The 72,089-nt window shown below is 51.8% G+C and overlaps 1 protein-coding gene across 1 annotated transcript; it reads left to right on the top strand.

Moving 5' to 3' along the window:
- Positions 1-16,685: 16,685 nt before the first annotated feature.
- On the top strand, positions 16,686-56,258 carry npc1l1 (NPC1-like 1). Its single transcript, XM_060856464.1, has 19 exons — positions 16,686-16,739; positions 23,847-25,414; positions 27,995-28,095; positions 29,379-29,551; positions 31,402-31,530; positions 34,296-34,478; positions 34,802-34,916; positions 36,248-36,375; positions 39,078-39,215; positions 41,205-41,294; positions 42,033-42,223; positions 44,694-44,821; positions 45,674-45,803; positions 46,283-46,338; positions 47,616-47,766; positions 49,712-49,943; positions 51,699-51,812; positions 54,210-54,372; positions 55,993-56,258. Exons 1-19 carry the CDS (start codon positions 16,686-16,688, stop codon positions 56,256-56,258), a joined length of 4,110 nt encoding a protein of 1,369 aa, XP_060712447.1.
- The last annotated feature ends 15,831 nt before the right edge of the window (positions 56,259-72,089 follow it).

The following is a 72,089-nucleotide window of genomic DNA, read 5'->3' on the forward strand; positions in this document are numbered from 1 at the left end:
CTTAATATGAATGACAAATTATTACAAGTCAACGGCAGGCAAATGATTGTGAACCGTCAATGTTCAGCTCTACTGGTTTAAAAAGTCGAATTCCCTGCACGCACATACAAAACAAAAGGGTATTCGAGAGCTGTCACAGTGCAGATTCAGGCCATTCAGCCAACTGGGTCCGTACTGACCCTCTGAAGAGTATCCCATCCAGACACACACCCCCGAAACCGTATATTTCCAGCGGCCAATCCACATTACCCTGCACACTGTAGGGTAATTTAGCACGGCCAACCCAACCTAACCTGCACATCCCTGGACACTATGGGCAATTTCCCACGACCAATCCACCCTAACCTGCACATCCCAGAGCATTGTGGGGAAATTTAACACAGCCAATCCACCTTAACCTGCATATCCCTGAGCACTATGGGTAATTTAGCATAGCCAATCCACCCTAACCTGCATATCCCTGAACACTATGGGTAATTTAGCATGGCCAATCCACCCTAACCTGCACATCCCTGAGCTGTATGGGTAATTTAGCACGGCCAATCCACCCTAACCTGCACATCCCTGAGACTATGGGTAATTTAGCACGGCCAATCCACCCTAACCTGCACATCCCTGAACACTATGGGAAATTTAGCATGGCCAATCCACCCTAACCTGTACATCCCAGAGCATTGTGAGAAATTTAACATGGCCAATCCATCTTAACCTGCACACCCCTGTTGGAATATTGCATGCAATTCTGGTCTCCTTCCTATCGGAAAGATGTTGTGAAACTTGAAAGGGTTCAGAAAAGATTTACAAGGATGTTGCCAGGGTTAGAGGATCTGAGCTACAGGGAGAGGCTAAACAGGCTGTTTTCCCTGGAGCATCGGAGGCTGAGGGGTGACCTTATAGAGGTTTACCAAATTATGAGGGGCATAGATAGGATAAATAGGCAGAGATTTTTCCCTGGGGATGGGGAGTCCAGAACTAGAGGGACATAGGTTTAGGGTGAGAGGGGAAAGATATAAAAGGGACCTATGGGGCAACTTTTTCACGCAGAGGGTGGTACGTGTATGGAATGAGCTGCCAGAGGAAGTGGTGGAGGCTGGTACAATTGCAACATTAAAGAGGCATTTGGATGGGTATATGAATAGGAAGGGTTTGGAGGGATATGGGCCAGGTGCTGGCAGGTGGGACTAGATTGGGTTGGGATATCTGGGTCAGCATGGACGGGTTGGACCAAAGGGTCTGTTTCCATGCTGTACATCTCTATGACTCTGACCCCTGAATACTATAAGTAATTTAGCATGGCCAATCCACCTTAACCTGCACATCCCTGAGCACTATGGGTAACTTAGCATGGCCAATCCACCTTAACTGCACATCCCTGAGCACTATGGGTAATTTACCATGGCCAACCCACCTTAACCTGCACATCCCTGAATATTATGGGTAATTTAGCATGGCCAATCTACCCTAACCTGCACATCTCTGAGCACTACAAGGTAATTTCCCATGGCTAATCCACCCTAACCTGCATATCTCTAGGCACTGTGGGTAATTTAACACGGCCAATCCACCTTAATCTGCACATCTTTGGACTGTGGGAGGAAACCAGAGGAAAGTCATGTAGGGAATGTGCAACATCTACGCAGACAGTCACCTCGGGCTGGAGTTGAACCCGGGTCCCTCACGCTGTGAGGCAGCACTGAGCGACCATACGGATGGAGAGAAAGCCTGAGACAACAGTGGTTTCCTGTTCACAGGGTTTTCCGAGATGAATCTCGGGCTGATCAGGAAGCTGCTTCTCAACCATCCATCTCCAGGTGCTTTCACTTGTTTGCAGAAGGCGCAGGGTAACTGGTCCACGTTTGACCGTTTGATTTGAAAGCAGCGCAGCGCAGCAACAGACAAAGGGAAACAAAATGGCTGCCTTCAGGATGGAGATGGAGAAGTCCTTCATTTATGCTGGGCATCTGCCTCGCATTTTCATGGACCAATCAGCTGCCAGTCTCCAATTTCTCCATAACTGAGCTTCCCCTGCATTCTTGAACAAGCAGCTGTGTAAACAACGCTCCCACTGAGCTCTAAATACCCATCACAAATCCTGAAGACAGTTATGTATGAGACAAACAGGGAGCTGAGGTGTCGACAACGGACTACACCGTTGAATTGGTCTGACCAAGTTCCTGGGAGAGACGGTCACCAACAATCTGTCCTGGACCACCCACATGGACACCGAGAGTCAAGAAAGCACAGCAACGCCCTCTCCTTCAGGAGGCTAAAGAAATTCAGCACGTCCCTCAGGACCCTCACCAACCTTTACACGGGAAGTGTTCTGTCTGGGTACATCAGAGCAAGAAACAACAGAGAATTGGGAACCCAGCCCAGTCCCTCTCACGTTCACTCCATCAATGCTTCCCGCTGCACTGGGACATTATCAAAGACCCTTCCCACCCCAGATACACCCTCTTCCAATCTTTCCCGTCAGGCGGAAGATGCAAACGCTTAAACACAACAGTTTCCTCCCCCTCCAACCCCCCCTCGATGTACTTGGACTGCCGAACGACCCTCTCGCGTTTTCAAATCGAAATGGCGTCCTTGCTTTCCTGTCCATCTCCTGTTGAGCTGTGGCCTCGTTCTGCTTTCTCGCCCTGTTCTCTCACCCTCTGACCTGTGCGTTACGATCCGCGCGCCGAAACAAAACCATTCCCTGTCCTCAGGTGGGTGTGACAGCATGAACCCAAACCCGCAATCCGGCTCCCGATTGGTCAGCCCGGGTAGAGGGAGCTCACCAACTGATTGAGGCGGGAGTGTGTATCTGAGGGCCGGGGGGTAAAAGAGAGGGCAGGAACTGTCCTGACAAGTTCAGCAGAAATCACTGGGCCCTTGAGGTAAAGCGAGCTAAATGCCTTCTTAACCACTCAGTCTATATGTGACGCAAACTCCAAAGGACCGAGTACCTGAATCCCTAGGCCCCTCTGCTCTACAGCACTACCCAAGGCCCGGCCGTTAAGTCCTACCCTTGCTGGGTTTACCCTTGCAACACCTCACATTTATCCAAATTAAACTCTACCTCCACACGCACACACACAGGCTGCTGACTAAGGTAAATGTGATGGGGAGGTGCCGGTATTGGACTGGGGTGGACCAGGTGAAAGATCACACCACACCCCGGTTAAGGTCCAACAGGTTTATTTGGAAGCACTAGCTTTCGGAGCGCTGCTCCTTCGTCAGGGAGCTGCCGAAGGTAACGGTGCAAGATCTTACGGGGAATGTATTAACCTGGATTGATGATTGATGAACTACAGGAAGCAAAGAGAGAGGGTGAGTGAGTGTTGTTGTAGTTAGCAATCAGTGACTCGTGGTGTACCTCAGGGATCAGCAATGGGACTGCAATTATTCCCGATTTACACAGATGGTTTGGAGCTGGGGAACCACGTGTAGTGTGTCAAGGCTTGCAGATGACACTACAGCAAAGTGTGCAGAGAACTGCCAAACCTTGCAAAGGATAGTTGAGGTGAGAGGGGAAAGGTCGGGGAGATGGAGTACAATGGGAATAAATGTGCAGTCATCCATCTTGGGAGGATTTGGAAATGCCGGTGTTGGGCTGGGGTGTAAAAATCACACAACACCAGGTCATAGTGCAACAGGTTTAATTGGAAGCACACTAGCTTCCGGAGCTACGACCACGGATGAATGGGCACCGCACAACAATCCAACAGACAGGAGGGTTCCCTCCCAGTTGGGGAACACTTCAGTGGTCCAGGACACTCAGCCTCGGACCTTCGGGTGACCAGCCTCCAAGGTGGACTTCGGGACAGGCAGCAGGGAAAAGTGGGCGAGCAGAGGCTGATAGCTAAGTTCGGTCCCCATAGGGAGGGCCTCAACCGGGACCTTGGGTTCATGTCACATTACAGGTGACCATCATTGCACTACACACACACTCTCACATACACACGGACACAGGTACACACACACGCACACACAGACACACACTCACACATGCACCCCTCACAGACTTAAGACACTCTGCACTCACTACACACACTCTTTCTCACATTGACAACCCCCACCCCAGACAGATACACACACACACAGACAGACAAAGACCCACATGCACGCATATATTTGGTGGGGTGAATTTGTACTTGCAGAGTTACATTGTACTTTACTGAAAACCTGCATGCATTCATGTAGAACTCTGAGCTCAAAAACTGCATGAATTTATGTAAAGCTCCGTTATCTCACTTTTTAGATTAGAATCAATCGAAACATCATGGCATAGACAGAGAACACAGGGGGCCAACACCTTCAACATATTGTCTAGCTATCACCATTGTTAACAGCTAACCCGAGAATGCAACTTTTAAAAAGAAGGGTTTTGTGATTTACACATGAAAGAAGTGAAGCTATCACTGTATTCTAACAGATGAAAGGCTTAACAGACAATCAATTTTTCAATGTATAATTTCAGTTACATCACACTGCAAATTTTTGCGATAAATTCTGTGTTCGGATCGAGCCCTCCACTATCACCTGATGAAGGAGTGTCGCTCCGAAAGCTAGTGTGCTTCCAATTAAACCTGTTGGACTATAACCTGGGGTGGTGTGGTTTTTAATCTGGGGAGGAGTAACCGTAACAAAGATGATTATATGAACGGTAGGAACCTGCTGCTGTGCAGAGGGACCTGGGTGACCTTGTGCATGAATCTCGGAAGGTACAGCAGGTAATGAGGAAGGCAGATGGAGCTCTGTCCTCCATTGCTAGAGGGATGGAGTTTAAAAGCAGGGAGGTTATGGTACAGGGAGCTGGTGAGGCCACACCTGCAGTACCACATGTAGTTTTGGTCTCCTCACTTCAGAAAGGATGGACGGGTTCTGGAGGGGATGCAGAGGAGGTTTATTGGGTTTGATTCCGGAGTTGAGGGGGGTTGGCTTATGAGGAGAGACTGGGATTGTATTCATTGGAATTCAGAAGATTGGGGTGTGGGTGGGGGAGATCTCACAGAAACATATAAGATTGTGAAGGGAATAGATAGGATAGAGGTAGAGAGGATGTTTCCACTGGCCGGTGAAAATAGGACAAGAGGGTGTAGCCTCCAAATGAGGAGGGGGGGGGAACAGGTTGAGGAGGAACCTCTCCTCCCAGAGGGTTGGGAATTGGTGGCATTCAGTGGAAGTGGTTGAGGCTTCCTCAGGGAATGTTTTTAACGCTGAGATCGACCATTTTTGGAACAGCAAAGGAATAAAGGGGGGGGGAGGGCGGGAGCTGAGTCCATAAGAGAGGTCAGCCATGAAGGGTGGGGATAGGCTTGAAGGGGGCCAGACGGCCTACTCCAGCTCCTAGTCCTTATGTGTTAAGGTTCACCACGGGCGTGCCCCATTGCACCAAACATTGGCCTTGTGTAAGTTCATCTGACTGAACGATAAGCCCAGAATGACGGTGTTCAGACTCTTACACAACCCGAACTGAAAACCTGCTGCAGATTGGGTTAAAGGTGGAGAGGATGAACCAGTCCACCTCAAGACTGCTGGAATGCAAATCCTTTTTTTTAAAAAAAACTGCTACGATGCGATAATGAGTGCAGCGGTTCAAACCATCGCCTCTTGTCTCTGGGAGCTGTCAAGGCAAGCTTCTGTGGCATGAGCCACAGCACTGCTTTCGGCCTATTCCAGAGATCTGCCTTGACTCGAACAATGTTCAGTGGCTGCGAGATACATGGATGTCTTTATTCCCTCAATATAGTTCCAACCCTCCCTCCTCAGCAACGTTGTGCATTTGTTGAGTTTGGTTAATTGTTACCCTGGTGGTGCCACTACCTCATGAAGAGCTGCCGTCACATTGAGGTTGTACAGGACATACATTCGCCATGTTAAATTACCCATAGTGCTCAGGGATGTACAGGTTAGGGTGGATTGGCCTTACTAAATTACCCATAGTGCTCAGGGATGTGCAGGTTAGGGTGGATTGGTCATGCTAAATTACCCATAGTGCTCAGGGATGTGCAGGTTAGGGTGGATTGGCCATGCTAAATTACCCGTAGTGTTCAGGGATGTGCAGGTTAGGGTGGATTGGCCGTGCTAAACCGTCCCATATTGTCCAGAGATGTGTAGGTTAGGGTGGATTGGCCATGCTAAATTACCCATAGTGCTCAGGGATGTGCACGTTAGGGTGGAATGGCAATGCTAAATTGTCCCACAGTGTTCAGGGATGTGAAGTTAGGTGCATTAGTCAGGGGAAATTGAGAGGAATGGGTCTCGGTGATTTAATCTTCGGAAGGTCAGTGTGGACTCTTTGAGCTGAAGGGGCTGTTTCCACACTGTGGGAATCTGTAATTCTATGGATTATGTGAAACAGACCCTTCGGTCCAACCCATTGGGCCAACTAGATATCCGGACCTAATCTAGTCCCATTTGCCAGCACTTGGCCCATTATCCCTCCAAATCCTTCATATTTATGTCCCCATCCAGATGTCTTTTAAATGTTGCAATTGTACCAGACTCCACCACTTCCTCAGGCAGCTCATTCCATACACGTACCACCCTCTGTGTGAAAACGTTGCCCCTTAGGTCTCTTTTATATCTTTCCCCTCTCATCTTAAACCTATACCCTCTAGTTCTGGACTCCCCCACCCCAGGGAAAAGAATTTGCCTATTTATCCTATCCATGCCCCCTCATGATTTTATAAACCTCTATAAGGTCACCCCTCAGCCTCCGACGCTCCAGGGAAAACAGCCCCAGCATCTATCTGTAGCTCAAACCTTCCAACATCCTTGTAAATCTTGTCTGAACCCTTTCAAATTTCACAACATCTTTCCTACAGCAGGGAGACTAGAATTAAGTACAGTATTCCAAAAAGTGGCCTGACCCATGCCCTGTACAGCCAAAATCTATCCACCATCGACAAGGCCCAAGTCAGGAGGGTGTGTGAGGGAATACTCCCCACTTGCCCTGGATGGGGGGCAGCTCCAACAACACTTGAGAAGCTCGACACCATCCAGGGACAAAGCAGCCCCCACTCGATTGTCCCCACACCCACAAACCCCCACTCCCTCCACCCCCCGACGTTCAGTAGCAGCAGTGGGTACCATCTATGAGACGCACTGCAGCAACTCCCCCAGGCTCTTCAGACAAACCCCACGGCCACTTCCATCTGGGAAGAACAAGGGGCAGCAGGTACATGGGAACACCACCCCCCTGCAAGTTTCCCTCCGAGCCCCTCACCGTCCCGAGTTAGAAATACACCACTGTTCCTTCACAGCCATTGGGTCAGAATCCTGGGACTCCCTCCCTCAGGGCATTGTGGGTCAACCCACAGCAAGTGGATTGCAGCGATTCAAGAAGGCAGCTCACCACCTCCCCCCCCACCCCCCAAAACCTTGTCAAGGGGCAAATAGGGATGGACTATCAAGGCTGGTCCAGCCAGTGACATCCAAGTCCCACAGATGAATAAAATAAAGACCTCCCAACTCCTATACTCAATGCACTGACCAATAAAGGCAAGTGTACCAAACACCTTTTTCACTGTCCTGTCCACTTGGGACTCCTCTTTGAAGGAACGAACCTGCAACACTGCACCATTGGTGCCATTACCGTCAAATAGGCTGATTGTCCAGAATGGGCAGGGAGTGGTCAAAGTGCCAGGTTTGGCATCAGATACCCGGATAGACCAATGCCACATAAATAGGGCCCTTCTTCGCAAAGAGCTTGGTGTGAAAAAAAAATTCCGGCATTTGCTCTGGACATCTATTGAGAAGACCGACGTTGGGAATAAGGCTGACCGTCCCGTCGGCCATCTTGGACACACAAGGCTCATTTTAAGTACTTGAGAAAAATGCGTGAGGTGATAATTTTTCGAGGTCACGGTGTATAATTACTTGGTTACCATGCAAAGTGAGTACCTCTGAAGTCTAGTTGTAATCAAATATTGTAATAACAGCAACCCTTATCTCCTTTTATCTAATTTGTGACCTTTTCTCTGATAAATTGCAAATATCATTGATTACTGATAGGTACTTGCATTAACCATTAACCAAATCTCATTATATTGTATTGATATGAACATACTGTACATTCACTGGGCTGTGAATCATGTAAAAGTCCTTTTGCACCTATTCTTATGGCTGTGTTGTCCTTTTAAGGGGGTCTGGAGTCACGTGGGGGTTGTTCGACTCAAGAGTGCAGGGAGGGCTGCTGTCCATGCACAAGCAATCGTTCATATATCCCAGCTCCCACCTGTTTTGGAGGAGAGCCTCTGAAATAGGCCCAACTCTTCCCGGATCTTGGTTGGCTTCGTTTTCCCAGCAGGCCTTTGGTGAGGGACAGTTGATTCACTGAGCCAATATCCAGGCTTGGACTGACAAGCAGCAAGTAACATTTGTGCTACACAAATGCCAGCCAATGACCATCTCCATCTCGAGAGAATCAAACCATCGCCCCCTTGACGTTTAATGGTGTTACCATCACTGAATCCCCCCACTATCAACATCCTGGGGGTTACCGTCTCCAACAAGAGAGAATCTAACCATCACTCCCTTGACATTTGATGGTGTTACCGTCACTGAATCTCCCCATTATCAACATCCTGGGGGTTACCGTCTCCAACAAGAGAGAATCTAACCATCGCCCCCTTGACATTCAATGGTGTTACCATCACTGAATCCCACCCCCCCACTATCAACATCCTGGGGGTTACAGTCTCCAACAAGAGAGAATCTAACCATCACCCCCTTGATGTTCAATGGCGTTACCATCACTGAATCCCTCCCACTATCGACATCCTGAGGGTTACCATTGACCAGAAACTGAACTGGACCAGCCCCATATAAACACAGCGGCTACAAGAGCAGGTCAGAGGCTGGGAATCCTGCAGCAAGTAACTCCCCTCCTGACTCCCCCCAAAGTCTGTCCCCACCATCGACAAGGCCCAAGTCAGGAGGGTGTGTGAGGGAATACTCCCCACTTGCCCTGGATGGGGGGGGGCAGCTCTAACAACACTCGAGAAGTTTGACACCATCCAGGGACAAAGCAGCTTCCCGCTCGATTGTCCCCACACCCACAAACCCCCCACTCCCTCCACCCCCCGACGCTCAGTAACAGCAGTGGGTACCATCTACAAGACGCACTGCAGCAACTCCCCCAGGCTCCTCAGACAGCACCTTCCAAACCCCAGGGCCACTTCCATCGGGAAGGACAAGGGGCAGCAGGTAGATGGGAACACACCACCCCCCTGCAAGTTCCCCTCCGAGCCCCTCACCGTCCCGACATGGCCGTTCCTTCAGTGCCGCTGGTATCGAGGTTACAGGCAAAGGTCACGTTTTGAGGTTACATCTTTCAATTCTCCAGTCGACCCTGTGCCTGCTGGTCAGTGTCATGACAGGAGCTTGCCAGCATTCTCGCTCACTTGAAGGTCCAGTACATGCCTCCAACTTCATAACAGTATACAGGACGTAGGATGGCACCTCCGACAATACCGTACCACACTGGGGTGCGGGCATCAGACTGGGTTGGACTGGACTGATCCCCCACGCAAAGCACACTGACCCTTGACCTCAGGCTGGTTGGTCCTTCCCTCCACACTTGACAACGGTTTGATTCTCTCTGGTTGGAGATGGTAACCACCCCCTCCCCCCCCCAGGATGTCGATATTTGGGGAGGGGAGGCACGTTTTAGTGATGGTAATACTATTGAACGCAATGGTTAGATTCTCTCTTGTTAGAGATGGTCACAAATGTTGCTCGTCACTCGTCAATTAACTACCAATAGCGCTCATTCAGGAGTTGAGATGATCTCACGATATCTTCACTGTCCCTTTGCATTCACACAGCAATAACCCAGGCTCTGTGCTGAGGAGAGTAACGCGGTCATAAACTGCGAGGGCTTTGGTTTGTGTGTGACATCAGGCAGGCCGAGGCTGCACTGTCTCTCCCCCTCGCTGCTCCCAGCTCACAAACTAACATTTCGATCTCTCCAGCAGTGCATTTCACTCCTTCACCAACTCCCCTTTCCCCCAGAGGTAGCAGGTAACCAAACCGTTAACTATTTTCCAATTGCAGAGGGCAATAGGGTCTAGAGCAATCGGGGAGGGGGTGGGGGGGAGGACTGCAGGAAGGGAGAGTTGAGATTTTTTATAATTCACTCACGGGACTTCCGTGTTGCTGTCTAGGCCCGATGTTTACTGTCCCCGTTCTCCTCTAACTGCCCCCTTGAGAAGGTGGGGGTGAGCGGCCATCTTGAACCGTGTGTGGTATAGGGACCCCCACACAGCGCCCTCAGGGAGGGCATCCCAGGATTCTGACCCAGCGACACTGAAGGGACAGCCGTTATATTTCTGAGTCGGGACGGTGAGGGGCTCGGAGGGGAACTTGCCGGGGGGGTGGTGTCCCCATGTACCTGCTGCCCCCTTGTCCTTCCCGGTGGAAGTGGCCGTGGAGTTTGGAAGGTGCTGTGTGAGGAGCCTGGGGGAGTTGCTGCAGTGCGTCTTGTAGATGGGACCCACTGCTGCTACTGAGCGTCTGGGGGTGGAGGGAATGGGGGGTTTGTGGGGGTGGGGACAATCGAGCGGGGGGCTGCTTTGTCCCTGGATGGTGTCGAGCTTCTCGAGTGTTGTTGGAGCTGCCCCTCATCCAGGGCAAGTGGGGAGTATTCCCTCACACACCCTCCTGACTTGGGCCTTGTCGATGGTGGGGACAGGCTTTGGGGGGAGTCAGGAGGGGAGTTACTCACTGCAGGATTCCCAGCCTCTGAGCTGCTCTTGTAGCTGCTGTGTTTATATGGGGCTGGTCCAGTTCAGTTTCTGGTCAATGGTAACCCCCAGGATGTTGATAGAGGGGGGGGATTCAGTGATGGTAACACCATTGAACGTCAAGGAGGCGATGGTTAGATTCTCTCTTGTTGGAGACGGTAACCCCCAGGATGTTGACAGTGGGGGTGGGGGGGATTCAGTGATGGTAACACCATTGAATGTCAAGGGGGGGATGGTTAGATTCACTCTTGTTGGAGACGGTAACCCCCAGGATGTTGATAGTTGAGAGGGGGGGAAATTCAGTGATGGTCACACAATTGAACGTCAAGGGGCAGTGGTTAGACAGTCTCTTGTTGGAGATGGCCATTGCTTGGTGTTAGTGTGACAGGAGCCTTCCTTGCCACTCATCAGTCCTTGCCGCCTGGATATTGCCCAGATCTGGCTACATTTGAACACAGCCCACTTCAGCATCTGAGCTACAAATCTCCTCAAAACTCGCTCGGAGCTGGGTATGACGTGAATGGTGCGGTACACTGGGCAGTCAGTCCGTCAGACCTGCCAATCACCCCTTGTCCACCGATACTGGCGTACAGTAGCAGTTGGTCAGTGCGGCCCACCCCGGGGGTCTCTTTCTGCACGGTGCGGTTTCCCTGATTCCTGGCACTCTCCCGTTGATCCGGGCTTCCATCCGGTGGGATTTGAATCGACTGCTTGTGCCGGGGGATATTTGGAAAAACACCACTGAGACCTTTCTCTCTCTCTCTCTCGGCTTCAGTCGGTTTCACTTGTACAAGATAATTAATAAAATCTCGATTCATAACACAGGAAGAAAGCAAGACAGAGTGAAATCTGCTGGTACAGCTCTCCAAGAGGACAAAGTTCCTGCCCGGCTGTATCAATGTAAGTGATAACATTAGTACAAAAACCACCCGCTGTTACGTGACACTGCAGAAATCAGCTCTCAGCCATGAAAGTACAATGGTTGGGGAAGACCGTTTAGCTTGGTGCTGGGCACGGAGAGGGTCACAGCACAGTGTCAGCGCATTTCTCCGATATCGCTTCCCAAGATGAATCCCATTCCTCCCGCTGAGTTCTGGAGTCAAACAGAAACAGACCCTTCGGCCCAACTTGTCCACGCCGACCCAGATGGCCCAACCCAATCTAGTCCCAGGAAACAGACCCTTCGGTCCGACCCGTCCATGCCAACCCAGAAATCCCAACCCAATCTAGTCCCAATTAGAGTCATAGAGATGTATAGCACAGAAACAGACCCTTTGGTCCGACCCGTCCATGCTGACCCAGATATCCCAACCCAATCTAGTCCCATTTAGAGTCATAGAGATGTACAGCACAGAACCAGACCCTTCGGTGCAACCTGTTCATGCCGACCCAGATATCCCAACCCAATCTAGTCCCACCTGCCAGCACCCGGCCCATATCCCTCCAAACCCTTCCTACTCATATACCCATCCAAATGCCTCTTAAATGTTGCAATTGTACCAGCCTCCACCACTTCCTCTGGCAGCTCATTCCATACACGTACCACCCTCTGTGTGAAAAAGTTGCCCCTTAGGTCTCTTTTATATCTTTCTCCTCTCACCCTAAACCTATGCCCCTCTAGTTCTGGACTCCCCCACTCCAGGGAAAAGACTTTGTCTATTTATCCTATCCATGCCCCCTCATGATTTTATAAACCTCTATAAGGTCACCCCTCAGCCTCCAATGCTCCAGGGAAAACAGCCCCAGCCTGTTCAGCCTCTGCCTGCAGCTCAAATCCTCCAACCCTGGCAACGTCCTTGTAAATCTTTTCTGAACCCATTTGCCAGCATTTGGTCCATTTCCCTCCAAACCCTTCCTATTCACATTCCCATCCAGATGCCTTTTAAATGCTGTCATTCTACCAGCCTCCACCACTTCCTCTGGCAGCTCATTCCACACACGCACCACCCTTAGCTCCTTTTTATATCTTCCTCCTCCCACCCTAACACTAAACCCTCCCATTCTGGACTCCCCCACCCCAGGGAAAAGACCTTGTCTATTTATCCTATCCATGCCCCCTCATGATTTTATAAACCTCTCTAAGGTCACCCCCCCCCAGGTGAGGTATACACAGGGTGGATGGCAAGCTTTTTCCCCAGAGATGGGGGGGAACTCATTTATTAGGGGTCACGAGTTCAAGGTGAGAGGGGAAAAGTTTAAGGGAGATATTGTGTGGAAAGTTCTTCACGCAGAGGGTGGTGTGTGCCTGGTGGTAGAGGTGGGCATGATAGCGTCATTTAAGATGTATCTAGACAGATCCATGAATGGGCAGGGAGCAGAGGGATACGGACCCTTAGAAAATAGGCGACAGGTTTAGATAGAGGATCTGGATCGGCGCAGGAGGGCCGAAGGGCCTGTTCCTGTTCTGGAATGTTCTTTGGCTTTTGTCTCCAACACTCTAGGGAAAACAGCCCCAGCCTATTCAGCCCCTCCAACTCTCCCTACTTGTGGGGAGGTGCAGGTTAGGGTGGATTGGCCATGCTAAATTACCCATAGTGCTCAGGGAAGTGCAGGTTGGGGTGGATTGGCCATGCTAAATTACCCATAGTGCTCAGGGAAGTGCAGGTTGGGGTGGATTGGCCATGCTAAATTACCCATAGTGCTCAGTGATGTGCAGGTTGGGGTGGATTGGCCATGCTAAATTACCCATAGTGCTCAGGGAAGTGCAGGTTGGGGTGGATTGGCCATGCTAAATTACCCATAGTGCTCAGTGATGTGCAGGTTGGGGTGGATTGGCCATGCTAAATTACCCATAGTGCTCAGGGATGTGCAGCTTGGGGTGGATTAGCCATGGGGCAATGCAGGGTTACAGGGAGAGGGTAGAGTGACAAGTCTGGGTGGGATGTGCTTCAGAGGGTTGGCATGGACTTGATGGGCCAAATGGCCTCCTCCCACACTGGAGGGATTCTGCAATTTTCTCTCTATCTCTCACACACACACACACACACATCTTCAATTATATTATTAAACCTTGGTGCTTTCCAATGACGTTTTACCAGCGCTCCAATCAATCCCTTTGGAACGCCTCTCCACCCCCACACCAACACCGCTGGCATGATTACCGTATCAACAGCACTTGTCCTGGTAACTGGGCAAGGGAGAGATGTCAGTGTGTAAAGGTCCCTTTGCTCAAGGCCACTGTACTATACACACAACAGAAGCCCATCGCTCTCTGTAATCTGATGTTCAAGGTCAGAACCCCACACAGAGGACTCAAAGTCCGTTATCAGAGTTTTCCAGATCAGATAGTCTTCTCAAGGACAACTCGCAGTCCTTTGAAGGCACTAGACGAGTTCTGTTTATCTTATAGGTGTCAATGTTGCTTTGATTAGGATCATTACTGTCCTACTGAGGTGGAGTGAAAATGCTTGTGTTAGGTTCTATCCAAGCAGATTGTCCATACCAAGTGCACCCGGGGTAAGAGAACAGAGGGCATGGAACAGTGTTCTGGCCGCACAGACTGTGCGGAGAGAGCGAGAGGTCAGCTGTAAAGAGGTCCACTCCGAAGCTAGAAACACGAAAAGCGAAGGAATTGCGAGAAATCGGAATCAGAAACCGCTGGAAAAACTCAGCCGGTCTGAAGAGAAATCAGGGTGAACAGTTTCAGGTCCGGTGACCCCTTGCCCAGAACCCCAAGCTTGAACAGAACAAGTCCGTAAAGTGTCACATAAGCCCAATAACCCTGAGGGATGACATTGCTAGAGATGGACAGCACGGAAACAGACCCTTCGGTCCAACCCGTCCCAGATATCCCAACTCAGTCTAGTCCCATTTGCCAGCACCCGGACCATATCCCTCCAAACCCTTCCTATTCATATACCCATCCAAATGCCTCTTAAATGTTGTCATCGTACCAGCCTGCACCACTTCCTCTGGCATCTCATTCCAGACACGTACCACCCTCTGCATGAAAAAGTTGCCCCTCAGGTCTCTTTCCCCTCTCCCCTTAAACCTATGCCCCTCTAGTTCTGGACTCCCCCAGCCCAGGGGAAAGAGACCTTGACACCTCACCAGTCCATGCCCCCCTTTAACTTGTGGGTGCTGGTCCGGACTTGCATTGACACACCCTGGAATCTCACGATTGTCCGAAACTCCCCAAGCAAATTTCACGTGGGAATTTGGGATCACCGCGGATCCTCCCGGAATCCACTGGTGTAACGTAGAGTGAGGGCTGCAGCCGGGGGATGGATGGTACTGGGACTCCCCCGGCACCTCACGGGTTCCCAACTCTTACCCGCTCGCCCGAGAGGGTTGACACAGCCTGATCCGGGTGGGATGCTCTTCGGAAGGGTGGGCCAGACTTGATGGACACCAGCAAGGTACGCTCAGGAGTAAAACAGGCCATCAAGGATCACAGGTGGAAACAGACCCTTCGGCCCAACCCGTCCATGCTGACCCAGATATCCCAACCCAATCCAGTCCCATTTAAAGTCACAGACATGTACAGCACGGACACAGACCCTTCGGTCCAACCCGTCCATGCTGACCAGACATCCCAACCCAATCTAGTCCCAGGAAACTGACTCTTTGATCCAACCTGTCCATGCCGACCCAGAGATCCCAACCCAATCTAGTCCCATTTAGAGTCATAGAGATGTACAGCATGGAAATAGACCCTTCGGTCCAACCCGTCCATGCTGACCCAGATATCCCAACCCAATCTAGTCCCACCTGCCAACATAATTCACACACATACATAGGCATACACTGATATACACACAGGCACACGCAAATACATACTCACGCAGACATACATGCAGCCACATAGCCACACTCACACAGGCACTCTTTGGGGTGGCACGGTGGCTCAGTGGTTAGCACTGCTGCCTCACGGCGCCAGGGACCTGGGTTTGATTCCTGCCTCGGGCAACTGACTGTGTGGAGTTTGCACATTCTCCCCGTGTCTGTGTGGGTTTCCTCCGGGCGCTCCGGTTTCCTCCCACAATCCAAAAATACGCAGGTTAGGGTGAATTGGCCATGCTAAATTACCCATAGTGCTCAGAGTTGTGCAGGTTAGGGTGGATTGGCTGTGCTAAATTACCCATAGTGCTCAGGGATGTGCAGGTCAGGGTGAATTGGCCATGCTAAATTACCCATAATGCTCAGGGTTGTGCAGGTTAGGGTGGATTGGCCATGCTAAATTACCCATAATGCTCAGGGTTGTGCAGGTTAGGGTGGATTGGCCATGCTAAATTACCCATAGTGCTCAGGGATGTGCAGGTTAGGGTGGATTGGCCATGCTAAATTACCCATAATGCTCAGGGTTGTGCAGGTTAGGGTGGATTGGCCATGCTAAATTACCCATAGTGCTCAGGGATGTGCAGGTTAGGGTGGATTGGCCGTGCTAAATTACCCATCGTGTTCAGGGATGTGCAGGTTAGGGTGGATTGGCCGTGCTAAATTACCCATCGTGTTCAGGGATGTGCAGGTTAGGGTGAATTGGCCGTGCTAAATTGAGCACTAGAGGTAATTTAGCACGGTCAATCCACCCTAATCTACACATTCCTGAGCACTATGGGACAATTTAACATGGCCAACACCTTCAGTAACTGTCCACTGGGGCTCAGGAACTGGATCTCAAAGCCAGGAGCTCGGAGACAGCGAGTAAACAGACTCATGCCCCTTTTAATGATTTCCTGCCAACTCGGACAGCAATCCCTCTGTTTAACCCGAGTTAATAATAACCCAGCTTTACAAGGATCAGCGGCCTCAGATTGGTTGTCCCGTCTCGCACGACTGAAACGATAAGAGAGTGAGGTGACGTAGGATGTGGCAGTCTGTTAAAAAAAAATCCCACCTGCCTCAGGAGCCTGTCTTCGTTCGCTCTCGCCTGCTGCTCCAATCACCCTGGCAACTTGACCCAGTCATGACAATTCTGTAAGAAAACACAACGGAGTGCGAAACAATCCGAAGATGTTGCAGAAGGTGTCTGTAGTTCAGTTGCTGCTCGGCGTTTTCTCTGTCAGGGTAAGGGCTAATCTCTCGTGACTCTTACGGGCATAGTCTTCACACCTCGCGACGTTTGTGACTGTCCTGCGATTATTGGGTGCCCTCACCCAGTGCAGTCAGCATTCGCCCGCACACCGATGGAGGGATTGAGGACCAGAGATACAGAGCGGTGGAGGGACAGCCCCTGGTGGAGGGGCGGTATGATTAAACAAAGGTCAGGGTGGAGTGGGGGCACAGCTCCAGGGGAGAGCTGGTGATGGAGGGATGGGGAACAGAGAGATGGCGATGGAGGGATGGGGAACAGAGAGATGACAATATGGCATTGGAGAGATGGCGAACAGATGGATAGAGAGATGGTGATGGACAGAAGGAGAGCTGAGAGATGGGGAACAGAGAGGTAGAGAGATGGAAATTGAGAGATGGAGAGATGTAGAATAGAGAGATGGTGATATAGAGACGGAGAGCAGAATGATGGCAATGGTGAGAAGGGGAACAAAGAGATGGAGAATAGAGAGATGGAGTGATGGTGATGGAGAACAGAGAGATGGGGAACAAAGAGTTGGAGAGATGGTGATATAGAAACGGAGAGCAGAAAGATGGAGAGATATGGAGACAGTGCGTTAGAACAATAATAACCAAGAGCAGAGAGGTGGAAAGGTTCAAGCCGAACAGTCTCTTGATACTGGCAGGGACGGGTTAAGGCGATGAGAGGGTTTCCTGTGTGGTCTGTCAGCAGTGACAGGAACCTTGCCCTGCTTGAGTATTTAGTCATTCCAAGTACAATGTCCAAAAACTGCTCATTGTCACAATCCGAACTGTTCTGGGAGATTGACAGAGGCTTCTCCAATGGGAAACAGATTGTTAAGGCCCCTCAGACCCTACAGCCTACTGTCCTTGGCTTGCCTTAACCCCGTGATGGTCATTTGGTGTGTGCGCGCGCACAAAAGTGAGTGTGTGTATGTGCATGCGCATGTGTGTGTGTGTGTGCCTCAGTGACTGTGTGTGTGTGCGCGCGAGTGTGTGTGCGTGAGAGAGTGAATGTGTGAGAGAGAAGTGAGTGTGAGAGAGTGTGTGTGTGTGTGCACGAGTGAGTGAAAGATTGAGTGAATTAGTTAGTGTGAGAGTGAACAGTGTGTGTGAGTCAATGCGAGTGTGAGAGAGTGAGTGAGTGTGACTGAATGATTGAGTGTGAGAGTGAGTGAGTAAGTGAGTGTGTGTGCATGTGCACTGGAACATTTCACCACAGTTTACAGGGTCTCATCGGTATTTAATGTGGAGTTTACCATGCCAGCTCTATTCCTTCTCAACACAATCCACTGGTGCCATACTAGGTTCATAGCTCCTTGAAAGTGGAGTCGCAGGTAGATAGGATAGTGAAGGCAGCGTTTGGTATGCTTTCCTTTATTGGTCAGAGTATTGAGTACAGGAGTTGGGAGGTCATGTTGCGGCTGTACAGGACATTGGTTAGGCCACTGTTGGAATATTGCGTGCAATTCTGGTCTCCTTCCTATCGGAAAGATGTTGTGAAACTTGAAAGGGTTCAGAAAAGATTTACAAAGACGTTGCCAGGGTTGGAGGGTTTGAGCGACAGGGAGAGGCTGAACAGGCTGGGGCTGTTTTCCCTGGAGCGTCAGAGGCTGAGGGGTGACCTTATAGAGGTTTATAAAATCATGAGGGGGCATGGATAGGATAAACAGACAAGGTCTTTTCCCTGGGGTGGGGGAGTCCAGAACTAGAGGGGCATAGGTTTAGGGTGAGAGGGGAAAGATATAAAAGAGACCTAAGGGACAACGTTTTCTCACAGAGGGTGGTACGTGTATGGAATGAGCTGCCAGAGGAAGTGGTGGAGGCTGGTACAATTGCAACATTTAAAAGGCATCTGGATGGGTATATGAATAGGAAGGGTTTGGAGGGATATGGGCTGGGTGCTGGCAGGTGGGACTAGATTGGATTGGGATATCTGGTCGGCATGGACGGGTTGGACCGAAGGGTCTGTTTCCCTGCTGTACATCTCTATGACTCTATAATTGGCAAAGTTGACTTCCTGTCGGGAGATTTCATTCCAGATGGGAATATGTGGCTTTATTTTCAACATGCTGACTTGTTAAAGTGTCAAAAGGAACATGTTAGCTGAAATAGTTATGTCATTTCCCAGGTGTGGGTAGACTGTTCTGTTGTTGAGTTTTTGGCAGTTTGGAAAGATCTGTCATGTCCTTCACATGTTCGAGTCTGCAGGGCTTTTGTTCCTCAGAGATATTAAGTCCTCTTTTTCTAAATTGACCGAAGTTGGGTGCGAATTTTCGGTGTGGAACCATAGGCCAAGTGTTCAACTGAATGGCACCTATGAATGATGACGACAGTGCAGGGATTTTCAGCAGATTCTGACCTTGATAAACATCGGCCTGTTCAAGGTTTTGATGCTCAGTGCTCCCCTTGAGATTGCAATGAGATCGTGATCAATTGTTTTCGTGAGCTGTGATAATCAGGACGAGGAGCAGGGCTAGGCCCCACTTCGAGCCTCCCCTGCCAGCGTCATGGCTGTTCTTTCTCATGGACTCAGCACTCGCCCTCTCCCCCTTCCTTCCTTTATTGTTTTGAAAGTGATCGATCTCAGCGTTAAAAACATTCCGTGAGGAAGCCTCGACCACTTCCACTGCATTCCACCGATTCCCAACCCTCTGGGAGAAGAGGTTCCTCCTCAATCTGCTCCCTCCCTCCTCATTTGGAGGCTACACCCTCTTGTCCCAGTTTCACCGGCCAGTGGAAACATCCTCTCTACCTCAATCCCATCTATTCCCTTTGTAATTTTATATGTTTCTCGGATTCTTCTGAATTCCAATGAATACAATCCCAGTCTCTCCTCATAAGCCAACCCCCTCAACTCCGGAATCAAACCCAATAAACCACCTCTGCAGCCCCTCCAGTGCCCGTCCATCCTTTCTGAAGTGAGGAGACCAAAACTACATGCGGTACTGCAGGTGTGGCCTCACCAGCTCCCTGTACCATAACCTCCCTGCTTTTAAACTCCATCCCTCTAGCAATGGAGGACAGAGCTCCATTTGCCTTCCTCATTACCTGCCGTACCTTCCGAGATTCATGCACAAGGTCACCCAGGTCCCTCTGCACAGCAGCAGGTTCCTACCGTTCATATAATCATCTTTGTTACGGTTACTCCTCCCCAGATTAAAAACCACACCACCCCAGGTTATAGTCCAACAGGTTTAATTGGAAGCACACTAGCTTTCGGAGCGACACTCCTTCATCAGGTGATGGTGGAGGGCTCGATCCTAACACAGAATTTATCGCAAAAATTTACAGTGCGATGTAACTGAAATTATACATTGAAAAATTGATTGTCTGTTAAGCCTTTCATCTGTTAGAATACAGTGATAGCTTCACTTCTTTCATGTGTAAATCACAAAACCTTTTTTTTAAAAGTTGCATTCTCGGGTTAGCTGTTAACAATGGTGATAGCTAGACAATATGTTGAAGGTGTTGGCCCCCCTGTGTTCACTGTCTGTGCCATGATGTTTAGATTGATTCTAATCTAAAAAGTGAGATAATGGAGTTTTACATAAATTCATGCAGTTTTTGAGCTCAGAGTTCTACATGAATGCATGCAGTTTTTGAGCAAAGTACAATGTAACTCTGCAAGTACAAATTCACCCCACCAAATATATGCGTGCATGTGGGTCTTTGTCTGTGTGTGTGTGTGTGTGTGTGTGTGTGTGTGTCTGTGTGTGTGTATCTGTCTGGGGTGGGGGTTGTGAGTGTGAGAAAGTGCGTGTGTAGTGAGTGCAGAGTGTCTTAAGTCTGTGAGGGGGTGTATGTGTGAGTGTGTGTGTCTCTAAGGGTGTGTGCGTCTGTGTGTACCTGTGTCCGTGTGTATGTGAGAGTGTGTGTGTATAGTGCAATGATGGTCACTTGTAATGAGACATGAACCCAAGGTCCCGGTTGTGGCCCTCCCTATGGGGACCGAACTTAGCTATCAGCCTCTGCTCGCCCACTTTTCTTCTGCTGCCTGTCCCGAAGTCCACCTTGGAGGCTGGTCACCCGAAGGTCCGAGGCTGAGTGTCCTGGACCACTGAAGTGTTCCCCAACTGGGAGGCAACCCTCCTGTCTGTTGGATTGTTGTGCGGTGCCCATTCATCCGTGGTCGTAGCTCCGGAAGCTAGTGTGCTTCCAATTAAACCTGTTGGACTATGACCTGGTGTGGTGTGATTTTTACACCCCAGCCCAACACCGGCATTTCCAAATCCTCCCAAGATGGATGACTCCACATTGTACTCCATCTCCCCGACCTTTCCCCTCTCACCTCAACTATCCTTTGCAAAGTTTGGCAGTTCTCTGCACACTTTGCTCTAGTGTCATCCGCAAACCTTGACACACTACACGTGGTTCCCCAGCTCCAAACCATCTGTGTAAATCGGGAATAATTGCGGTCCCATTGCTGATCCCTGAGGTACACCACGAGTCACTGATTGCTAACCACAACAACACTCACTCACCCTCTCTCTTTGCTTCCTGTAGTTCATCAATCATCAATCCAGGTTAATACATTCCCCGTAAGATCTTGCACCGTTACCTTCGGCAGCTCCCTGACGAAGGAGCAGCGCTCCGAAAGCTAGTGCTTCCAAATAGACCTGTTGGACCTTAACCGGGGTGTGGTGTGATCTTTCACCTGGTCCACCCCAGTCCAATACCGGCACCTCCCCATCACGTTTATCTTAGTCAGCAGCCTGTGTATGTGCGTGTGGAGGTAGAGTTTAATTTGGATAAATGCGAGGTGCTGCATTTTGGTAAAACCAGCAAGGGTAGGACTTAACGGCCAGGCCTTGGGTAGTGCTGTAGAGAAGAGGGGCCTAGGGATTCAGGTACTCGGTCCTTTGGAGTTTGCGTCACATATAGACTAAGAAGGCATTTAGCTCGCTTTACCTCAAGGGCCCAGTGATTTCTGCTGAACTTGTCAGGACAGTTCCTGCCCTCTCTTTTACCCCCCGGCCCTCAGATACACACTCCCGCCTCAATCAGTTGGCGAGCTCCCTCTACCCGGGCTGACCAATCGGGAGCCGGATTGCGGGTTTGGGTTCTTGCTGTCACACCCACCTGAGGACAGGGAATGGTTTTGTTTCGGCGCGCGGATCGTAACGCACAGGTCAGAGGGTGAGAGAACAGGGCGAGAAAGCAGAACGAGGTCACAGCTCAACAGGAGATGGACAGGAAAGCAAGGACACCATTTCGATTTGAAAACGCGAGCGGGCCTCCATTTCTCAGTCCTTCGAGTTTCGGGGTTGAAACATCATGTCGTGGTTGTACAAGACGTTGGTGACTGTCTCTTCTGGAATACTGCATCCAGTTCTGGTCACCCTGTTGCAGGAAAGATATTGTCGAACAGGAGAAGGTTCAGAAACGGTTTTCCAGGAGGGCTTGAGCGAGAGGCAGAGGCTGAATAGGCCGGGGCTGTTTTCCCTGGAGCGTCGGAGGCTGAGGGACGGCCTTGTCGAGGTATTACAAAATCTTGAGGGACACGGATAGGGTGAATAGCGCGTTTTGAGAAGATTTGTGGCTCAGGTCGAGGTTCTGGATGTAGGTTTGCTCGCTGAGCTGGAAGGTTTGCTCCCAGACGTTTCGTCACCCGACTAGGTCACATCAACAAACACATCGAGTGAGACCCCATCCACCACCCCCTGAGAAAAAGAACAGGAAATGACATCACCATGGGAAACGAGGTCACTACAGGAAATGACATTCCAGACCCAAAGAAACCCAAACATATAAATAGAAAGCAGGAATTATCAACAGCCTGGAGTCCCACTGAAGATGTTACCCACTGAAGGGTGACAAAACATAGGGTGAATAGACGAGGTCATTTCCCCCAGGGTGGAGGAGTTCAAAACTAGAAGACTTGTTTTTAAGGTGAGAGGAGAAAGTCTTAAACAGGGCATGAGGGACAATTTCTTTTCACACACAGAGTGCTGCGTGTGTGGAATGAACATCCAGAGGAAGTGGTGGACGTGGATATAGTTACAATGTTATAAAGACGTTTTGATAAGTGCATGAACAGGAAAGGTTTGGAGGGACGTGGGCCAGGAGCAGGCAGGTGGGACTAGTTTAGTTTGGGATTAGGATCGGTATGGGCTGGTTGGGCCGAAGGGTCTGTTTCTGTGCTGTATGTCTCTTTGACTAACTTGGAAGAGTAAGTCAGCCAACTCTGTTGTCTAGTGAGCTACGCCCATCTTGCCTTCCGACAAAGATGGCTAAGGACTGTTTTTGGGCGGGAGGCCTACTCAATAAGGCTGAAAACATAAAGCCTCAGTGTAATATTTAAACGCCGTTTCCCCCATGTCTCACCTCCTGCCTCAGATGTGAAATGAGGAATTCCAAGGCAAGTCCGTTCCCTTTTTCCAGCTCTGTTTCCCTCTGCAAGAGTCCATGAACGCCCCTCGCTTGCGGGAGTCGGGACTCATCCAAAGGTTTCTAAGGCTTCACCGTCAATGAGTAAGAGGTGGTGGAGGGAGTGGGGGGGGGTTTGTGGGTGTGGGGACAATTGAGCGGGGGCTGCTTTGTCCCTGGATGGTGTCGAGCTTCTCGAGTGTTGTTGGAGCTGCCCCCTCCATCCAGGGCAAGTGGGGAGTATTCCCTCACACACCCTCCTGACTTGGGCCTTGTCGATGGTGGGGACAGGTTTTGGGGGGAGTCAGGAGGGGAGTTACTCGCTGCAGGATTCCCAGCCTCTGAGCTGCTCTTGTAGCTGCTGTGTTTATATGGGGCTGGTCCAGTTCAGTTTCTGGTCAATGGTAACCCCCAGGATGTTGATAGTGGGAGGGATTCAGTGATGGTAACACCATTGAACGTCAAGGGGGCGATGGTTGGATTCTCTTGCTGAGGGCATCCATTACCTGGCACTTGGCATCGTGAAAGTTCTTGGCAAGTCCAGACTGGGATGCTAACCAAGATCTAACTGCCACGGGCTGCTTTGGCGCCTGAGACGTCCAGGAGGGTACAGAAACTGGCAAGACAGTGAGGCCTCAGAGTAGCCAATCGAGTGGCCGCTCCACGAGACTGTCTCCATGGCGACCACCTCCATTTGGCTCCAAAGAAAAAACGGTTTCCTTTCTCTTCCAGGCGACCTACACCCCCGTCCACCAGGAAGGCTTCTGCGCTTTCTACGAAGACTGCGGGAAGAACCCAGAGGTGACTGGCAGCTTGATTCCGGCCCGGGTGCCGTGCCTGTACAACGGGCCGGCCAAACGGGTGGCGCCGGGCAGGCACCTGGAGCTGCTGCGGCGGGTGTGCCCGATGCTGGCGGGGCCGGAGGGCGCCGGGGCGGAGCCTCGGGCCTGCTGCTCGGCCAGGCAGCTGGAGGTGCTGGACAGGAGCCTGGCCATGTCCAAGCCGCTGCTGAGCCGCTGCCCGTCGTGCGTGGACAACTTTGTCAACCTGTACTGCCAGAACACCTGCAGCCCCAACCAGAGCGTCCACATCAACGTGACCCGAGCCTTCGCCGCCAACGTCTCCGGTCAGCTCCTCGACGCCGTGCTGGAGTACCAGTGCTACTACAGCCGCCGCTTTGCCCAGGGCAGCTACGACTCGTGCCGCGACGTCCGCATCCCCTCCACCGGCGGCTACGCCATCTCGGCCATGTGCGGCAAGTATGGCGCCACCCTGTGCTCCGCCGAACGCTGGCTGCGTTTCCAAGGGGACAGCTCCAACGGCCTGGCCCCACTCGACATCCAGTTCGTGCTGGTACCGCCAACGGACAACGGCTCGGCGCCAGGCCCGGGCCCGGGAGGGGGCATCGTGCCTTATGACGGCAGCTTCCATCGCTGCGACCGGCCCTCGAGCCTCGGGGGGCAGGCCTGCTCCTGCCAGGACTGCGTGGCCTCCTGCCCGGCGCTGCCCTCTCCCCCGGCGCCCCCCGGCCCTTGGGCGATAGGCCAGATGGACGGGCCCTTGGCGCTGGGCCTGGCCCTGTTTGGTGGGGCCATCCTCCTCTTCGCCAGCTTCCTCCTCCTGTTCAGGCAGCGCCCAGACGCCCGCAAGGAGGGCGACAAGGCCCCTGCTGCTCCCTCAGCTCCCATCTCCTCATCCTCCACCTCCGCCACCCAGCAGAGACTGAGCTGGGTTTTCCAGAGCTGGGGAACGGCAGTGGCCCGGCACCCACTGCCCGTCCTGGTCACCGCCTGCGTCTTCATTGTCGTGCTGTCCTGCGGCCTATTCTTTGTCGAGCTGACCACCGACCCAGTGGAACTGTGGTCTGCCCCGGACAGCAGAGCCCGTCGCGAGAAAGCCTTCCACGACGCCCAATTCGGGCCCTTCTTCCGCACCAACCAAATCATCGCCACGGCGACGGGGCAAGGCCCACCGGGGTACACCTACGACTCGGTGTTCTTCGGGCCCACGGCCTTCAACGGCCTGTTCTCCAAGGAGCTGCTGCTCCAGCTGCTGGACCTCCAGAACCGCCTGCAGGCCATCAGCGTGTGGTCGGAGACGGCGCAGAGGAACATCACGCTGAAGGACGTCTGCTACGCCCCGCTCCAGCCCGATAACCCCGGGCCTACCGACTGTGCGGTCAACAGCCTGCTCCAGTACTTCCAGAACAACAGGAGCCTGATCGACGCTGTCGCCAACCAAACCATGGCAAGTGTCACCGGCACCGTGGACTGGAGGGATCACTTCCTCTACTGCGTCAAGTAGGTATCCATTCCCCCCCGCCCCCACACCCCAACCCCTTTCACCTCTCCCTTCCCCCCTCCACTCCATTCCCCCTCTCACACACTCCCAACCCCTCCCCTCTCCACCCCCTTTCCCCTCTCCCTCCTCCCTCTTCACCCCCTTCCCACTCCCCTTTCCACCACCTTCGCCCTCTCCCTTCCCCATCTCCCACCCCCCCTCCACCCCCTTCCTCATCTCCCTCCCCCCCTCCGCCCCATTCCCCCTCTCACACACTCCCAACCCTCCCCCTCTCCACCCCTTTCCCCTCTCCCTCCCCCTCCAACCCCTTTCCCATCTCTAGCCCCTACCCCCTCCCCTCTCCACCCCCTTCCCCACCTCCCTCCTCCCCTCCACTCCCTCTCCCACCCCTCCGTCCCCTTCCCCCACTCTCTCTCCCTCACCCTCCCCTCTCGTCCCTCCCTCCCCATCTCCCTCACCTCCCCCTTCTCTCCCTCCCTCCCCATCTCCTTCTCCCTCCCCTCTGTCTCTTTCCCCCATCCTCTCTCTCCCTCCTTCCCTATCTCCGTCCCCTCTCTCTCTCTCTCTCCATCCCCTTTCCCATCTCCCTCCCCCCTCTCCCACCCCCCCCCCCACTCCTGATTTCAAAATCCTCCATTAGATCTCCCTCTCCTCTCTGAGGAGAACACTCCCAATGTCTTCCATCTCTCCTCATCGCTGATGTCTCCCGTCCCTGTTGTTGTAAATCCCTTGTGCGCGCTCTCTCTCTCTCTCTCCATTTTCACATAATTCCCATAATGTGGTGACACAATATCCCGGGGAAGGGGGTGGGGGGGAAGAGAGGTGATCAAACAAGTAGCTTGTCTAAGGTAACCACCACCTCTTGTACTCTCCACCCCTACTAGGATTCATGAGTATCTGGAAAGACACTGCTTGATTAGGGACAGCCAGCACGGATTTGTGAAGGGTAGGTCTTGCCTAACAAGCCTTATTGAATTCTTTGAGGAGATGACCAAGCATGTGGATGAGGGTAGAGCAGTGGATGTAGTGTACATGGATTTTAGTAAGGCATTTGATAAGGTTCCCCATGGTCGGCTTATGTGGAAAGTCAGGAGGCATGGGATAGTGGGAAATTTGGCCAGTTGGATAGAGAACTGGCTAACCGGTCGAAGTCAGAGAGTGGTGGTAGATGGTAAACATTCAGCCTGGAGCCCAGTTACAAGTGGAGTTCCGCAGGGATCAGTTCTGGGTCCTCTGCTGTTTGTAATTTTTATCAATGACTTGGAAGAGGGAGTCGAAGGGTGGGTCAGTAAATTTGCAGACGATACGAAGATTGGTGGAGTTGTGGACAGTGAGGAGGGCTGTTGTCGGCTGCAAAGGGACTTAGATATGATGCAGAGCTGGGCTGAGGAGTGGCAGATGGAGTTCAACCCTGCCAAGTGTGAGGTTGTCCATTTTGGAAGGACAAATAAGAATGCGGAATACAGGGTTAACAGTAGGGTTCTTAGTCAGGTGGAGCAGCAGAGGGATCTTGGGGTCTATGTACATAGCTCTTTGAAAGTTGCCACTCAGGTGGATAGAGCTTGTAAGAAGGCCTATGGTGTATTAGCGTTCATTAGCAGAGGGATTGAATTCAAAAGTCGTGAGGTGATGTTGCAGCTGTACAGGACCTTGGTTAGGCCACATTTGGAGTACTGTGTGCAGTTCTGGTCGCCTCACTTTAGGAAAGATGTGGAAGCTTTGGAGAGGGTGCAGAGGAGATTTACCAGGATGTTGCCTGGAATGGAGAATAGGCCGTACGAGGATAGGTTGAGAGTGCTAGGCCTTTTCTCATTGGAACGGCGAAGGATGAGGGGTGACTTGATAGAGGTTTGTAAGATGATCAGGGGAATAGATAGAGTAGACAGTCAGAGACTTTTTCCCCGGGTACAACAGAGTGTTACAAGGGGACATAAATTTAAGGTGAAGGGTGGAAGGTATAGGGGGGGTGTCAGGGGTAGGTTCTTTACCCAGAGAGTGGTGGGGGCATGGAATGCGCTGCCCGTGGGAGTGGCAGAGTCAGAGTCATTGGTGACCTTTAAGGGGCAATTGGAGAGGTGCTTAAGCTAGGACAAATGTTTGGCACAACATGGTGGGCCGAAGGGCCTGTTCTGTGCTGTATTGTTCTATGTTCTACTAATAAAGACAAGGACGTCAGGCACTTTATTAACCGCGCTCTCCCCCTCAGTCCTGCCACCTTCGGTGATCCATGCACGTAGCACCCCCCCCCCTCACCTCCTTCCCTTCCTGTAGAATTGCTTACCCCCTCCCCTTTTGATTTTGACCTCCTTCCAGTTCTCTCTGCTCCGAACCTCATCCACCACCTCTCTGCCCACTCCGCCTCACTGGTCACTGCCCTTTTCCGAAACTCCATAAACTGGGAAATTGCGCCCCCCCCCCCACCCCCCCCCAACCCCCACATCACATTGCGAGTCGTCTTTGAAAGCCTCCCGTTGTCGAGCTGCTGCTCCCTGTAACTGTTCTCCCGTCAGGACTGTTGCCACATGACCCTGAACAAGATCTCCATCTCTCTCTCTCTCTCTCTCGTTCTATCTCTCCAGCTCACCTCTCTCTTTCAAGGACAGCACAAACTTGGGAATGAGCTGCATGGCGGACTACGGCGCACCAGTATTCCCATTTTTGGCCGTGGGCGGATATCAGGGTGAGCGAGTTCGGGGTGAGGAGGTTGGAGCCGCATTCCTCATTTCCCTGCGGAACGCCGTCCTTGTGCCCGAAGGGATGGGTTTCGGCGAATCCGGGTCAAGGTGTAGTTCGCTTGGTTTCGAGATTCTTTCGAGAAATATTTTCACTCAGCTTTGAGGCGGGGGGGAAACGCAGTGATAACTCGACTGGGCTGGGAGGGGGGTAACATGTCGGTTCAAGAGAGCTGGCTCATCTGTTGCTGAAGAAAGGCCCTGTCACTCTCACTGATGTCCCTTCAGTGAAAGAAAATCTTCTGTTTTCACCTGATCTGGTCTACACGCATGTCCAGAGATCATAGAGTAATTTACAGCACGGAAACAGACCCTTCGGTCCAACCCATCCATGCTGACCCAGATAACCCAACCCAATCTAGTCCCATTTAGAGTCATAGAGATGTACAGCACGGAAACAGACCCTTCGGTCCAACCCGTCCATGCTGACCCAGATATCCCAACCCAATCTAGTCCCACCTGCCAGCACCCAGCCCATATCCCTCCAAACCCTTCCTATTCACATACCCATCCAAATGCCTCTTAAATGTTGTCATTGTACCAGCCTCCACCACTTCCTCTGGCAGCTCATTCCACACACGTACCACCCTCTGCGTGAAAAAGTTGTCCCGTAGGTCTCTTTCGGTCCAACTCATCCATGCTGGCCAGGGATCCGAAATTAATCTAGTCCCAACTTCACTCACAGTTATACAGCACAGAGATAGACCCTTCGGTCCAACCCATCCATACAGGCCAGAGATCCAAAGTTGATCTACTCCCAACGTCATTCATCGACTTGCACAGCACAAAACCAGACCTTCCATGCCAACCAGATATCCCAACCCAATCTCGTCCCATTTGCCAACACCCGGCCCATATCCCTCCAAACCCTTCCTATTCATATACCCATCCAAATGCCTCTTAAAGGTTGGCATTGTACCAGCCTCCACCACTTCCTCTGGCAGCTCATTCCATACACGTACCACCCTCTGTGTGAAAAAAATTGCCTCTCAGGTCCCTTTTACACTTTCCCCTCTCACTTTCAACTCGAATCTGGATCCCGGTTGGATCTTAGTTGGCCTGGGAATGGCCCAGAGAGTCAAGAGGATTGTGGGTAATTAGGGATGGGCAACAGCTGGCGCCCCCCTGCCAACCAATTAGGAACGACTCACAGGACAGGGGGTGGTTGGGGGGGGTGGGGGAGGATTTGGCAGTTCGCTGTTCATTTTGACCTCGGCTCTGTCTTGAACAGACGAAGACTACAGCAGGGCAGAGGCCTTCATTGTGACGTTCTCTCTGAACAACTACCAGCCTGACGATCCCAAGTATGAATACGTGAGGCTTTGGGAGCAGGAGTATTTAAGGATTCTCCAGGACTATAAAAACAACAAGTCCATCAATTTCAGCTTCGCCTATATGTCTGAGGTAGGTGTCTGGGCGGGAATGCCGGCCGAGAGGGTCGGGAATGTTGGCCATCACTACAGGAGAAAGGGGGGCGAGGGGAGGGCGCCAACCCAGCCGCCCTCCCTTCCCTTGGCATGGCGCCAGACGGAAAGGGTTTTAACAGCGCCCTTCGCCAATGAATACCCCCCTCACCCCGTCAAGGCCTGTCCTGCTTCTGAGGGGGGGGGGGGAGGGCGGTCACTGGCGCAAGTAAGAGCCCAAAACAGGATTGCTGACCAGATGTCAGCCAATGTATCGGTCCGAGGCACGCATTTTGTGCGAGCGAACTTTCCTGAAGAAGTCTCCAGGCTGAAGGTTTCCTCTCCGAGACTAGGTTTTGGGGCTGGAAAATTGTTGAGAGAGAGAGAGAGAGAGAGAGAGAGAGAGACCACAGTGTGAGAGCAGGAGTGCTGCAGCGAAACAGGATTTCTCTATGATAATTACCGACCCAATAACTTCTAACTGCGGTTTCAGCTTTCTAATGGTTATCCCTCACGTTGACAAGTGACAATAAAAAAGCTTGGGAAGGGCACTTAATCGATATTAGTAACACTGCATTGGTGAGATCACATCTGGACTACTGTACATCGTTTTCGGCCTCTCCATTTAAGTAAGGATCCTGTTGATCAGTCGATCCTATTGACGCCTACAAGATCCCAAAGGTCTCTACCGCACCAGAGAACCCCTACAGTGCTGAAGCAGGCCATTCGGCCCATCAGGTCCACACCGACCCTTTGAAGAGCATCCGTGTTAGATACAAGTCCCTACCTTATCCCTGTATACCTATATTTCCCATGGCTAGTCCACCGAGCCTGCACATCCCTGAACACTGTGGGTAATTTAGCATGGACAATCCACCCTAACCTGCACATCCCTGAACACTGTGGGTAATTTAGCATGGACAATCCACCCTAACCTGCACATCCCTGAGCACTATGGGTAATTTAGCATGGCCATTCCACCCTAACCTGCACATCCCTGAGCACTATGGGTAATTTAGCACGGCCAATACACCCTAACCTGCACATCCCTGAGCACTATGGGTAATTTAGCACGGCCAGTCCACCCTAACCTGCACATCCCTGAGCACTATGGGTAATTTAGCATGGACAATCCACCCTAACCTGCACATCCCTGAGCACTATGGGTAATTTAGCATGGCCATTCCACCCTAACCTGCACATCCCTGAGCACTATGGGTAATTTAGCACGGCCAGTCCACCCTAACCTGCACATCCCTGAGCACTATGGGTAATTTAGCACGGCCAGTCCACCCTAACCTGCACATCCCTGAGCACTATGGGTAATTTAGCACGGCCAATCCACCCTAACCTGCACATCCCTGAGCACTATAGGTAATTTAGTATGGCCAATCCACCCTAATCTGCATATCGATGAGCACTATGGGTAATTTAGCATGGCCAATCCACCCTAAACCTGCACATCTTTGGATCGTGGGAGGAAACCGGAGCACCTGGAGGTGCAAATTGTTCACAGACAGACAGTCGACCGAGGCTGGAATCGAACACGGGTCCCTGGCACCGTGAGGCAGCAATGCTAACCACTGAGTCACCGTGCCTGACCCTCTAAGGCTGAGGCCTAACATTTCAGGCTGAGGGAGCTAGACTCTCCACTGACCAGGCAACTGATGGGTCACACTGGGGTAGCGGGAATGTGGGGTTGAGGCCACAATTCAATCAGACGTGGTTTTATTGAATGGTGGCACAGGCCAGGGGGACTGCTGATTCGCGTGTCTTGCCTCACATCTCAGCTGGGCCCTCAAGGTGACAGGCCTATGTGAAAGACTCTTTCTTTCCCCAATGTGTTCCCAGCGGTCCCTGGAGGATGAGATCAACAGAACCACGGCGGAAGACCTTCCCATCTTCGCCATCAGTTACCTGGCAATATTTATCTACATCGCCTTGGCGCTAGGGAAGTACACAAGTTGGCGAACCATCATGGTGAGTAGCATCGTCCAAGGCCTACCTCAGGCCTGTAAAGCCTCTTACCCTGAATGCCTGGGGCCCCAGTTTGGGGGGGGGGGGGGGGGGGTAACGGGAGCCGCTGTGGCTCACTTCGCGGTCATCCCAATTCGTGGCGCGAATCCATGGCCGCTTCGGTCCCTGCCCTCTCTTCAGAAGGACCCCAGTCACCGTCCTGTCATGGCCTGTTTCCAGGGAGTGGACATCCATGCACACAAACCGTCTCAGGGGAGGCAGGGGAGCGAACTGAAGTCTCCGCAGAGCAAGAAAGTGTCATGGAGTCATAGGATCCTTACACTGTGGGGATTCGGCCCAACACGTCCGCACGGACCCTCTGAAAAGTATCCCATCCAGATCCATTCCACCACCCTATTTTTCTACATTTATCCCTGACTAATGCACCTGACCAGCACATCCCTGAGCACTATGGGTAATTTAGCACGGCCAATCCGCCGTAACCAGCACATCCCTGGACACTGTGGGTAATTTAGCATGGCCAATCCACCCTAACCAGCACATCCCTGGGCACTGTGGGTAATTTAGCATGGCCAATCTACCCTAACCAGCACATCCCTGAGCACTCTGGGTAATTTAGCATGGTCAATCCACCCTAACCTGCACATCCGTGAGCACTTTGGATTATTTAGCATGGCCAATCCACCCTAACCTGCACATCCCTAGGCACTATGGGTAATTTAGCATGGCCAATCCACCCTAACCTGCACATCCCTCGGCACTATGGGTAATTTAGCATGGCCAATCCACCCTAACCTGCACATTCCTGGGCACTATGGGTAATTTAGCACGGCCAATCCACCTTGACCTGCACATCTTCGGACTGTGGGAGAAAACCTGAGCACCCGGAGGAAACCCACGCACAGACACGGGGGGTGGGGGGGTGCGGGGGCGGGGGGGGGTGGAGTGGAGAATGTACAGACTCCACACAGACAGTCGCCCGAGGCTGGAATCGAGCCCAGGACCCTTGGCGCCATGAGGCAACAGTGCCGCCCTAAATCGGCACACAGCTGCCATTCGGCCCTTTGCATCTATGCTGGCCCTGTGCTAGAGCAACACAGCTAAACCCCTCTGCGCCCCCACCCAACTCTTCCACCATTTTCCCTCTGGCCCCGTAACTGCTTTCGTCTCCCTCCTCATCCCCACTCTTGGCCCTTCCACCGGTGGGAGCAAGTTTCCCACTCTCTGCTCTGTCCATGTTTTTCATGATGTTGAATGCTGCATCATCTCTAAAGCTCCCTCGAAAGCGTATTGGTCATACTCTTCCAGGAAATAATGTCTTGAGTGTGGCCATTGAATGCGTAGAACACGGAATTTGGTGGGATGGGGCCAAAGGCAGGCAAATGCGACTAGTTCAGTTCGGGAAATCTGGTCGGCATGGACACGTTGGGCTGAAGGGCCTTTTTGGGTTCTGTAGGACTCTAATTGGTGCAGGATCTAGTCAAAGTTGGGAGTCATGTTGCGGCCGTACAGGACATTAGCTAGGCCGCGTTTGGAATATTGCGTGTAATTCTGGTCTTCCTGTTATCGGAAGGATGCTGTGAAACTTGAAAGGGTGCAGAAATGATTTTACAAGGGTGTTTCCAGGGTTGGAGGGATTTAAGCTGCAGGGAGAGGCTGAGTAGGCTGTTTTTCCCTGGAGCGTCGGAGGCTGAGGGATGACCTTATGGAGGTTTATAAAATCATGAGGGGGCATGGATTGGGTAAATAGACAAAGTCTTTTCCCCTGGGGTGGGGGAGTCCAGAACTAGAGGTTTAGGGTGAGAGAGGAAAGATATAAAAGGGACCTAATTGGCAACTTTTTCACACAGAGGGTGGTACGTGTATGGAACGAGCTGCCAGAGGAAGTGGTGGAGGCTGGTACAATGACAGCTTTTAAAAGGCATTTGGATGGGTATATGAACAGGAAGGGTTGAGAGGGATGTGGGCCGGGTGCTGGCAGGTGGGACTAGATTGGGTGAGGATATCTGGGTGGGCAAGGACAAGTTGGGCCGAAGGGTCTGTATCGGTGCTGTACATCTCTATGACTCTCGCTTTAGGTAAACAAATGAAAGCACCACATCTGTACTGCAGGATTAAAATTAACACAGGTTCGAAAACTGCTTCAGAATCAGTATTTGTCGTTCAGAGGCAGAGAACAGCCATTAATTGGTGCACACGGCTTTCCATACCCTTTTGTGTTGAGGGGGATTGTGGTCAAACAGTCATGGTACTGGAATGGGAACTTTGAGGCCTAGTCTGAGGAGCTGACCTCAAATCCTCTCATGGTCGTTTACGCATTGAACTCGGTTCATGAAAGAAATCTGGGATTAAAATCGCTGTAAAGCGCTGAATCGATGTTTCAGGCCCATTTGGTTGACTATGTCTCTTTCTGGAAGCAAATCAGTTGTTCTTACTTGGTCCGGCCTACACATGATGTCAGACCTGCAGGCTGACTCTTTAACTGCCTCCAGGAAGACAGAGCACCATTAACCTCGTCGTGAGGCAATTAAGGATGAACAGGACATAAACACAATAAATAACACTTCATTCTCCCCCGCCCTTGCCCCACAAATGCATGAGTCACCCGGCAGCCATTTTATGCCTTATTTCCCCACTAATTTACAAAGAGGCCTACCATGTCAGGCCAGGCCTGACTTCACTGCTGGCCAAAACTCTGCACAGACAAAAAAAGAGAAAGATGGTCACTTGCGGGTGTTTCCGGGTCTTTCCTCCTGCCACGACTGCAGGTCGATTCGAAGATCACGCTGGGCCTGGGAGGAATCCTCGTGGTCTTGGGCGCCGTCATCGCCTCAATGGGTTTCTACGCCTACATCGGAGTGCCGTCCTCGCTCATCATCCTCGAAGTGGTCCCCTTCCTCGTCCTCGCCGTCGGAGCTGACAACCTCTTCATCCTCGTCCTCCAGTACCAGGTCAGCGGGAGGAGGGAAGATCGGGGCTCCAAAGCAATGCGGGCGACGATTCGCCGAGGTGCGGGATCGGGGACATGGTGACTCGACTGGACCCTGCAGATTGTAGTAGGGGAAGGGAAGGGAGGGGAAGGGAGGGGGATTAAGAATCTCACTGAACCTGCAACTGAATTTCGACAGGCGAGGGTTGGGCAGAAAGTTCCGGAATGTCGGTCAGGTCGGTGGTGAGGAGGGGGAAACGGAAGGGTTTTGGCCAACCCGTGACCAGGGCACCCTGCAGCGAGCAGAACCTTCCAGAACATTCACACTGTCCTTTCCATCAACAGAGGGACGAGAGGCGAGTGGGAGAAGGGAGGGAGGAGCAGATTGGCCGGGTGCTAGGAGACGTGGCTCCCAGCATGCTCCTCTGCAGCATCTCCGAAACGATCTGCTTCTTTCTCGGTAAGAAATACCGCGTTGATCCTTGATGTCGATTTATCTCCAATGGAAAATGGACGCGTCGTGCACAGAGATCCTTAACATTTCTGTATGTGTTCCTGAGGGGTTGGGTTGGGCCATAATTGCATGGGAGATGCTTGGTCATTCAGGCCTATCCTCGCATTTAGCTCCTTCGGCGATGAGGTACTCTGTCGATCACCATAAGCTAAGCTTCCTCCCTTAACTCTGGGCTTGCCTCAGATCCCCCAGTCACAGAGATGTACAGCACGGAAACAGACCCTTCAGTCCAACCCGTCCATGCCGACCAGATATCCCAACCCAATCTAGACCCACCTGCCAGCACCCAGCCCATGTCCCTCCAAACTCTTCCTATTCATATCCCCATTCAAATGCCTCTTAAATGTTGTAATTGTACCAGCCTCCACCACTTCCTCTGACAGCTCATTCCATATACATATACCACCATCTGCGTGAAAAAGTGGCCCCTTAGGTCTCTTTTACATCTTTCCCCTCTCACCCTAAACCTATGCCCCTCTAGTTCTGGACTCCCCCACCCCAGGGGAAAAGACTTTGCCTATTTATCCTATCCATGCCCCCTCATGATTTTATAAACCTCTATAAGGTCACCCCCTCAGCCTCGGATGCTCCAGGGAAAACAGCCCCAGCCTGTTCAGCCTCTCCCTGTAGCTCAAACCCTCCAACCCTGGCAACATCCTTGTAAATCTTTTCTGAACCCTTTCAAGTTTCACAACATCTTTCCGATAGGAAGGAGACCAGAATTGCACGCAATATTCCAACAGTGGCCTAACCAATGTCCTGTACAGCCGCAACATGACCTCCCAACTCCTGTACTCAATACTCTGACCAATAAAGGAAAGCATACCAAACGCCTTCTTCACTATCCTATCTACCTGCAACTCCACTTTCAAGGAGCTATGACCCTGCACTCCAAGGTCTCTTTGTTCAGCAACACTCCCTAGGACCTTACCATTCAGTGTATAAGTCCTGCTAAGATTTGCTTTCCCAAAATGCAGCATTTATCTGAATTAAACTCCATCTGCCACTTCTCAGCCCATTGGCCCATCTGGTCCCGATCCTGTTGTAATCTGAGGTAACCCTCTTCGCTGTTTGCAAACTCACTAACTGAGAGTCAGTTGGACTCGAGCTGGTTTGGAACGGTGCAGCCTCCCACTGCCAAATAGCGTTACCAGGAAGGGGTGGTTGTAGGGGATATCCTCTGCTGCACATGAGCCGCCTACAGCGGCCATTGTTGGAAGCGTGTGGCTACACCGACCGTGGGTAGGACTGACAGAGGCCTGTCTCCCTTCCTGCAGGTGCCCTCACCAAGATGCCAGCTGTCCGCACCTTTGCATTCTACGCAGCACTCGCTGTCTTCATCGATTTCCTCCTCCAGATCTCGGCGTTTGTCGCTCTGATGGCACTGGACGTGCGAAGAGAGGAGGTACGGGCCTGGTGATCTCGCTGCGCTGGCACTCCAGCTCCTGATGGGTACTTAGTTAGTGCTCCCGGTGGGGAGGGGAGCTCTCCCAGATACTGCAGCACATCGAACACAAATACTTCCAAAGGATCGTCACCTGAAATTCCTCTCCTCCACAACGGGGTGTCAATAGTTGCAGAGCCGTTGAAATAGAAACAAACTCTTTGGTCCAACCAGGCCATAATTCCAAACTAAACTAGTCCTACCTGCCAGCACCCGGCATATACCCCTCCAAACCTTTCCTGTTCACACACTTAGAGTTATAGTCACAGAAATGTGCAGCACGGAAACAGATCCTTCGGTCCAACCCGTCCATGCCGAGCAGATATCCCAACCCAATCTAGTCCCACCTGCCAGCACCTGGCCCATATCCCTCCAAACCCTTCCTATTCATATACCCATCCAGATGCCTTTTAAATGCTGTAATTATACCAGCCTCCACCACTTCCTCTGGCAGCTCGTTCCATACACTCATCACCCTCTGTGTGAAAAAGTTGCCCTTCAGGTCCCTTATATATCATTCCCCCTCTCCCCCTAATCCTATGCCCCTCTAGTTCTGGACTCCCCCACCCCAGGGGAAAAGACCTTGTCTATTTACCCTATCCATGCCCCTCATGATTTTACAAACCTCTATAAAGTCACCCCTCAGCCTCCGATGCTCCAGGGAAAACAGCCCCAGCCCGTTCAGCCTCTCCCGGTAGCTCAAACCCTCCAACATCCTTGTAAATCTTTTTTGGACCCTTTTAAGTTACACAACATTCTTCCTGTAGCTGGGAGACCAGAATTGCACACAATATTCCAACAGTGGCCTAACCAATGTCCTGTACAGCCGCAACATGACCTCCCAACTCCTACACTCAATGCTCTGACTAATAAAGGAAAGCATACCAAACGCTGCCTTCACTATCCTATCTACCTGCGACTCCACCTTCAAGGAGTGGAGCTGCACCCCAAGGTCTCTTTGTTCAGGAACTATCCAAATGTAGTATCCATTGAGTCAAATTGTACTTCGGGAGTGAGTGATTGATAGGGAACCGCTTATTAAAATTAAGCTCCAGTTAAGCGTTAAAATTCTGGATATTAATTACGTTGATGTCCTGATGAAGGGCTTATGTCGAAACGTTGATTCTCCTGCTCCTCAGATGCTGTTTGACCGGCTATGATGTTTCCAGCACCCACTCTCTTGACATTAATGTCTGGTGATTTTCTGTATTTTTCATGTCCAGCGTGTCCTGCCCGTTTCCCTCCCTAACTGCCCCCTTGAGAGGGTGGGGGGTGAGCTGCCTTCTTGAACCAAGTGTGGCATACGGACCCCCACACCACCTTCAGGGAGGGAAGCCCAGGATTCCGACCCAGCGACACCCCATATATTTCCGAGTCACGGACGGTGAGGGGCTCAGAGGGGAACTTGCAGGAGGGGTGGTGTTCCCATGTACCTGCTGCCCCTTGTCCTTCCCGATGGAAGTGGCCGTGGGGTTTGGAAGGTGCTGTCTGAGGAGCCTGGGGGAGTTGCTGCAGTGCGTCTTGTAGATGGTACCCACTGCTGCTACTGAGCGTTGGGGGGGTAGAGGGAGTGGGGGGTTTGTGGGTGTGGGGACAATCGAGCGGGGGGCTGCTTTGTCCCTGGATGGTGTCGAGCTTCTCGAGTGTTGTTGGAGCTGCCCCCCCATCCAGGGCAAGTGGGGAGTATTCCCTCACACTCCCTCCTGACTTGGGCCTTGTCAGTGGTTGGGGGCAGAGTCGAGAGTGTGGTGTTGCTGGAAAAGCACAGCAGGTCAGGCAGCGTCTGAGGGAGCAGGCGAATCGACGGTTCGGGCATAAAGCCTTCATCAGGAATGAGGCTTGTGGGCCGAGGGGGTGCTGAGAGATAAATGGGAGGGGGGGTGGGGGGAAGGGAGCTGAGAATGCGACAGGGAGATTGAAGGTCAGGGAAAAGGCGATGGGTCCGAGAGGAGGGTGGAGAGGATAAATGATGCTGGAGTCGGGAGGGCAGTGCCGAGTTGGAGGCTTGGGACTGGGATAATGTTGGGGGGGGGTGAGGTGGGGGAAGGGGAAATGAGGAAACCAGTGAAGTCCACATTGACGCCCTGGGGTTGAAGCGTTCCGAGGCGGAAGATGAGGCGTTCTTCCTCCAGGCGGTCGGTTGGCGAGGGAGTGCCGATGGAGGAGGCCCAGGACCTGCATGTCCTTGACAGAGTTGGAGGGGGCGCTGAAGTGTTTAGGCCACGGGGGTGGTGGGGCTGGTGGGTGCGGGTGTCCCAGGGATGTTCTCTGAAAGAAGGCGTCCCGTCTCCCCGCTGTAGAGGAGACCACACTGGGTGCGGCGGCTGCAGTAGATGACATCGGTGGAGGGACGGGTAAATTTCTGTTGGATGAGGAATCTTCCTTTCGGGGCCTTGGATGGAGGTGGAGGCCCAAATTGTGTTGCTGGGGCCAGGCTTTGGAGGGGGGGGGGGTTGGGTGGGGTCACTCGCTGCAGGATTCCCAGCCTCTAACCTGTTCTTATAGCAACAGCCTTGATATGGGCTGGGGGAGGGCCACAGTCCGGCCGCCATATTTACACAGTCACCTGAGAAAGTGCGTCGTGTTCTGTGACAAAGGCGTGTGGAACGGCGACCATTTACCTCACCCCAAGTCAGCGTGCCCTCTCTCTCTCTCTCCTGCAGAAGGACAGATTCGACATCTGTTGCTGCGTCCGGGCAAAGGCCAGGAAAAAGAAGAGGAAAACCGAGGGGCTTCTGTTGCCTTTGATGAGGGAATATTATGCCCCATTTCTGCTCCACTCCGTCACCAGGATCGTGGTGGTGAGCAAAATGTCGGGCGTGTCGAGAAGGAATCAAAAAATGGCAGACGGAGTTCAATCCAGATAAATGCCAAGTGTTGCATTTTGGGAAAACAAACTGGGGGGGGGGGTTTAAACAATTTAAAAAGTAAGGAGCAGAGGGAGCTAGGGGGTTTAGGTACATCATTCTCTGCAGTTTGCGTCCCTTGGTGACGGTGGGGGCAGGTTAAGAAAGCATTTGAGCACTTGCCTCTGAGTGCGGGAGTTGGGACGCCATATTGGGGTTGTACAGGACCTTGGTGAGGCCTCGTCTGGTGCACTGTGCCCAGTTCTGGTCGCCCTGTTATAGGAAGGATATTATTAAACTGGAGAGGGTTCAGAAGAGATTTCTCTGGATGTTGCCTGGGAATGGGCGGTTTGAGGAATGAGGAGAGGCCGGGAACTTCTCTCTCAAGTCAGAGGTTGACGGGTAAACCTTACCGAGGTTGGTAAAATCACAAGGGGTATCGATAGGGTTAGTGGAAGATGTCTTTTCCCTCGGAAGGGAGATTTCAAGATGGGGGGGGGCGCATTTTTTAAGGTGAGAGGAGGGAGATTGCAAAAAGACAGAGCGTAGTTCCCGTGTGGAATAAACGTCCTGAGGAACTGGTGGATGTGGGTATGCGTAGATTGGTTAAAAGATATTTGGATCAGTACATGAACAAGGAAAGGTTTGGAGGGATATGGGCCAGGAGCAGGCAGGGGTGGGACTAGTTTAGTTTGGGATTTGTGGACTGGGTGCACCGAAGGTTGTGTTTCCGTACTGTATGACTCTATGCGGTGGTAAAAAAAAAGTTTTGGGCCTCTGTTACACCACGATTGGCCTGATGTGAGACATTCCAGTTGCTTTGTCCTATAATAAGGACTCAGAGGCCCCAGGGGTAGAGGCAAAAGCCAATCCCACAGAGCAGGTCAACGGGAGGCTGAACAGATTGGGGTTTGTTCCTCCAGGAGTGAGGAGCCTCGGCCTACCTCGAGACCAAAATCAAAATGTCCTCATGGTCCGGAATGGTTCCTAGGGGAATCCAAACCTCGCGGGGTCACCACTTTCAGTCAGTCAGCCAACTTGATGGGGTGAATGACCGAATTTCCGTTCCATTACGGTCTCACATCGACCTGAGGCCTAGCGTAGGGAGAGTTTGGTGTGTCAGCACAATCCTGTACAGGTCCGGACTGTGACAGGAAATTGCATTCCCACTCAACCCATGTCCCTCTGCACCTTTCCCTGTCCAAATGCCTTTTAAATGTTGGAGTTGTACCCACATCTATATCTGGCAGCTCATTCCATACACGTACCACCCCCTGCATAAAATAATACCCCCTCAGGTCCCTTTTATATCTTTCCCCTCTCACCCTAAACCTATGCCCCTCTAGTTGTGGACTCCCCTACCCTGGGGAAAAGGACTCAGCTATTCACCACATCCATGCCCCTCATAATTTTATAAATCTTTGTAAGGTTACCCCTTGGCCTCCAGGAAAGAACCGCACCAGCCTCTCCTTTTAATTCCGGTCTCAGTAACACCCTTTTTCTGCACCGTTTCCAACTGCTGTCAAAGAAACGCGTAAAACATGTCGGGGTTGATGTCGATGGTCAGGCAAAGCTGGGCCCACCCCATCCAAGATGGCGCCAACCTGCTCGGAGTGCCCACCGTCCATAGCGAGGGGAGGTGGAGCAGCTGCACAGCAGAGGATGCAACAGAGCCAGGTCTGGCTTCCTGCCCAGGGAATTGTGGGTCAGGAACCGGCCTGCAACTGTCACATGACTGAATACACGTCACCCTCAGACTGATTGAGGCTCACGGTTGAAGTGTTTTAGTCATCTTTTAGTCATTTAGTGGGGAAGTGATCTTTGTTTGACAGATGGAGTGGCGAACGGGTTTGGGAAGATCATTTCACCAATGTCTGATCTTGCTCATCCATTTGAACCCCCAAGGCGTATGCTGACAGCTCGTTTCCTCTCTGTCTCCCCCAGATCATATTGTTTCTCTTCATGTTGTGCGCTGCGATATTCTTAACCCTTCACGTTCGAGTGGGTCTCAATCAGGAACTCTCTCTCCCAAAGGTCAGTCTTTTTATTAAGTTCTTTCACGGGGGGGGAGGTGGTCTATGTTGCCTGTGCCCAGTCGACCCTTGACCTCAAGCGGGGGGGGCCACCTCAGGGGGCGGTTAAGAGTCGACTGCATCGCTGTGGGGGTCTGGAGTCACGTGTCGGCCTGGACTGGGCGAGGATGGCTCCATGGTCACCATGGCGACGGCTGGTCACCTCAGGCCTACCGAGCGGGTTCGAACTACCACAAGTTGCCGTCGAATAACACATCGCAGAGGGGGCAGTTCGGCCTGTCTGGTGCGTCCTGGCCCCGAGGGGGAACCAGTCCTGTCTGTCGCCCCCCCTCCCCCCCCACGCCACCCCATTTGGCTGTGCCTCTGGCACCATTCCCTCCTTTGGGCCGTTATCTCATTCCCTTTCGAAGGCCCACAGCAGAGTCTGGGCCCGCCACTCAAATGGGACGAGGCAGCAGCAGTGGGCCGGGGTGCGGTTCACGGCGAAAACAAAACAAAAAGAAAATTCGCCCCTATTCAGCGACCGTTGGACGGCCCATTGGTGTGTCTGTCCAGGCGAGGCCTACCCTCTCAGGCTCTTTCAGGCATAAGTCCAGGACACCTACGAAGCGGGGCTTTCACCACAGTGGGCCCCTTTGGGAGTTGACCCTTAGACATCCCAACCCTGCCCACCTGCGCGTCCCCTCCCCAGTTGATCAAACGCGATTATAAACACCTCACTTTCCGACCCCCCCCCCAGGGCTCGTACATGTTGGATTATTTTGCGGCCTTGAACAAATACTTTGAAGTGGGCGTGCCTGTGTATTTTGTCACCACCGCCGGCTACAATTTCTCCACCGTCAACGGAATGAACGGGGTCTGCTCCAGTGTGGGATGTTACAACAACTCCATGACCCAGAAGATCCAATATGCCACCAGGTTCCCTCAGGAGTAAGTAGCCATTGGCACTTCGGCCCTCCGGAAACACCCGCGGTTCGAACCACCTCCTCCACGCAACGCTTGCGCATACGCCAGGAACTCAGGAAGGGCAGACTGGTCAGGACTGACCAGTATCCTTTGTCACTGCAGCTGATGTTGCTGAAACTCAGCACTCTTGCATTGTGTCCTGACCAACACGAGACGTCAGCCATGACGGAGTTTTTTTTTAGATTACTTAGATTACTTACAGTGTGGAAACAGGCCCTTCGGCCCAACAAGTCCACACCGACCCGCCGAAGCGCAACCCACCCATACCCCCACATTCACCCCTTACCAAACACTACGGGCAATTTAGCCTGGCCAATTCACCTGACCCGCACATCTTTGTGACTGTGGGAGGAAACCGGAGCACCCGGACGATGCGGTTGCCAGGCGATCGAAAGACGGGGTCTGACTGGGTCGATGAATTCATTGAAAGAACAAATTGACATGGCAGATCGAGAGGAGCTGGTTAAAGAGTGAGGCAGGACGGAAACAGACCCTTCGGCCCAACCCGTCCAGGCCGACCAGATATCCTAACCCAATCTAGTCCCACCTGCCAGCAACCGGCCCATATCCCTCCAAACCCTTCCTATTCATATACCCATCCAGATGCCTCTTAAATGTTGCAATTGTACCAGCCCCCACCACTTCCTCTGGCAGCTCATTCCACACACGTACCACCCTCTGTGTGAAAAAGTTTCCTTTTATACCTTTTCCCTCTCACCCTAAACCCTCTAGTTCTGGACTCCTCGAACCCAGGGAAAAGACCTTGTCTATTTACCCTATCCATGCCCCCTCATGATTTTATAAACCACTATAAGGTCACCCCTCAACCTACAATTCTTTCGGATTAGATTCCCTACAGTGTGGAAACAGGCCCTTCGGCCCAACCAGTCCACACCGACCCTCCGAAGAGTAAACCACCCAGACCCATTTCCCTCTGACTAATGCACCTAGTACTATGGGTGACTTAACACGGCCAATCCACCCTAACCTGCACATCCCTGAGCACTATGGGTAATTTAGCACGGCCAATCCATGCTAACCTGCACATCCCCGAACATTATGGGCAATTTAGCACGGCCAATCCACCCTAACCTGCACATCCCCAAACACTATGGGTAATTTAGCACGGCCAATCCATGCTAACCTGCACATCCCAGAACACTATGGGTAATTTAGCATGGCCAATCCACCCTAACCTGCACATCCCCGAACACTATGGGTAATTTAGCACAGCCAATCCACCCTAACCTGCACATCCCTGAGCACTATGGGTAATTTAGCATGGCCAATCCACCCTAACCTGCACATCCCAGAACACTATGGGTAATTTAGCACAACCAATCCACCCTAACCTGCACATCCCCGAACACTATGGGTAATTTAGCACGGCCAATCCACCCTAACCTGCACATCTTTGGACTGTGGGAGGAAACTGGAGCGCGCAGAGGAAACCCATGCAGACACGGGGAAGAATGTGCAAATTCCATACCGGCACTCACCCGAGGCTGCTAACCACTGAGCCACCGTGCCGTCCCAATGCTCCAGAGAAAATAGTCCCAGCCTCTCCTTATACCTCAACTCCTCCAGTCTCGGTAACTTCTTTGTAAATCTTTTCTGCACCCTTTCTATCCTTCCTGTATCAGGGAGGCTAGAATTGCATGCAATATTCCAACAGTGGCCTAACCAATGTCCTGTCCAGCTGCAACATGGCCTCCCAACTCCTGTACTCAATACTCTGACCAATAAAGGAAAGCATACCAAATGCCTTCTTCACTATCCTATCTACCTGCGACTCCACTTTCAAGGAGCTATGAACCTGCACTCCAAGGTCTCTTTGTTCAGCAACACTCCCTAGGGCCTTACCATTAAGTGTATAAGTCCTACTAAGATTTGCTTTCCCAAAATGCAGCACCTCGCATTTATCTGAATTAAACTCCATCTGCCACTCCTCGGCCCACTGGCCCATCTGGTCAAGATCCTGTTGTAATCTGAGATAACCCTCTTCATTATGCCACCAATTCTGGTGTCATCGGCAAAAATGCCTCCTGAATTCTCTTCCGAATGGTTTCCATAAATGAGGAATGACAGGGGACCCAGCACCGATCCTTGTGGCACACTAAAGGGGTCCGATTTCAGATCAGCGCTGGGTGTGTAGGTGAACACTGAGAGCGGAGACGGTTGCTTGAAAATGGCCGCCATGGGAATATTTTCACCCGTGGAGTTTTCATCCCCTTCTGGATGACGAGACGGGAAGGAGCTGCACTGGGGAAATGAGGAACAATCCCGTGGGGAAAGTCGGATGTGGGTGGCCAGGTTCAGGAAGGAGCGTACTTTCAGAAAGCCTCCACTCGCCCTCGTTCCGGTCGCCATGTTTTCATTTGTTCTCTCTTTCCCGTTGCCCACCCCTCCGCCCACTCCCCTCTTCCCTCTGTAGGTCCTACATGGCCATCCCAGCATCCTCCTGGGTCGACGACTTCCTTGACTGGCTCAATCCGATCTCCCGTTGCTGCCGGCTCTTCGCTTCGGGACCCAACGCCGGCCAGTTCTGCCCGGCAACCAACAGTGAGTCCTCCCCTCCCCCACCCCCACCACCAACCGCCCCTGCACAAGGCCGTGGAGACGGGGGGGGGTGGGGGGATGAGGGGTGGGGAGTTGGCGGGAGCCGGGGTGGCACTGACTCTGCAGTTGGCGCTGTCGGTCACGGAGCGAGTGGTTAATGGCTTGGGGAACGTTAAGGCCGATTCGCCCAATGAGGAGTTGGATCGCCACCTGTTGGCAGGGCAGGGAAGTGTAGCCAATCCAGTGAATGGCCTCCTCCTGTTCCGCAAGGGTAATCCGACGGTTGCCACCGTATTCCATGCAAGCACTGGAGCATTCAGAGGGGGCAATACCCTACAAGATAAACTGCTCCAATGGCTGCCACCCAACCCATCTTCTTGTGCCACCTGAGGCGTTCATTCAGGGAGCAGGTCACAGGACAGTCATCGGGTAAGATGGCAGACTTCCCCCTGAGCCTGTAGGTCTTGAGCCCCCCCACCCTCCCCCAAACAGGCTGGAGGATGTCATCATCACCTGCCCCCACCCCCATTTGCCCCACGCCCGCAGAAACCCAAAGTGAAATGCCCGCTGACAGGTCTCCCCACACAACCTCGTGCCCTTTGCAAAACAACAGGGCATTGTGGGAGCCTGTCTCCACGGCAACACCTCAGCCAATCAGAGCCGCCTTGCCAACCAGGCAGCACATAACCTGCCCCGATTGCTCTGCGCGTTGGCATTCTCCTTGTTTTGTGTTGTTTTTGTCCTGACGGGTGCCAGGGGACGACCTTCGCCAATGAGTCGCCCCTTTCTGCCATCGTTGACAGCGAGGCCCGGGACTGATCGTCACGTTGACGTGTTTCATTCTGCCTCGCCCAGATCAGCTGAACTGCCGGAAGAAGTGCATGAAGTCAAATCAGACTGGCATCATCCGGCCAGACGTCAAGCAGTTCAATCTGTACCTGCCTAGTTTCCTGAACGATACTCCTACTCTGCAGTGCTCCAAGGGGTAAGTTGTTCCATAGCAACGGAGGGGGACGCATTCGGCTCACGCTGAGGTACGTTGGGGGAGGAGGCTAACAAATGGCTTTCGGCGTCTCCCAACTGAAGGTACCAACCCCAACGGACGGCCAATGACTTTGCCTCCTGCACGGCAAAGGCCTAAGGGGTAGGCCTGGCTGAGCCTGCTCTGTCAGGGCTGACCCTTCCCCTCAAAACCGCACGCTATCCTCATGCCCAGAACATCCCATAATGTCCGATTTCTGCCTCAATGGGCCAGCTGGTGACCAATGGGACCAGATTAATGCAGGATACCTGGTCGGCATGGACGAGTCGGACTGACGGGTCTGCTTCCATGCTGTATGAATGTACGTCCAGAAAGAGTAACTCGATTTGGAAATGGTTGGCGAGGCCAGGTTACCATTAATATGTTCGGTGTCCTTCTAACCGACGAGTCATCGCTCTGAGGAGAACGTGTTACTTTTCCAGGGGTCTGGGAGCGTACGGGAATGCGGTGAAAACAGGACCAAACGGCGAGATCTTGGGTGAGTGCACGGGAACGTTTGTAAACCACACACACTTCTTTGCAGACCCAGTGCCCAACGGTACTGTCCCCCCCCCAACGTGGAGACATCTAGAACAGAAAAATAGCTGCAAAATAGGCAGCAGAGATCGAGAAATAGAACACCGATCTGAAATGTTAGGTAATAACCGTCTCCCACAAGAGACAATCTAACAATCATCCCCTTGACGTTCAATGGTGTTACCATCACTGAATCCCTCACTATCAACATCCTGGGGGTTACCATCTCCGACAGGAGAGAATCTGACTATCGCCCCCTTGACGTTCAATGGTGTTACCATCACTGAATTCCACCCCCCCACCCCACTGTCAACATCCTGGGGGTGACCATCTCCAACAAGAGACAATCTAACCATCACCCTCTTGATGTTCAATGGGTGTTACCATCACTGAATCCCTCCCACTATCAACATCCTGGGGGTTACCATTGACCAGAAACTGAACTGGACCAGCCCCATATAAACACAGCAGCTACAAGAGCAGCTCAGAGGCTGGGAATCCTGCAGCGAGTAACTCCCCTCCTGACTCCCCCCAAAGTCTGTCCCCACCATCGACAAGGCCCAAGTCAGGAGGGTGTGTGAGGGAATACTCCCCACTTGCCCTGGATGGGGGGTGGGTGGGGCAGCTCCAACAACACTCGAGAAGCTCGACACCATCCAGGGACAGAGCAGCCCCCCGCTCGATTGTCCCCACACCCACAAACCCCCACTCCCTCCACCTCCCCGATGCTCAGGAGCAGCAGTGGGTACCATCTACAAGACGCACTGCAGCAACTACCCCAGGCTCCTCAGACAGCACCTTCCAAATCCCACGGCCACTTCCACCGGGAAGGACAAGGGGAAAGATATAAAAGAGACCTAAGGGGCAACGTATTCACGCAGAGGGTGGTGCGTGTATGGAACGAGCTGCCAGAGGAAGTGGTGGAGGCTGGTACAATGACAGCATTTAAAAGGCATCTGGATGGGTATATGAATGAGAAGGGTGTAGAGGGATATGGGCAGGTGGGATGAGTTTGGGTTGGGATATCTGGGTCAGCATGGACGGGTTGGACCGAAGGGTCTGTTTCCCTGCTGTACGTCTCTATGACTCTAAGTAGGACTAGATTGGGTTGGGATATCTGGGTCAGCATGGGTGAGGTGGACCGAGGGGTCTGTTTCCGTGCTGTATGACCTTGTGAGTGACGTGCTGAGAATTTCTTGTTAACATCAAGTAGGAAATGTCTATTGTTTTGCTGTCCAGCATCCAGGTTCATGGCTTACCATACACCTCTGAAAGATTCACTGGAGTACACTGCGGCTCTGAGAGTGTCTCGTGAACTCGCGGCCAATATCACAAAGAGCATGAGGGAGATCCCGGGGACCGATCCAAACTTTGAAGTCTTCCCCTACACGTGAGTTTTCAGTCACGGTTAAAGCCTCCTGTTCTGTCACTTCTCCTGGGAGGAGCGAGGTGGGGGTTCTGCGTTCGATGAGGTGACAGACATTCACCGTGTTTGACGTAACTGGACTGAATTCATCGTACCATTCAGAAGAGGGGCTTTGGCCCTATCACCTGGCCAAAACGCCCGACACAGGCCCCACTTCCCCACACTAGGCCCAAAGCCTTGGCTTCGCAAGAGGCTCATCACAGACTTTTTCAAAAGTTGTGCGCATTCCCGTCTCAACGCCCGTTTTCCGGCACTGTTTTCCAGACTCCCACCACCCTCTGGGTGAAAATTCCCACTTCAGCTCCGGCAGTCGTCGAATTTTCTTGACCAGATCGTAGAATCCCGACAGTGTGGAAACAGACCATTTGGTCAAACAAGTCTACACCGACCCTCGGAGCAGCCACCTACCCAGGCCCATTCCTCTGCCTCAACCCGAACTTTACATTTACCCCAGCTAACCCGCATATCCCTGAGCACTATGGGTAATTTAGCATGGCCAATCCACCCTAATCCACATGTCCCTGAGCACTATGGGTAATTTAGCATGGCCAATCCACCCTAACCTGCACATCCGTGAACACTATGGGTAATTTAGCACGGCCAATCCACCCTAACCTGCACATCCCTGAACACTGTGGGTAATTTAGCACGGCCAATCCACCCTAACCTGCACATCCCTGAGCACTATGGGTAATTTAGCACAGCCAATCCACCCTAATCTGCACATCCCTGAGCACTATGGGTAATTTAGCACGGCCAATCCACCCTAATCTGCACATCCCTGAGCACTATGGGTAATTTAGCACGGCCAATCCACCCTAATCTGCACATTCCTGAGCACTATGAGTAATTTAGCACGGCCAAACCACCCTAACCTGCACATCCCTGAACACTGTGGGTAATTTAGCATGGCCAATTCTCCCTAACCTGCACATCCCTGAGCACTATGGGTAATTTAGCATGGCCAATCCACCCTAACCTGCACATCTTTGGACTGTGGGAGGAAACGGGAGCACCCGGAGGAAACCCACATGAGGTTTCTGGAATTTTCCATATATTTATGGGCAAAAGAAGAGGCTTTTACAGGAGATCGACGTTTACTTGATTAGGTGTGGTAATCTCTTCAAGTCCCCTCGAGTCCCTCCTTGTGAAACGATGGCCCCCCCCCCCTCCCCGTGTTCACATCTAAGCTGCTTTCCACCCACCCTCGTCACCCTCCACACCCTCTATCGGATCCCTCCCTTCTGCTCCACTGGATACGACTCGAGGCCTATCCAGCCTCCAACCTGCTCCGTCTCCCTCTGCACCTCCCCTCCAGTCCAACCCCATCCTTCCGACAGTGTGGGGACCAGAACTACACACAGTCCTCCAGCTGGGGCCTGGACAGCTCTGGCGTAACCTCCCTGCTCTTATAACCCACACCCCGACTGATCAAGGCCAGTGTCCTTGTCTAACACACCCCCTACTCACCCTCCTGCTGCCCTCAGGCGTCTGTGGAGGAGCTCCCTCTGATCTTTCTCGTCCCCTTCATCCTTATACAATCACAGAGCCGTACAGCACAGAAACCGACCCTTCGGTCCAACTCATCCATGCTAACCCGATATCCTACATTAATCCAGTCCCATTTGGCCCATACCTTTCTAAACCCTTCCTATCCCAGCTGCCTCCTAAATGTTGCAATTGTACCAGCCTCCTCCACTTCCTCTGGCAGCTCATTCCACACACGTACCACCCTCTGTGTAAGTTCTTCAGTGGTGTTGAGGTAGCATGCAGAATCGACTGCATCCCATCACACTCCCCTGATGGTGGGGACAGGCTTTGGGAGGGAGTTGAGGGGGCAGCGGGGAAAGAGTTACTCGCTGCAGGATTCCCAGTGGATACAGCTACCGTCCCTATCTCTGGATTACAGGATTACCTATGTATATTACGAGCAGTACCTGACTATAGTGATCGAGGGGATCTTCAACATCGGCGTGTGTCTGATCCCAACCTTTGTGGTGTGCTGCGTCTTGCTGGGAATGGACATTCACTCCGGCCTGCTCAACCTGCTCACCATCGTGATGATCATCGTGGACACCGTGGGAGTGATGACGCTCTGGGGTATTGACTTCAACGCCGTCTCCCTCATCAATCTGGTGACAGTAAGGGCACTCACAGTCCACTCTGTGCGGACACGCTCTGCCTCTGCTTCTCGCCGCTCAGACTCTTCTGCCCTCTCCCGTCTCCCCCTTCCACCCTAGAGGTTAACCGTTCCCGCGCTGAATTAGGCAGGGGTCAGGGAAAATAAGATCACTCTTACTTTTTGAAAGGAAGTGTACATTAAACAAACTGTAACAAAACCTCCCGGCACACCGTTCCCAATCCGGTCACCCTCTCCAACGCCTCAGTTGAACCTGCCTCCCCCTCATGTTTCCAGGCAGTGCAGTCCACACCCTAACCCCCCACTGGGAGCGAATGCTCTCTCTCACATCTCAGTTGCTTCAATTGGCACATCCCTTTGAAGTGTCTGCCCGCTCTCGTTCTTGTCCCTTTTACGAACAGGAACAGCTTCTCCCTCTCGACTCTGTCCAGCCTGATTCCGAGAACCTCGATCGGATCTCCCTCTCCTCTCCGAGGAGAACGTTCCCAACTTCTTCCACCTCTCCTCATCCCCGAGGTCTCCCGTCCCCAGAACCCGTTCTTGTAACTCTCTCTCTCTCCAATGTGTTGACGTCTTTTCTATAATATGGTACTCTATCCCTGTAATTCCACATTTTCCATGGTTAACCCACCTGACCTATACAACCCTGAACATGATGGGTAATTTCCCATGGCCAATCCACCCTAACCTGCACATCCCTGTGCACTATGGATAATTTAGCATGGCCAATCCACCCTAACCTGCACATCCCTGAGCACTATGGGTAATTTAGCACAGCCAATCCACCATAACCGGCACATCCCTCAGCACTATGGGTAATTTAGTGGCCAATTCACCCTAACCTGCACATCCCTGAGCACTATGGGTAATTTAGCACAGCCAATCCACCATAACCGGCACATCCCTCAGCACTATGGGTAATTTAGCACGGCCAATCCACCCTAACCTGCACATCCCTGAGCACTATGGATAATTTAGCACAGCCAATCCACCCTAACCTGCACATCCCTGAGCACTATGGGTAATTTAGCACAGCCAATCCACCATAACCGGCACATCCCTCAGCACTATGGGTAATTTAGCACGGCCAATCCACCCTAACCTGCACATCTTTGGACTGCAAGAGGAAACCCACGCAGAGACGGGGAGAAGGTGCAAACTCCACACACACTGTAGCCCGAGGCTGGAATCGAACTCAGTCCCTGGCGCCGTGAGGCAGCTGTTGCCCTTGTACCCTCTAAGCAAGGGCGGCACGGTGGCACAGTGGTTAGTACTGCTGCCTCACAGCGCCAGAGATGCGGGTTCAATTCCCGCCTCAGGCAACTGACTGTGTGGAGTTTGCACATTCTCCCCGTGTCTGTGTGGGTTTCCTCCGGGTGCTCCGGTTTCCTCCCACAATCACAAAGATGTGCAGGTTAGGTGAATTGGCCGTGCTAAATTGCCCATAGTGTTAGGTGTAGGGGAATGGGTCTGGGTGGGTTGCTCTTTGGAGAGTCTGTGTGGACTTGTTGGGCCGAAGGGCCTGTTTCCACACTGTAAGTAATCTAATCTAATCTAAATCTATTTTATATTGTCTCTCAATGTTCAAAGGGCACCCTGACGATGGTGTGGGGTTACCCAGTTTGTCACTCCGTCAGCCCCCTCTCTGTGAGGAAGTACCTGGCACTGCCAGGGCTCCAGACCCCATAAGCCCTTGCACCCTCTCCCCCTCCACCCCCTCCTGTCCAGCTCTCATTCTGGCGTCTGTTCCCTGCAGGCAGTTGGCATCTCCGTGGAGTTTGTCTCTCACCTTACACGCTCCTTCGCCATCAGCACCAAAGGGAGTAAGGTGGAGCGGGCAAAGGAGGCCACTTACACCATGGGCAGTGCGGTAGGTATGAGGGACTGGGGCTGCACACGCCATCGCACCATGTACAGGTAGGGGGGTGTTTTGCGTGGCTTGTGGGGGCCAACAACTGAACCATCAGCTCGCCGGGAATTCTGGGATTGGGGATGACCCGCCAACCGTGAGCTGAACTGTCAGCTTGGCGGGAATTCTGGGATTGAGAATAACCCGCCAACCGTGAGCTGAACTGTCAGCTCGCCGGGAATTCTGGGATTGAGGATAACCCGCCAACCGTGAGCTGAACTGTCAGCTCGCCGGGAATTCTGGGATTGAGGATAACCCGCCAACCGTGAGCTGAACTGTCAGCTCGCCGGGAATTCTGGGATTGAGGATGACCTGCCGGCCGTGAGCTGAACTGTCAGCTCGTCGGGAACTCTGGGATTGAGGATGACCTGCCGGTCGTGAGCTGAACTGTCAACTCGCCGGGAATTCTGGGATTGAGGATGACCTGCCGGCCGTGAGCTGAACCGTCAGCTCGCTGGGAATCCTGGGATTGAGGATGACCCACCGATTGAGAGCTGAACTGTCAGCTCGCCGGGAATTCTGGGAGTGAGGATGACCCACCGATTGAGAGCTGAACCATGATGTGGAGGAGCCGGTGTCGTACACAACACCAGGTTAGAGTCCAACAGGTTTATTTGGAAGCACTAGCTTTCAGAGCGTCGTTCCTTCATCAGGTGGTTGTGGAGTATATGATCATAAGACACGGTTCATTAATATGTAAGTCCTAGAACTGTTTTCAAGTCACATTCTCAAGATAACTTAAAGTTTTATAAGGCGACATCTCAGTTCAGACAATGCATTAAAGGTGTGAGATCAAGAGTCTGTCTGTATCCCAGTCCTGAGTCAGACTGGTTCCACTTCCAAAGTGGAATTTACAAAATATTCCACGGATTGACTGTCTGCAGATTGTGTGCATTTTTTTTGAGCAAAATAAACTGTATCTGCAAATAAATTCTGCAAAGTCAAATTCATCCTATAGACTTGTATGTGTGTGTGTGTGTATGTGCTTGAGAGATAGAGAGAGAGTGTGAGTGTGTGCATGTGAGTGTGCGCGTACGTGAGTGTGAGTGTGTTTGCGTGTGTGAAAGCTTGGTCAAGTGTGTGTGGGTGGAATGTAGCAGAAACCTGTGAGAGGGTGTGTGCATTGGTGAGAGTGTGGGGGGGTGGTGTATGTGTGTGTATATAAGAGAGAGCATGTGTATGAAAGAGAGTCTGCGTGAGTCTGTGTGTATGTTAGATTGTGTGTGTGATAGAGTGTACAGGGGCAATGGGGTCACCTGTAGTGTGACATGACCCCAAGGTCGCGGTTGAGGCCATCCCCATGGTTACCGAACTTGACCATCAGCCTCTGCTCGGCCACTCTACGTTGTTGCCTGTCCCGAAGTCCGCCTTGGAGGGTGGTCACCCAGACATCCGAGGCCGAATGTCCCTGACTGCGGAAGTGTTCCTCACCGTGCCCTTAGAAGGACAGGGTATGACGCTCAACTCATTGATCACCAGCACGAATGGGCCACAGCGAGAAACCGTATTGACCTCCTTAGGAGACAGACACTGGTTGCAACTGGCAGGGTACCCTTTATTCCATGGACTATTTTGTAAATTCCACTTTGGAAGTGGCACCAGTCTGACTCAAGACTGGGATACAGACAGACTCTAACCTCACACCTCTAATGCATTGTCTGAGCTGAGATGGCACCTTTTCTTATAAAACCTGAAGTTATCTTGAGAACGTGACTTAAAAGTAGTTCGGGGATTTACATATTAAAGAACTGAAACCTGCAATCCATTCTAAAAGATGAAAGATTTCACAGCAAGCTAGGTTTGTTCAAAACTTTTGCTCTAAATTCTGTGTCATATGATCCTGCCCCACGAGCTCCCTGATGAAGGAGCGATGCTCCGAAAGCTAGTGCTTCCAAATAAACCTGTTGGACTCTAACCCAGTGTGGTGTGAGAGCTGAACAGACTCAGCTCGCCGGGAATGCTGGGATTGGGGATGACCCGCCGGCCGTGAGCTGAACAGTCAACTCGCTGGGAATTCTGGGATTGGGGATGACCCACTGGCTGTGAGTTGAACAGTCAACTCGCCGGGAATTCTGGGATTGGGGATGACCTGCCGGCCGTGAGCTGTACAGTCAGCTCGCTGGGAATTCTGGGACTGAGGATAACCCTCTGGGATTCGGGATGACCCGCCGGTCGGGAGCTAAACCATCAGCTTGATGGGAAATCTGGGATAGAGGATGACCCGCCGGGGATTCTGGGATAGAGGATGACCCACCAGCCCTCTGCCAGCGGAGACAGCCAGGGGCGGCGCTCCTTTCCCTGACTGAGCTCTCTCTCTGCCCCTCCCCCCTCTAATGGTGTCCATTTACCCCCTGACAGGTCTTTGCTGGCGTGGCGATGACCAACCTTCCCGGAATCATCGTCCTGCACTTCGCTCAGTCCCAGCTCATCCAAGTCTTCTTCTTCCGCCTCAACCTGGTGATCACCTTACTGGGTCTGGTTCACGGCCTGATCTTCCTGCCCGTCCTCCTCTCCTACTTCGGTGAGTCCGCCATCATGGTGAACGGACGGTCAAGGGGGAGGTGGTGTGGGGAGGGGAGCATGGAATCTGTTCACCAACATTATTACGGTGTTGGGGAGTGGCGGGGGGAGGCACTGTCCCTGAGTTAGTTGGATAACCCAATACACAATCCAGAGTCAGACAGCCTGGTGCTGGGTCAACGTCAATGTCACCAGTTTCATTCTCCCTCCCCCCCCCCCCCAAACTTATCCCAGATCTGACCCTCCACTGCCCTCTTGACCTGTCCATCTTCCCTCCCACACTCCTCTCTGACCTATCACCATCGCCGCCCCCCACCTTCATCCACCTATCACATTTCCAGCTACCTTCCCCCAAGCTCCACCCCCAATTCCGTTGACCTCTCAGCCCCCTCGGGGCCTCCCCCATGTTCTTGGTGAAGAGTGTATCTCGAAATGTCAGCCCTCCTGCTTGTCAGATGCTGCCTGACTTGCTGTGCTTTTCCAGCGCCACATATTTTGACCACAATTTAATAACAGCACTGGAACAGGCCCTAGGGCTTCCTGCACTGCTTCCTAATCCTCACTTAGACCCACCACTTACTTCCCATACGCAGTTTCCATCCCACTGTTCACCTCTTGGGTCATGTGTCTGGATGCTCTGTTTATAGGAAAGATATTGTCAAGCTGAAGAGGGTTCAGAAGAGATTTCCCGGGATGTTGCCGGGAATGGAGGGTTTAATCATAAACTGAGGCTGGGTGTTTGTTCACTGGAGGATGGGGGCTGACCCTATGGATGTCATAGAGATGTACAGCACGGAAGCAGGCCCTTCGGTCCAACCCGTCCATGCTGACCCAGATATCCCAACCCAATCTAGTCCCACTTGCCAGCACCCGGCCCATATCCCTCCAAACCCTTCCCATTCATAGAACCATCCAGATGCCTTTTAAATGTTGCAATTGTACCAGCCTCCACCACTTCCTCTGGCAGCTCATTCCATACACGTACCACCCTCTGCGTGAAAAAGTTGCCCCTTAGGTCTCTTTTATATTTTTCCCCTCTCACCCCATGTCCCTCTAATTCTGGACTCCCCCACCCCAGGGAAAAGACCGTGTCTATTTACCCTATCTATTGCCCCTCATAATTTTATAAACCTCTATAAGGTCACCCCTCAGCCTCCGACGCTCCAGGGAAAACAGCCCCAGCCTGTTCAGCCTCTCCCTGTAGCTCAAACCCTCCAACATCCTGGCAACATCCTTGTCAATCTTTACTGAACCCTTTCAAGTTTCACAACATCTTTCCGATAGGAAGGAGACCAGAATTGCACGCAATATTCCAACAGCGGCCTAACCAATGTCCTGTACAGCCGCAACATGACCTCCCAACTCCTGTACTCAATACTCTGACCAATAAAGGAAAGCATACCAAACGCCGCCTTCACTATCCTATCTACCTGCGATCCTGCACTCTGAGGTCTCTTTGTTCAGCAACACTCCCACTGAGCTACTGTTAGGTGTAGAAGTCCTGCCTTGATTTGCCTTTCCACAGTGCAGCACCTCACATTTATCCGAAATTAAACTCATGCAGTTGGGTGGAGACCAAAACATTTCACGCTCCGACAAGAATCTGTCTCTCTGTTTCCAGGACCAGGCATCAAAACTGCCCCATTGCTGCAACAGCAGCCTATTAAGGAGGCCATGCCAGATAAAATGTACCTAAATGGTTGCTTTCATAACTTTGGCTACGAGGGATCTGCTGAAGACAAGAAAGCCAACTCAATGACACAATGTAATGGATCGACTAGGACAGAGGAACCTACAGCACCCGAAGAGACAGAAACCTCATCGGAGAAAGGAGCTGACTCAATAGGAGCTCTAACGGACACTATCTCCACCGTCACTTCCTTTTGATGCCTGTTTCTCTACAAAGACCAAGGCGGGAGCTAGGTGGGGATTTGAACCAGGTTCCCCTAGCTCGAGCTGCTGGCCAGGGGTCCCGAGTGCTCCTCCCCCAATCCAGCTATCAGCCCTCCCTGGCTAAAAAAACTGTCACCGTTTGAAATTGTCACTGAGCCGAATCCCCAGAAATTCCCAGCTCCCGGTCCAGAGACACAACACTGATCTGCCTACAAGATCCCGGGATCCAAGATCAGAGCATGTTCCCCCCCCCACCTCCCCCCCACCTCCACTCCCAGAGCCTTGCACAACACCACTACATGCACAGGCTGTCTGTTGGCATCTTCTCCGCTGGGGTGGCATCACAGCGGGGCACAAAGCAAGCACCTGCTCGCTGCCGAGAACTGCACTCCACCGTCACCTCGAACTGGTCCTTTCCCAAATCCCTGCGAAATGTTCCTCCCCGACTCTGCCGCACTTTCCCAAGTCCCGGGGGAATTGGCCTGTTCCAGATCCCAGCAGCTCACGGTGCCCACCGGCGGATTCCCTCAGCTCAGTGCGATCCACAGTACGGAAACAGACCCTTCGGCCCAACTTCTCCTTCCTGCCCAGTTTTCACAATTAGTCCAGTCCCATTCGCCTGGGTTTGGTCCATATCCCTCTGTAACTATCCTCCATGTTCCTGTCCAAATGTTTCTCTATCTCTGGCAGCCTGTTCCAGACACTCCCCACCCTCTGTGTGAAATAAAATTGCCCCTCTAGCCTCTTTAGTATCTCTCATCCGAAACCTATTCCCCTCTATGCTTTGACTCCCCTACGCTAGGGAAAAGCTGTCAGTGATCTCCCTTCTCTGCGCCTCTCATCATTTTATAGATCCTTCAATTTCCGACGCTCTGGGGAAAATAGTCCCAGCCTTTCCTTATAACTCAAGCCTTCCAGTCGAGGTAGCGTGCAAGTAAATCGTTTCTGCACTCCTTCTCGGTTAATATAATCCTTTCTGGATCAGGGAGACCAGAATTGCACACAGGGCTCCAAAAAATGGCTGAGCCAATGTCCTGAACTGCTGCAGCATGACCTCCCAAATCCCATTGGCAGTGCACTGACCAATAAAGGCCTTCTTCACCACCCTCTCCGTGACACCACTTTCAAGCAACTATCTCCCTGCAGCACGCCTCAATATCCTGATCATTTTGGACATTTGTAATCAAATCACCCCTCGACCTTCTCGTCCTAGTATTCTGACCTTTCTCAGCCCCGGGGCCTTCTGGGATGGTCTTTTCTGTGCCCCCTACCAGTGCCGTCACATCCTTCCTCAGGATTGGTGCCAAAGTTGGATCCAGTGGAGGGAGCATTATTTCACCCAGGTGGCCAAAGTGCACGAGATAAGTAAGTCATCTGCTGTTCTCAAAGTCACTTGATGAAGCATAGAACTGGAACCAATCTTTACACATGTCTACATTGACCTGCACTTTGCACGGTGACTCATTGGTCAGCACTGCTGCCTCATGGCATGGGGACCCAGGTTCGATTCCACCCTTGGGCGACTGTCTGCCTGTGGGGACTTCGCACCTTCTCCCCATGTCTGCGTGGGTTTGATCCAAATACATGCAGGTTTGGGTGGATTGGACATGTTTGATTTCCCCGTGGTGACCAGGGATGTGCAGGTTGGGGTGGATTGGCCATGTTAGATTATCACGTGGTGACCAGGGATGTGCAGCTTAGGGTGGGTTGGCCATGTTAGATTATCGCGTGGTGACCAGGGATGTGCAGCTTAGGGTGGGTTGGCCATGCTAAATTACTCATAGTGTTCAGGGATGTGCAGGTTAGAGTGAATTGGCCATGTTAGATTACCCAGTGGTGCCAAGGGATGTGTAGGTTAGGGTGGATTGGTTATTTAAATTGTCCCATAGTGCCCAGGGATGTGCAGGTTAGGGTGAATTGGCCATGTTAGATTACCCAGTGGTGCCAAGGGATGTGTAGGTTAGGGTGGATTGGCTATTTAAATTGTCCCATAGTGCCCAGGGATGTGCAGGTTAGGGTGAATTGGCCATGTTAGATTATCCAGTGGTGCCAAGGGATGTGTAGGTTAGGGTGGATTGGCTATTTAAATTGTCCCATAGTACCCAGGGATGTGCAGGTTAGGGTGGATTGGCCATGCTAAATTACCCATAGTGCTCAGGGATGTGCAGGTTAGGGTGGATTGGCCATGCTAAATTACCCATAGTGCTCAGGGATGTGCAGGCTAGGGTGGGTTAGCCGTGAGAAATGCAGGCTTACAGGGATTGGTCTGGGTGGGATGATCTTCGAAGGGTTGGTCTGGACTCGATGGGCCGAATGGCTGTTGGGATTCTATTGTACACATCCCAGGCGTACCCTGCCTGGCATCTGGCCCACAGTCTCAGCCTTTATTTTGGGGTGCTCAAATCGGGGTCCAGTTTAATGGGCAACATTTAGTTCACCCATTAACTATCCTGGGCGAGGGCACTGTCTTACACTCGCTCAGGGCAACCCGAGATGGGTAAGAAATGCCAGGCGCGCCAGAATTGTATTGGTACTTCAATAACAGAATTGTCTCAAATTTTCCAGGTAATTTAGTCCCTGTATTTGAAAGCACTCCAAAAGTAATGTGAACATTGTAATAAAACAGCAACATTCATATGTGTATATTTAAAAATAAACTCACAAAATCAGGAGGTTTACTGACTCTTGTAAAGAAATCATTTTCTTCCAAAGCACTATTCTATGAAAATACTGTAAGGGTTTTATCTGCACATAGTATTTGGTATTTGTTGTAACATTTTGTGAACCCTGTCCAGCACACTTTTTCTCGCGGTCACTCCCCGACAAGAGTTACGTTGGCATTTTTCGAGACTGCAACTACATTATGAAGAAACGACACAGCGATGTGCAAGGGTAGAATTTGTGGAAACAATTTCCTGTTAAATCTTACAACGATCGGATGCAGAACCACTCCCGAGAGAGGGTGCGTGCTGCACTGGTGTCGAGAGTGCGCGGTGCTGGAAAAGCACAGCAGGTCAGGCAGCGTCCGAGAAGCAGGAGAGTCGACGTTTCGAGTTCTCGTTCCTGCTGAAGGGCTTGACGCCCGAAACGTCCTGCTTCCTGGGATGCTGCCTGAGCTGTTGTGCTCTTCCAGCGCCCACACTCTGGACTCTGACCTGCAGGTCTCACTTTCCCTGTGCTGTTCATTGGTGGCAACGACATCAGCAACATGTTGGCTTTGTTCTGGGTCAACTTTTGTTCACTTTGGATGTGAATATTTGGATAAATTTGAATCACTTCGATCCAGGAACCTGTTGACACTGAGGCAGTGGAATGTACCATGTGAAAACATGAGATAGGTCGGTGATTGAAGGAAAATGGGAATGTCAGGATATGGGAACAGGGCAGATAAACTGGAACAAGGATAACTGTTTGACTGTTCGGGTTATATTGTACATTTGGATATTGCTGTTTTTATTCAGTCTTCATAAATGGAAATTCAGCTATTCACAGACAGCCTGACTCACTTATCAGAATAAGGTTTGTTAGAATGTCCTATTAAAGTGTAGTTAAAGTTTAATCAAAGTATCTAGTTATGTCAATATAGTTTCACAACCATGAAAATAACAGTCCAGCACAATACTGCAGTGCATTATTGGGACAGTACATGTTTTACTGCAACTGGTACAGTGTCAACACAGGAAACCATCAAAAAAGATTTAAAATGTTCATGAAACTACATAAAATGACTAAATGTTATCTTCTCGTCTCACTTATCACTGAGCCATGGGATATTATTTTGGAGATTAATATCTTCAACATGACTGTCTCCAAAATTTCAGTCAGAAATTGCTAGCCACATTAGAGAGACTGCGTGGCCCATTTTGGCCATCACCCAAGTAACCTTGCAACGCAAAGTAAATCTGCAAGAACTGACCGCATAATTTACAATGGCCGCGTTTAACCGAAAGAACCTTTAACCGTATCTGGAGATGCTTTCTGACCTAACCCCCTCCTTGCAGTTACCAAATTGGGTTATCTGATAGAGGTCAGCCCTGATCACGGCCTTAACTGTTCGTTAGTCACTGCACAGGAGTGGACATACTGGGAAGGATGTTGTGAAATTTGAAGCAGTTCACGAAACATTTACAGGGTTGGAGGGTTTGAGCTACAGGGAGAGGCTGAACAGGCTGGGGGCTGTTTTCCCTGCAGCGTCAGAGGCTGAGGGGGTGACCTTATCGAGGTTTATAAAAATCATGAGGGGGCATGGATAGGGTAAATAGGCAAGGTCTTTTCCCCCTGGGGTGGGGGAGTCCAGAGCGAGAGGGGCATAGGTTTCGGGTGAGAGGGGAAAGATTTAACAGGGGGCAACTTTTTCACGCAGAGTGTACGGAATGAGCTGCCAGAGGAAGTGGTGGGGGCTGGTACAACAACAACATTTTAAAAGGCATCTGGATGGGTATATGAATAGGAAGGGTTTGGAGGGATACAGTAGAGGGATAGGGTTTAGAGGCATTCCTGATGAAGGGCTCCGGCCTGAAATGTCAAATCTCCTGCTCCTGGGATGTCCTCACTGTCTCCCTAGAGGGATATGGGCCAAGTGCTGGCTAATGGGACTGGATTAGGTTAGGATATCTGGGTCGGCACGGACAAGTGGGACCGAAGGGACTGTTTCTGTGCTAAACGTCTCTATGATCCAATAAAAGCCTTTATTAAAGAAGGGTGAAAGGGCCAGAGGATAGCCAAACATATAAAAGGCGACTGGGAGAAATGCTGGAGAGTTTTCCAAGGAGGAGTGACCGAGGGAGGTGAGGATTTCCAATCATGTGGTGTCAGGACAGAATCAGTTCAAAGAGAGAGCAGAGCAAATTAATTTCTAATAGCAATATTGTCAAGGAGAAGTGGTATTTGTCTATTGCTGGCTCCTTTATAAATATCGCATACCTGGAGGAATGGTAGAGACCTTGCAAATGTATGTATTATCTTCTGGTTTGATTAATTGAGATGGTGGCCTTCCATAACACACACAGTTTCTGGAGTTCGAGGGTGAGCAAACGGGTCTCCAACTTTGTGACATATTTGAGAACTCGGAATAGTGGATGTATGAAATTGGGAAGGCTAGGCTTCCGGCCTGCCCTTCCACTCTCTCCAGCTGCCTCTGAACTCTGCGCCTCTAACTTCAGAGAGGAGATTTGAGGTAAGGGTCTGTTTGTGCACTGGAGTAATGTGCTAACGGGCTACACCCAGAACACGCCATTTCAAGTTCCAGCCTTCCTTTCTGGGCGTTTTTTTCTGCTTTCCTCATATTTGGATAGAAAATAGAAGCACGCGGAGGCCATTCAGCCCTTCGAGCCTGCTCTAGTATTCAGTACAATCAGGGCTGATCAGTCCCCTGTTCTGGCTTTCCCACCATAACCTTTGACGCTTTTGGCCATATGAGCTCGATCGAACTCCCTGCTGAAAACATTTTATGCTTTGGCCTCAACTGCTTTCTGTGTGAGATACACATGTAAATTATAACCCTGAACCAGTGCTAGATCTGGCTAACCACCCCATCCCAGTTGGACCTTTCCCCAATTACCAAGCAATGGGTTGGAAGTCGGTCTGTGCTTCCAACTCAAATTGAGAACGTCTGCAAAGAGCAAGCCACTGGAAAAGAAATGATTTGAAACGAGGAGATTTTGCTGAGCATGTGCTGTGCTTGAAGCTCATGTCCTGGACCGGACTGTACTGTTCTGTGTTCCATGGTGCGGATGAACTGTTGGGAGACAGAATCCGGATGAGGAAACCGCTGGGCTGTTTGAATGATGAGGTGAGGATTCTCCGAATTCGCCTCCTGAACCACCAGTGGTTTTTATTTTAATATCTTGGTCTGGAGCAATCCTGCTCCATACAAACAGAACGGAGGTTAGACCACTTCTTGGGGCATATGTGAGCAGTGTAGATGTGGTTGTGGGTTCTGTCACTGTGCGATAGAATAACATACATGACCTGAAACAAAGACTTTTACTTGTGTGGGTGCACTCTCTCTCACACACACTCATACACACACATTCTCACACACACATACACTCTCACACATGCACACACACACACACACTCACATACACACATATACACACACACACATATATACACACACTCACCCACTCTCACACACACACACACTCTCACACACGCACACACACATGTCCTCTCACATATACACACACACGCACACTCACACACATATACACACACACATACACACACACACACAATTTATACACACACATATACACATAATTTATACACACATCCATCCACACTCACACACATGCATACACACTGACACACATATAGACACATATATGCCTTCATGATGCATAAGGGATAGGAGGTCTTGTAATTATACAGGACTGTGATTAGTTCACGCTGGTGTGCAGTTTGAATTCTTCATCCAAGGAATGAACGACTTGCCTCGGATAAAGTTCACCAAAGGCTTACTCCATTGACCCCTGGGATGAGAGGGCTGTTCGGTGGGGAGACAGTGGGCAGATTAGGTCCAATCATCTTCTAACGCTCAATGGCAATGTTCTCATTCTGTGTTGCGAATTCTTTTTTTTTTGCAATCGCGTCCACCAGAGGGCGGTGGGAGCTCGTGATTGTCTCTGAGTTCAGTACGTCCCCAGAAGATGGAGATGAATTCAATAAACTTAAAACCCAGATCTGCACACATTCCTATCGGAACGATGCTGTGAAACCTGAAAGGGTCCAGAAAAGATTGACAAGGATGCTAGAGGGTTCGAACTATAGGGAGAGGCCGAACAGGTTGGGGCTGTTTTCCCTGGAGCGTCGGAGGCTGAGGGGTGACCTTATAGAGGTTTATAAAATCATGAGGGGCGTGGATAGGGTAAATAGGCAAAGTCTCTTCCCTGGGGTGGGGGAGACGAGAACTAGAGGGGCATAGGTTTAGGGTGAGAGGGGAGAGATTAAAAAGAGACCTAAGGGGCAACTTTTTCACGCAGAGGGTGATACGTGTGTGGAATGAGCTGCCAGAGGAAGTGGTGGAGGCTGGTACAATTGCAACATTTAAGAGGCATTTGGATGAGTATGTGAATAGGAAGGGTTTGGAGGGATATGGGCCGGGTGCTGGCAGGTGGGACTAGATTGGGTTGGGATATCTGGGTTGGCATAGACAGGTTGGACCGAAGGGTCTGTTTCCGTGCTGTCCATCTCTATGACTCTCTGCGCATTTCCTCCTGAAGTTCCCACTAACTAATGGGGGTGGGGGAGGTTGGCATACACCAAGGTGGTCATCATCTGCCCCCCCCCTTTCTTATTTCTCAGTTCCGTCCAGATCGAAGATTTTGTTGAGGGTGTCTCTGAAGCAGTGTGCTTGCAGTGAACTCCCTGTCAAAGGTAAACCACTTATCTCTTTCTCTCTCTCTCTCTCTCAAAGCCCAGTCAAAGTTGAGAGAGCAGGGTATTCTGAATGTTATAAGCAGTTCAGCATAGTCCTGGGCGATGGTTATCTTCCTCCACTGTGAGCAACTGAGAAGCGCCATTGGCTCATTCTGTCATGCACACCTACCAGCAGGGGAGTCTGTTCAGAACAAATACTCATTGGCTGGACAATGTTATTCACCAATCGCACCCCCCCCTGAGCCGCCATCTTGAACCCTGTGTGGTGTAGGGACACCCCACACTGAGCCCTTAGAGAGGGAATCCCAGGATTCTGACCCAGCGACACTGAAGGAACGGCCGGTGTTTTTCCGAGTTGGAGGGGAACTTGCCAGGGGGGTGGTGTTCCCATGTACCTGCTGCCCCTTGTCCTTCCCGATGGAAGTGGCCGTGGGGTTTGGAAGGTGCTGTCTGAGGAGCCTGGGGGAGTTGCTGCAGTGCGTCTTGTAGATGGTATACACTGCTGCTACTGAGCGTCGGGGGGGGGGGTGGAGGGAGTGGGGGTTTGTGGGTGTGGGGACAATCGAGTGGGGGGCTGCTTTGTCCCTGGATGGTTCTCGGGTGTTGTTGGAGCTGCCCCCCCATCCAGGACAAGTGGGGAGTATTCCCTCACACACCCTCCTGACTTGGGCCTTGTCGATGGTGGGGGACAGGCTTTGGGGGGAGTCAGGAGGGGGGGTTACTCGCTGCAGGATTCCCAGCCTCTGAGCTGCTCTTGTAGCCGCTGTGTTTACGTGGGTGGGCTGGGTCCAGTGATAACATCCAGGGTGTCCCGCAGCCTCAGTGAATGGCGTGTGGAATTCTAACAGGTTCTGAAACAATTCACTGGGATGAATAAATGTGTTCCCTTGTGAAGGAGGATAAACTACGTGAGGTGGGTGTAAATCTTCACTGCCCTGTCTCTCTCACCTCACGCGCATCGATTTGGACGGACATTATACCCAACCCTTTGCGGCACAGACAGCGGGATCGTGCTGTGCTCTGGGGAGGGTTTCGTGCATCAGAAGGTGGCAACGTAGGAGGGGTTGGGGGGGAGGGAGCAAGGTGATAGTGGTCAGGTTGAATGACTTGACACGACTTGGCGTTCTGGGAACAGGCCCGAAGCCTGGAAAGTGCGCCCCTGTATCGCTCCGCCCTGGCTTGACTAGATTCTCAATTCGCTTTTGATTCAGCAAGCCGAGATGGGAGACCCAAGATCGGGCGGTTTCTGCCATCAGGAGCAATTCTGTGGCCGGTCCAGTCAGTCAGGAACGCACCAACACCCCCCCCCCCCTCCCCCCCCCCGTTCCAGGCACAATCGAGTGTCCGGGGGGACTTTCCCACCACCCCTCTCCTCCACCTCCCGCTCAGAAACATGGAGGAGGACAGTCAAGGCCTTGCGAGCAAAGCTTCAAAGGCCAGGTGAGTCAGAGACCCCCCCCCACCCCCGTTTGGTGGAACAACACAGTCAAAGCCTGGCCCACCTCCCCCACCTACGGTGTCCCCCATGGACCAGACGTAAAATCCCCCACCACTGAGCAAGTACCAGTTTGTCACGGTCTCCCACACTTACTTGCTGATTGTTTACTCACGTCTCTTTCGGCTTGGAGATTCAGCTGCCCTTACCTACATGTAACTCCAGACTTTCGCCCCCCTCCCCCACCCAACTCACTGCTGTTGACTCTCAGCTACCCAGGGGGTGAGATTTCTCTTCGAGGGGGCAATTAGGGATGAGCCTCACCATCCTTTGGCCCTTTTGCCTGCTCCCCTACTCTCTGACATAACCTGTGCCCACTGCGGACTGCATCTACGCCAGGACTGAGTGCCCGATGAGCCTGATACGCCACACAGCTCGCTCCTATCCTAATGCCAACTCAGGCAGACTCAGCAAGCAATGGCTGTCAGTCAGGGGATGCCCGCATGACTTGCCTCCTGGAGCACTGCTCGTCCCTAATTGCCCCCTTGAGAAGGTGGGGGTGAGCTGCCATCTTGAACCGTGTGTGGTGTAGGGACCCCCCATCCGGAGCCCTCAGGGAGGGCGTCCCAGGATTCTGACCCAGCGACACTGAAGGAACGGCCAAGTCAATAATAGACCCCTTCTCACACACACGCTCACATACACACTCACACACATACTCATACACACATTCTCACACAGACACTCACACATATATACACACAAACACACACACCACACACACACACACACACACACACACACACAGACCTTCACACACAAAAACATACACACACACACACTCAGACACACACACACACACACAAACGCACTCACACACACACACTCACTCATATACACACTCACACATACACAACGCACTCACTCACATACACACTCTCACACAGACACACATATACATAGACACACTCTCACACAGACACACACCCACACACGTTGACGCAGACATAGATGCATACACAGACACATTCACACACACAGACACACACACTCACAGACACTCATACACACGACACACACACAGACACATATGCACACAGACACTCATACACATGCACACACACATATACTCTCACACAGACACATTCACAGACACACTCACTCAAACACAAATGTACACACACATTCACATGCAGACACACACACACACACACACACACACACACACACTCTCACACACCCACACGCACACACAGACACAGACTCACACAGACATGCATACACACTCTCACACACACAGACACACACTCACACATTCCTCACTGTCCTGCTTTGGTGTGATGGAGGGGTTGAGCTGGGGCTGTTCTTTGAGGGAATGGTCAACCACATTGTAAGCACCTGGAATCACCCTCGCCTCACTGTCTATATAAAAAAACCGAACACCGGGCACCACACCAAGGTAGGACCAGCATGTCCCACTTACACAAATGGGCAAACTGATGGTGGGTCACGCCCCACAGGTGGGAAGGAGGGATGCTGTCCTATTACTTATAGGAGACACAGCAAGCTGGAGGGGTTGGCTACAATGTCTGACTGTTAGTACCTGCTGGCTAAGGGGAGCTGGTGGCTTAATGGTATTACCATTGGCTTGTTGCCCCATGTAACCTCCTGGGGGCTGAGGTTGCTATGGTATAGCTTGAAGGCTTCTTATTGAGTTTGAAACCCTTCGGTTTAACTCATCCATACTGACCAGATAGCCTGAATTAATCTGGTCCCATTTGGCCTACATCCTTCCTATCCATGTCCCCATCTAAATGCCTTTTAAATGCTGTCATTGTACCAGCCTCCACCACTTCCTCTGGCAGCTCATTCCACACACGTACCACCCTCTGTGTGAAAAAGTTGCCCCTTAGGTCCCTTTTATATCTTTCCCCTCTCACCCTAAACCCTCTAGTTCTGGACTCCCCCACCCCAGGGGGAAAAGACTTTGTCTGTTTACCCTATCCATGCCCCCTCATGATTTTAAAAACCTCTATAAGGTCACCCCCTCAGCCTCCGACGCTGCAGGGAAAACAGCCCCAGCTTATTCAGGCCTCTCCCTGTAGCAACATCCTTGCCAATGTTTTCTGGACCCTTTCAGGTTTAACCACATCATTCCTGTGGCAGAACTGAACGCAATACTGCAAGCGTGGCCTCATCAATACCCTGCACATGACGTCCCAACTCCTACACTCCTTTAGTTGCGAGATCGTAGACAGTGGTACAACTAACAGCGAGGCTGTCTGTGTGTCTGCTAGGGGGAAATGAGTCAGCGTGGGGAGACTGAAGGCAGCAGGAAGACCTCCTGCTACACTATCAGGAGCAGATGGGTCTACTCTGAAAACACACTTTATGTAGGATCGCGAAACATCTACCAAACCATAGCATTATCCTTTCTTCCGAGACACTATCCTTCCCAGGCACAGCAAGTGCCTCTGTGTGTGTGCGTGAGTTTCTGTGTGTGAGTGTCTGTGTGGGGGTGTGTCTGTGTGTACGTATATGTTACTGTGTGTGTGTGAGTTTCTGTGTGTGAGTGTGTGTGTCTGTGTGAGTTTCTGTGTGTGAGTGTCTGTCTGTGTAGGGGTGTGTCTGTGTGTGTATACGTGTCTGTGTGTGTGAGTTTCTGTGTGTGAGTGTGCGTCTGTGTGTGCGTGAGTTTCTGTGTGTGTATGTGTGTCTGTGTGTGTGTATACGCGTCTGTGTGTGTGTGAGATTTTCTGTGTGTGAGTGTGTGCATGAGTGTGTGTTTGAGTTTCTGTGTGTGTGTCTGTGTGTGTGTTTCTCTATGTGTGTGTGAGTGTCTGTGTGTGTGCGTGAGTTTCTGTGTGTGAGTGTCTCTGTGTGTGTGTGAGAGTGTGTGTGTGCGCAAGAGTGTGTGAGTGTGTACATCCTGATAATCACGATTTAGAGCTGCCGACGTTGAACTGGGATGTACAAAATTGTGGAGTCCACCTGATGAAGGAGCGTCGCTCCGAAAGCTAGTGCTTCCAAATAAACCTGTTGGACTCTAACTTGGTGTCGGGTGACTTTTAACTTTGAACATCGTGGCAAAACTATTCCAAACCCTTTCACAACATCCTTCCTGTAGCAGGGAGACCAGAATTGCACGCAATATTCCAACAGTGGCCTAACCAATGTCCTGTACAGCCGCAACATGACCTCCCAACTCCTGTACTCAATACTCTGACCAATGAAGGAAAGCATTACAAACGCCGCCTTCACTATCCTATCTCCCTGTGACTACTTGGGGAATGACAGGTACATCAGTAATAGCAGCAGTAAAGGCATGTCTTAGCCTAGTCAGAATCTAAAGTCTAATGAGGCACCAGTCCACCGCCCCACCCCCCCGCCCGCAGTTTCAGATTCCGGGATGGCTCTGTTTTCCCACTGCTTTTCCGAGGAACCCAACATTTCCCTGGAAATGAGGTGTCCCGTGGGAACAGCCTCCCACCGGGAAGGTGGTCTCTCACCTCACACTGGAGCACGGCATAACGTGCAGCCAAAGAACTGACCTCTGCCGACCAAGAAGCTTGAGGGATGGATGAGGGTGGGAGGTGGGGGAGTGGGGGAGGGGAGAGAACGGTTTAAAATTCACATCCTTCGCTCGCGCCTCCGGTGCCGACAGCTCGAGCGACGCAGGGAGGAAGCGAAGGCCAAACAGAGCTCCGTCTGTGCGCGCGCGCGCTGCTTTTTTTTTTAAATTTAAAACCGCAATTCTGGCAAGCTCCCAAGCTGGAGTGCAGGAGGTTGAGAGGTGAACTGATCGAGGTTCACAAAATCATGAGGGGGGGGGGCAGAGGTAGAGATAATGGCAGGGGTCTCTTCCCCTGGGATGGGGGGGTTTCAAGGTCGGAGGGCATGTGTTAAAGGTGAGAGAGATTTAACAAAGACAGGAGGGGCAAACCGAGGGTGGTCGGTGGGTGGAGTGAACTTGCTGAGGAAGCGGTGGACGTGGGGAGAGTTACAAGGTTTAAAAGACATCTGGATAAGTCCATGATGATTAAGTCCATTATAAGTCTGCAACCGCAAGAAATGCAGAACTTGCGCCCACACCTCCTCCCTCACTTCTCTCCAAGGCCCCAAGGGATCCTTCCATATCTGCCACAAATTCACCTGCACCCCCACACACATCATCTATTGCATCCGCTGCAGCCGATGTGGCCTCCTCTATATTGGGAAGACGGGCCGCCTACTTGCGGAACGTTTCAGAGAACACCTCTGGGACACCCGGACCAACCAACCCAACCGCCCCGTGGCTCAACACTTCAACGCCCCCTCCCACTCCACCGAGGACATGCAGGTCCTTGGACTCCTCCATCGCCAGACCATAACAACACGACGGTTGGAGGAAGAGCGCATCATCTTCCGCCTGGGAACCCTCCAACCACAAGGGATGAACTCAGATTTCTCCAGGTTCCTCATTTCCACCCCCCCCACCTTTTCTCAGTCAAATCCCTCGAACTCAGCACCGCCTTCCTAACCTGCAATCTTCTTCCTGACCTCTCCGCCCCCACCCCACTCCGGCCTATCACCCTCACCTTGACCTCCTTCCACCTATCGCATTTCCAACGCCCCTCCCCCAAGCCCCTCCTCCCTACCTTTTATCTTAGCCTGCGGGACACACTTTCCTCATTCCTGAAGAAGGGCTTATGCCCGAAACGGCGAATCTCCTGCTCCTTGGATGCTGCCTGACCTGCTGCGCTTTTCCAGCAACACATTTTCAGCTAAGTCCATGATTAGGAAAGGGTTTGGAGAGACATGGGCTGGGAGCAGGCAGGTGGGACTAGTTTAGTTTGGGATTAGGGTCAGCACGGACTGGTTGGGCCGAAGGGTCTGTTTCCCTGCTGTATGACTCCAAAGCCAAGATGGAAGCTATCCTCTTGGATCTCAAAGTTTCTGTTTCTCTCAAAATGTAACTTATTTTTTCACAATCTACCTGCTCAGAGATGCTATTACCCACCTCTGGAGCAGTTGAGACATGAACCCGGGCTCCTGGTCCAGAGCTGGGGACACTAGCACTGTGCCACAGGAGGGCACTTCAGCTTTCTTTTTTGTTAATCTATTTTTCTAATCGACCTCATGTTAGGTTCCCCGCTCACACCCCAAATGGCAAGTTGCTGGAAAAGCACAGAGGGACCAGCAGCATCCGCGGTCAGAAATGATCTGGGGCAAGGTGTAGGTGGCCCGATGAGTAAGTTTGCAGATGACACGAAGATTGGTGCAGTAGCAGGTACCGAGAGGGGACTGTCAGAGAATACAGCAGAATGTAGATCGATTGGAGAGCTGCGCGGAGAAATGGCAGATGGAAATCAATCCGGGCAAACGTGAGGTGATGCATTTATGGGAAGATCCAATTCGAGAGCGGACTATATGGTCAATGGAAAATCCCTGGGGAAAATTGATGTGCAGGGAGAGCTGGGTGTTCAGGTCCGTTACACTCTGAAGGTGGCAAAGCAGGTCAATAGCGTGGTCAAGAAGGCATCATATGGCATGCTTTCCTTCATTTGGGCAGGCAATTGAGTACAAGAGTTGGTAGGCCTTATCTTCTGCCTCGGCACCCTCCCACCCCAGGACATCAAGGTGGACATCACCATTTTCCTCATTTCCCCTTCCCCCACCTCACCCCAATTCCAACCTTCCAGCTCAGCACCGTCCCCATGACCTGTCCTACCTGCCTATCTTCCTTCCCACCTACCCGCCCCACCCTCCTCTCTGACCTATCACCTCTATCCCCATCCCCATTCAACCCATAGTACTCTTTGCTACCTTCCCCCACCCCCTCCCTGACCTATCACCTCCATCCCCACCTCCACCCACCCATTGTACTCTTTGCTACCTTCCCCCACCCTCCCCTCTGACCTATCACCTCCATCCCACCCCCCCACCCACCCATTGTTCTCTTTGCTACCTTCTCCCCAGCCCCCCCCCCCCCCCCCCATTGATCTCTCCACTCTGGTTTCATTCCTGATGAAGGGCTTTTGCCCGAAACGTCGATTGCCCTGCTCCTCGGATGCTGCCTGACCTGCTGTGCTTTTCCAGCACCACTCTAATCTCTGTCATGTTACAGTTGTATAAGACTTTGGTTCGGCCACATTTGGAATACCGCCTACAGTTCTGGTCGCCACATTACCAAAAGGAAGTGGACGCTTTGGAGAGGGTGCAGGGGAGGTTCGCCAGGACGCTGCCTGGTATGGAGGGCGCTAGCTATGAGGAGAGGTTGAGTAGATTAGGATTATTTTCATTAGCAAGATGGAGGTTGGAGGGGGGACCTGATTGAGGTCGACAAAATCATGAGAGGCACAGACAGAGTGGGGGGACTCAATTCCTAGGGGTCACAGGTTCAAGGCGAGAGGTTTAAGGGAGATATTGGGTGGCAAGTTCTTCATGCAGAGGGTGGTGGGCGCCTGGAATGTGTTGCCAGTGGAGGGTGGTAGAGGCGGGCACGATCGCGTCATTGAAGATGTATCCAGAGTGGGCAGGGAGCAGAGGGATACACCCCCTCAGAAAACAGTCGACAGATTAAGATGGAGGATCTGGATCGGCGCAGGAGGGCCAAAGGGCCTGTCCCTGTTCTGGAATGTTCTTGAAATCAGAGTTAGTGTTTCAGGTCTGCTGACCCGTCCTCAGAACACGTTCCCCCTCAATGTGCCCAGTGGGTCAATCCCCCACCCCAGAGTTGATTGGCCCTCTTCAAACACAGCCCTCCAGGTCACCTCTGAATAGAGTGGCTTCCTACTATTTAGTTAGAGACAAAACAAACTGCAGATGTTGGAATCCAAGGTAGACAAGCAGGAGGCTGGAAGGACACAGCAAGCCAGGCAACCTCAGAAAGTGGAGAACCAGACTATTCAGTAACAGCAGGTTTGACGTAATAATGTCATGGGTGTTACAAAAGACAGTCTTGGATATTGCAAATTTTTCCGATTGAGCCAACCCTAGGAGCCGGATTGTCTCAAAACAGTTGCACT

The sequence above is a fragment of the Hemiscyllium ocellatum genome, chromosome 48, assembly GCF_020745735.1.
Source record: "Hemiscyllium ocellatum isolate sHemOce1 chromosome 48, sHemOce1.pat.X.cur, whole genome shotgun sequence".
In the NCBI taxonomy this organism is placed as follows: Eukaryota; Metazoa; Chordata; class Chondrichthyes; order Orectolobiformes; family Hemiscylliidae; genus Hemiscyllium; species Hemiscyllium ocellatum.

Coding starts and splice junctions, on each gene's coding strand:
- npc1l1 (XM_060856464.1), top strand. CDS start 16,686: ATGTTGCAGAAGGTGTCTGTAGTTCAGTTGCTGCTCGGCGTTTTCTCT. Junction 42,224..44,693: donor GCCACCAGGTTCCCTCAGGA/GTAAGTAGCCAT, acceptor TTCCCTCTGTAG/GTCCTACATGGCCATCCCAG. Junction 51,813..54,209: donor CTTACACCATGGGCAGTGCG/GTAGGTATGAGG, acceptor ACCCCCTGACAG/GTCTTTGCTGGCGTGGCGAT.